The sequence below is a fragment of the Nicotiana tabacum genome, chromosome 22 (genome assembly GCF_000715075.1).
Source record: "Nicotiana tabacum cultivar K326 chromosome 22, ASM71507v2, whole genome shotgun sequence".
In the NCBI taxonomy this organism is placed as follows: Eukaryota; Viridiplantae; Streptophyta; class Magnoliopsida; order Solanales; family Solanaceae; genus Nicotiana; species Nicotiana tabacum.
The window spans coordinates 189182073-189254161 of NC_134101.1; the positions used below are offsets into that span (position 1 = coordinate 189182073).

At 39.6% G+C, this 72089-nt stretch overlaps 1 protein-coding gene across 1 annotated transcript; it reads right to left on the reverse strand.

Moving 5' to 3' along the window:
* Positions 1-12189: 12189 nt before the first annotated feature.
* Positions 12190-12723, reverse strand: LOC107832322 (uncharacterized). The gene has a single exon (XM_016660146.1). It carries the CDS (start codon positions 12721-12723, stop codon positions 12190-12192), a length of 534 nt encoding a protein of 177 aa, XP_016515632.1.
* Positions 12724-72089: the final 59366 nt, after the last annotated feature.

The window sequence follows — 72089 nt, forward strand, 5'->3', positions numbered from 1 at the left end:
AACCTGGCTTACCCAAACGGACAGTTTGAGCCGAAGCGGGGGCAACGTACCGGGAGCACGAAAGTCTACCCGGCCTAGTTACTTGTCCCAACTTCGTCTTATTTTGTATGACTTTAACAGAAAGGTGGGCCACGCGCACGTGTGCACCATAAATTCAGAAGACTCAGAAAGAAGGAGGTTTCGTAGCAATTGTATATGCATAATTCAAATAATATTAAAGCAATAAAAATTTCATTTAGCATATTGAGCATATATCATGTAAAAATCAGAAAATAAATAAAGCCAGTTATAACAGTTATTTTAAGCTCGAATTCTTTAAACCCTGAACCAGAGATTCTGGGTTCGGTCCCCAGCAGTGTCGCCAGAGCTGTCACACCTCCTTTTTCCGCGCCCGCGGGGCGCGTAGGGAGTTTTCTCCAATTGAAGGACAGTCGAAACGGGATTTATTTAATTATTTCAGAGTCGCCACCTGGGAATTTTAAGGCGTCCCAAGTCACCGGTTTTAATCCCTGAATCGAGGAGAATATGACTCTGTTTATTATTCTGCGAACTAGAAATCCTGAGTAAGGAATTCTGTTAATCCGGAAGAAGGTGTTAGGCATTTCCGAATTCCGTGGTTTTAGCACGGTCGCTCAACTGTTTTTATTATTGGTTTAATTATCTTGTTTTTTACTAAATACGTTTTTATTGCATGATTTTACTACCGCTTTTACTTATTGTTTACAATTATATAAACGAATTACGCGTACGTATATTCGTATTATATACCTTTCATAATTACGGGGATCATGTCACGCATACGTGTACACAATATAATTGATCATATTATATCCTTTATTACAAATTCATATGTTCGTGATTTAAAAATAGAATTAAGAACGTCACCACCCTTATATTTAAACAGTGAACTACACATCCCGGGTTATATGAAATTATTTTTACATCCTCGAAGAAATCCCTTTACTAAATATTCGCTCGAAATGGCGCGTACGCATAATTCGAATTGCTTTTATCAATATAATCAGGTTACGGGAACGTATCCCTAATTACGCCAAATATTCTTAATGGTATTATGGGTTTTTCACGAATTGTTTATTATATCTACACATTTTATATGAAATTCCTGAGAAATTCACATTTAAGGGATGCCTTTAAATTCTTTTAAAAGAATTCACAATATATTAAATGTTGCCCGTCGATTATAATTTCCGAGTATAAATTATATTCATCCCAACTATTCAAATTTAAAGAAAAGAATAAAAATTTGATTTTTAGCAAATACAACATATATATATGCCAAAGAATGAATTGTATATGAAACTAACAAAAATGATCTATGAAGGGAAGACGTATTTTTGAACAATTTTTCATTATTTATTTAGTGCAAATTCTATTTCTAATTACCATTGATATAAAGTGTTGCAATTTGTGCATGTACATCTCAACTTATTCTCATATACTTGTTTTTAATCTAATAGGCGAAATTATTTTAATTAATTATGCTTATGATTGAGTTGGGATAGATATATATATAATCAAACCAATTTGATTCTCAATCTATATGAATTATTGCTAAACATTAACTTTCACATTGTATAAGTTCCTAGGCCCTTTATTATTAAGAAAGAGAACAAGTCTACCTGTTGACTTAATAAAATGATATTGCATACAATATTACTCACCATATTTGACATCGTGAACATAGCGGATTGTACTAACGCGTCTTTCAACTATTGATTATAAACACAACCAATGTTGTCCCAAAAGATAGCAAATTGCAACCAACATCATCTAGCTTTAAACAACAACTAACTAACTAACAAAATAAACTAATAGCGTATTTTTCCTTGATATTTCCATATTATGCTATACCTAGCTAACAATACCATAAAGTGTAAATAAAAGCCAACTTTCTGCCATGCTTCCTATTTACACAACTCAAAGATAACTAAACTAATGAAATTTTGACATGGATAACATTATTACGAAGTTTTATATGAATTTCAAAATAAGACAATTAACTTGTAGCGATCGAGTCGAACTCACTACTGGTTAACCAACATGAAACCAAAGCTGAAATTTAAATGTTTAAGCTTAAACGAATAGAAGACAATATTACAATTCAGGCTTCATTTATTTGTCATGCTGAATCTCTTCCCAACATAGAATTTAAAAGATAGGTACCTGGAAATGAAGGTAGAAGGAGTAAATTTCAGCAGTTGCAGCAGTAACAGAATCAGCAAAATATACCAATAGCACAGCAAGTTTGAACAAGACCCGTTAATCCAGATGATCAGTGACAGAAACTTGAGAAAAATTTCAGATTCAAACTGAACAATATCCACAAACAAACAACGGACAGATTCTAGAATAATATTTTTTCAGGTTTTCAGTTTCTTTCCTATTTCAAATTCACATTTCTGATTTTCTGTTTCTGCTTTTGTATCTATTTCAGATTGTGTGTGTGTGTGTGAATATTCTCTTTTTTTTTCTTTTTTCTGTTTTCTTCCTCTCTTTTTTTTCTTCTTACAAAATGATCTGATTTCTTAAAACTCTCTGAAAAACTCTATCTCAAAACACTCTGTCTAAAAACTGATTTCTCTCTCTCCAAATTCCCTCTTCAAATCTGATCCCTTTTCAAATTTCCAGTCCCTGTACTTATACAGGTCTGTCCTATTTCCTTTTAGTGCTTCTTGGACCCCCTTCTTCATTTAAAATCAGAAAGTTCCATTAAAAACTGCTTTTGAATACTTTAAATGATCTTATCCTGATTTTAAGCAGCCCCATTACCCTTTGTTTCCCATTATCATATCAAACTATAGCCATTAACATTCCACTTTCAGCCCACTATACTATCACATTACCCTTACTGTTCTGTCCCAGAAATGCTCCCAGAAATCCTACTGTAGTTACTTCTTTCAAACTTAAAATCAGAATCTAACAATACAGATTTTAAAATCTGTTCAAACCTAATTATTAATCTGATTTAAGACAGCTACAACTAATTCTCTTAAGTTCTGAATTGAATCTTGACTGAGAATATACTCTTTCTAATACAATGGTATCTAATCAATACTTGTGAAATGGAGTTTAAACCTAGCATCACAATAACATTACCCTGAACTCAGTACAATAATTCAAACTGAACTTCAGCTTTTGAACTAAGATCAAACAAACAGGAGCATTGTCAATATACTGACAATGCCCTGAAACTTAATGTTCAGGAAACAATATACATACAACATCCATTTGACGGATTTTATTTAACTATAAACAAAGATGTTTTAATTGTCTGATTATCAAATAAGAAACAACTGATTACAACAAAATAATCCATTCAAAACAGGTTGTTTCAGTCAACATTTTCAGAAACAAGATTTACAATACAAACAATCGACGAACTTAATCGAGTCGATCACACACATTGTAATTAATCACAACCAACAGAAACAATTCATTTATTTGACTAACCATACGGGCATGAGACAAAAATGACAGAATTAATCAAACAAAAATATGAAAAAATTAACAGGTTATTAAACAAACAATTATTCATGTAGGAAACAAAAAGAAATAAGAAAAGTACCTCTAAATCTTTAAATTCAACCGGACTCGAACTCAATTTGGATTTGGACTTTGTTTGAAATCAAACAGACCTTAGTCGAAGTATTTTCCACTGAAAATACTTCGACTAAGGTCGATTAAACCTCAATCTTCTATTTAATTTGGGCAGAATCCAAAAGTCTGGTATTTCTAGGGTTCCCGAAGGTTCGATTTGGGGCTTAACCATTTCTGGTTAGCTTCGAGGGGAACCAATGATGACACAAGGGTGAGGGAAATCTAGGGGTGACTTGGTGTTAGTTTAGAACAGATCTGGGTGAGTTCTTGTTTGGCTCGAATCTTCAAATGAAGATTCGAGAAGCTCTAAGGTGATTCGAGCCAAACAAACACCGGATCCATAACGAGGCATGCTAGGGGGTGCTATGGTGTTAACTAGGGGCTGTTTGGTTTAGATTTGAGTTTGGCTCGAATCTTCAAATGAAGATTCGAGAACCTTCAGGAAGATTCGAGCCAAGCGGCTAACATATTCGGATAGAGGGTGTTCAGGGGGTTCTGGGGTGTTAAGGTGGTGACCGGCGGCGTTGATGCCGCCGGGTTTCAGGCGGTGGGGAATAAGGGCGGCTAGGGTTAGGGGTTTGGTTTCGGAAGGGATGATGAACAGTAGAGAGGAGGGGGGTGTTCAGTTAGGGGCCGGGGTAGGGGTTTGGGCCTTATATAGGGGTGGGGTGGATTGATCTCATCCGTTGGATCAATTAAGATGCACGGTTGAGATCAATCCACTTAACCAAACGACATCGTTTGGTTTAAGTTGGGGAAAGGGGTCAACCCGGGGGTGAAATGGATCGGGTTTGGGTGAGTTTTTGAGACCGTGGGATCAAGATGGATGAACGGTTCAGATTTGATTGCCCTAAACGTCGTCGTTTCATTTATGCAGGGGCTGAACTGGACCGTTTGATTGAAATGAATCAACGGCCTAGATTAAAAATCCAGAAGCGACGTCGTTTGAGTCCTGTATGGGACTGGTTGACATGGACCGGGTCCTTTGAGTGTTTGGGCCTGATTTTTGTTTAAAAATTCTTGGCCCAGGTCCGTTTCTATCATTCCCCATTCTTTCATTTTCTAATTAAATTCCTAATTATTAAATTCCTAATTAAAATTATAAAAACAAAATTAACCTTACAAAGATAAATTACCTATTAATACATAGACAAAACATTAATCACACAGTGAAATATTAAAACTAGAACAGACACATATTTTTGTGATTTTATTTTTTGAATCAATTATTAAATGCATAATTAAATCCTAGATATGCATGCAACATATATTTTTATTTTTATTTTAATTTTGTTATGACAAAGTAAACATTTACGGATATAAGACAAATATTTAACAAACACCACGCAAATTCAAAAATTGCACAGTAAAAGAAATTTATTTTATTTTTTGATTTATTTTGGAGTAGTTTTCGTGAGGCAAAAATCACGTGCTCACAGGTTCGATAAATAATGCAGAAGTTGATCACCAACGGATCAAGGGGACCTAGTGTGAAGGGGTAAGTGTAAACACTCAAAAACCCTTCTTGTGGGTAGTTATGCTTTCATCAGGCCTCAGGATCTGAACCTCGACCTCGTCCCCCATCGACAATCCTTCTTTACTTCCTTGGTGAGATGCTCCGTTATCAGGCTAATGTACCGGGATACATGCTCACATCGACCTTCGACGTCAGGAGTATTCGCAATACCAAAGTCCTTCTTGATGATGCAATCACCAGGGGTGATTTCCTCAAGTGTTGGCGGCACCACCGGTTTGGCTGCCCAGGAGGTGGAGAAAGATGATGCTTTATCCTTTTTGGGGACTGTCTTAGAAGTATTAGCCATGGTTGTAAGCTAAAGAATGCAGGCTCATAGGGATGAGGTGTTTCTGACAAGAACTTGGTGTTCTCCGGCGCTTAAAAAGGCAGAGGAAGCTAGTAATTGAAGAAAGAGATGAAGATGGGAAAGGATTGAAGAAAGCGTAAAATTCTTTACTTAGAGAAAACGTCTCATATTTATAGAGGGGCATCGATGGTTCGGTGGCATTAATGGCCGACCAACGCTGGCGTGCATTCAATGTTTTTGGGGAAGTGGGCCGATGGGACATTTCGGTCACTTCGAATGCTGGCATCATGAGGATGACATCATCACTAAGGTCTTCAGGAATCCAAATCGTTTCATATCATTTCATTCTAAGAAACGTGGGGACTATCTGTATTCGGTCAAAATCAAGGAGCCCAATTTTGAAGTCTTAAATTGGGCTATGAGTCCGAGTCCGGGCGACTCGAGGTAGAGGTCAGACCCGGTTGGAGGACACATACCTCGAGGAAGCAGATCGAAGACCTAGCACGACCTACATCGAGGGCATTCTGATCTCGTGGGCACTCAAGAAAGAGCGGAAATTTCTCAAGGACACGTGGGTCAGGGCATAAATTAAAGGATAAGATTTGTATGAAATGGTACAGGTCTGTACTAGGTTATTGTATACCTGTACCAATAGAATTCTTTACTACAATTAGGAATTTACTATGTTGGGACTTTCTCCTCCTATATAAATGGGACCCTAATCATTTTTGTAAGGATCATCTCACATTATTCAATACAATAGCATATTCTACTCTGCTTTTCTTGTTTACCGTGCTCAGTAAGTGTTCTTCAACTTTATTGTTTTCACTTTATTATTCATACTTCATTGCTCTTAGCTGACCTCGAGGCCCCCAATAAAGTCGAGCTCGAGGTCCTCGTTGTTATAGCAATACTGATTTGGTTCATCAATTCTTCTTATTTAAACTTAATATTACTTGAATATTCACAAGTATTAGAATAAATCACAAATTACATTTACTTGTTACCCAAGAATGTCGAGCTCGAGGTCCTCATTGTTATAACAACACTGAACAAAATTGGTACATGTGTACATGCTTTGGTGTTGGGGCTTGACTACTATATGGACATGGTTCATCTAACTGTTTGGCCCGTTACAAAGTTTTCCTATCGGGGTCTCTTAAGCATGAAGTATTTTCCTTTAAAATATAACCTCTGAGCGTGATGCCCCCCAGTATTCGGGGTTGAAAAAAAAAAGAAACCCTGGATACTGTTGAGTTTTCCTTAGCTCATAGTTATTGCTTAGTTAAAAACTTCGCTGGTAAAGCCCATTTGGGACAAAATCTGAGCCAAGGAAAAAAGAGTGCAACGCATGCTTTAAAGCCTACGGCCTTCGTGTAAGGAGGGGGGGTCTTCGAGATCGCCAACTTTGAAAGATTCTATCGTGCAGAGCTTGTAAGATCCTTTACCAGCGACCCCAAGGTCTTGCTGTTTGTTATCATGGTATCTTCGAGAGCCTTGACTTTGTTGGGGATGATTCTTAATGCCTCGATTTGACACCATGAAGCCGAGAAACTCACTCATGCCAACTCCAAAGGCACGTTTCTCTAGGTTGAGCTTCGTGCTGCATCGCCCCGAAACGTTAATTGCTTCCTGCAAATGAATTAAAATGGTCCTCTGCACACAGGGACCTAACCAATCATATCATCAATATAGGATTTCATTATTTTTCCTATTTATTCTTCGTACATCCTATTGACTGGATGTTGATACAAAATGTTTCGAACTGGGGGACCTGCCTTTTTGTTTTACTAGTTTAAACCTGGGACTATTGCTCAGCCTATGTGTGATGACTTAAGGCTGAATCCCTGTCATAACTGAACGGGGCCATGCAATGCAATCTATATCATCAATAATAAACTAAATGAGTTTTTTCCTAAGTTCGGGGGTTAATCTCGTTCCCAGATGTACCTTTCTTTTGAGTGGTCGACTTGGTAGCATCGGGCTTTTCGGGGACATCGGAGGTTCGAGGAGATAGGAAGTTCCCTTCTTCACCTTCGGTTACCTATTTATCCTGCTTCCGTCTAGACTTGAGGTTGTGATTGCTACTTAGCCACCTATTTATCTTTGAGGCTCGACTACACCGAGGTTAAGGATTCCGGCATCGACACTGCTTTCTCGATTGGAAACATCTCTTTCGTAGCATGCTGCGCTCCGTGCACTATTTTCACCCCTTCCTTTGCTGGGAACTTCATCATCTGATGGAGCGTCGACGATACTGCCGTCATGTTCTGTATGCATGGTCTCCCGAGGAGTGAGTTATACCTCATGTCACCTTCGATGACATGGAACCTGGTGTCTTGTATGGTCTCGGCTACGTTTACTGGCAAAATTATTTTCTCCCTTTATTGTTTCACTTTCCATGTTGAAACCATTCCGCACCTGGGATGCAGGTACAATCTGATTTTGCAGGCCGAGTTATTTTACGACCCTCGATCTAATTATTTTTGCAGAGCTACCTGGATCCACTAAAACACGTTTAACCTGAACTTTATTTAAAAGGATGGAGATTACCAGGGCATCGTTGTTAGGCCGGGGTACGTCCTCTGCTTCCTCGTTACAGAACGATAGGGCGTCCTCGGGCACATAGCTCAGAGTCCGTTTCTCTTTTGTGATGGATGTTTTGGTATGTTTAAATATATGTCCTTGTGGGACGTCGACTCCACCGGTGATCATATGAATGACCTGATGAGGTTCTTCAGGTTCATTCTTCCTATTTGCATCTCTTTCTCAGAAATGGTTCTTAGCCCGGTCACTGAGGAATTCACGAAGATGCCCTTCATTGAACAATAGGGCTACCTCCTCCCTAAGCTTCATGCAATCCTCGGTCCTATGCTCGTGAGTACCATGATACTTACATATTACGCAGTGATTCCTCTAAGAAGGGTGGGTCTGTACAGGCTTGGGTCATCTAGTATCTCTAACTTTGCCAATAGCTGAGACGATACCTGAGGCATCGACTCTAAAGTTGTATTCTTACAATTTGGCTGCCTCCACCAGTACCGAGCGCCTGTTGAACCCGGTTTTGCTCGTGAGTCCCCAGGTATGTTGGCCTCGATCACTCTTCAATCATTCCGAGGTGTATTACGCCTGGAAATGTTTCTTCTATCTTCGACGTACGGTTGATATCTTTCCTTGTTGAATCTTGATCCCTGGTCTATGTCCCTCGGGGGCTTGGCTACGAATCTATTAGGATGAACTGAGCCCGAGGGGGCTCCTAATTGGTCGTCCTCGACCCTAATTTTTGGCTGATAACGATTGTGCACATCTGACTATGTCACAACTAGATATTCAATCAAGTTCTGCTTCAGTTGTCGATATGCAATTGAGCTTCTTTCATTCAAACCTTGCATACAGACCTGAACTGCCCAGTCATTAGAGACCGATGGTAATTCCATCATTTCTATCTGAAACCAAGACACTAACTCCCTTGGCATCTCGTCATCCCATTGTTTTATTTGGAAGACGTCCGCTTTTCTTGTGGCCACCTTTATACCCCCGGCATGTGCTTTCACGAAGGTGTCCGCCAACATAGCAAATGAATCTATTGAGTTAGGAGCTAAGTTGTGATACCATATCATAGCTCCTTTTGATAATGTTTCACTAAACTTTTTCAATAACACCGACTCGATTTCATCGTCATTCAAGTCATTTCCTTTGATTTCACAAGTATATGAAGTTTTATGTTCATTAGGGTCAGTTGTTCCGTTGTATTTTGGTATATCGGGCATGCGAAATTTCTTAGGAATGGGCATCAGAACCGCACTTGGGGGGGGAGGTTTTTGTATGAAATTTTTGGCATCTAGACCTTTCAAAACTAGAGGAACTCCCGGTATTTGGTCTACCCGGGAGTTATAATTTTCTACCTTCTTATTATTGTCTTCTATCTTCTTTTCTCTTGACTCGATTATTTTAGTTAGTTCCTCGAGCATTTTCATAATTGTAGGGTCAGTCCCCGAGCCGCTTTCATCAGGCCTTCCTAGCACTGGCTCGTGCCAGGCATCTACTGGTTCATCGGTGTTAGGAGTTTTGTTCTGACTCTGAAGCTGAGCGATGTCGACTTGCCGAGCTTGCAGTATCTCGAATATCACTTGGAGGCTGACTCCTCCTTCTTCCATCCCTCGTGCTTCCTGGCCTCCTGCTCGGGCTTCCTTGTGTGCATTCCTTACGGGGTCTGCGCCTGCGTCCGTGTTTAGTGCATTGTGCGAACTGATGTTAACTGGATCCACGTTTGGCACTCCCTCGGGGTTGATGGGTGGTACACCGACCCCTATACTGCTATTTTCTCTAAGTTCCTCACTGTTATGACCAGGTGTGTTTTGTGTGTTAGACATATCTTAGCCTGAAATCAAAGAATCTTTAATAAGAAAAAGTGTGAAGAATAATGTGTGTTATCAGAAAACTAGCACTAAAAAAATCACTATTATCTTTAGCCCCACGGTGGGCGCCAAACTGTTTACCTTGAAAGATGAGGGTAACAATTAAATGTAATTTGTGGTTTTAAAGATATGTAATTTATTCTAATACTAGTGAATATTCAAGTAATATTATGTTTAGATAAGAAGAATTGATGAACCAAACCAGTGTTGTTATAACAATGAGGACCTCGAGCTCGACATTCTTGGGTAACAAGTAAATGTAATTTGTGATTTATTCTAATACTTGTGAATATTCAAGTAATATTAAGTTTAAATAAGAAGAATTGATGAACCAAATCAGTGTTGCTATAACAACGAGGACCTCGAGCTCGACTTTCTTGGGGGCCTCGAGGTAAACTAAGAGCAACGAAGCATGAATAATAAAGTGAAAACAATAAAGCTGAAGAACACTTACTGAGCATGGTAAATAAGAAAAGCAGAGTAGAATATTCTATTGCAATGAATAATGTGAGATGATCCTTAAAAAATGATTGGGATCCCCTTTATATAGTAGAAAAAACCCCAAATATAGTACATTCCTAATTGTAGTAAAGAATTCTATTGGTACAAGTGTACAATAACTTAGTACGGACCTGTACCATTTCGTACAAATCTTATCCTTTAATTTATACCCTGACCCATGTGTCCTTGAGAAATCCCGCTCTTTCTTAAGTGCCCTCGAGATTGTACTGCCCTCAATGTCGGTGAAGCCAGGCCTTCGATCTGCTTCCTCGAGTTGTGCGTCCCTCAATTGGGTCTGCCCCGAGTAGCTCGGACTCGGACTCATAGCCCAATTTATGGCTTTGAAATCGGACTCCATGATTTTGATCGTATACATATAAATATGGTCCAAACCCTCAATGTCAATGCCGACACTGTTGCTGTCTCCTTGGTTGCCAGAGGCAATAGTCCCAGACTGAAATCGTCCACGAAGTTAGCCAAGATTTGCTACTTAATTGAAGTCCTCGGTTTATATTCTATGTCGAACTCGCTCATTTCAATGGCCCATTTGGCAAACATACCCGAGATCTTAGGTTTATGGAGGATGTTCTGCAAAGGGAAAGTAGCCACCACAACTATCAGGTGGCATTGAAAGTAAGGCCTTAGCTTTCGAGCGGCAACTACAAGAGCTAAGGCCAGTTTTTCCAAATGTGGGTAGCGAGTTTCTATTTTTTCAAGTCCTTCAGGGCATGCTGACATTCTGGTGTCCATTCTAAATTATTTTTCTTTTTGAGCAGTGCAAAAAAGCATGACATTTTTTCGACGATCGGGAAATGAACCTGCTCAAAGATGCTAATCTCTCTTTGAGCATTTAGACTTCTTTTATGTTTGACAATTGATCCGAGATATCCTCTATGGCCTTGATTTTGTTGGGGTTTACCTCAATTCCCCTTTGTGAGACCAGGAATCCCAGAAACACCCGAACCAACCCGAACGCGCACTTCTCGGGGTTAAGTTTCATGTTATGCTTCCTCAGGATGTCAAATATTTTTTGCAAATGCTTAAGGTAGTCACCTGCATTCAAAGACTTAACGATCATATCTTCTATAAATTTTCTTTTCGAACATCTTATTCATGAGTCATTGATAAGTGGCTCCGTCGTTTTTCAACCCAAAAGTCATCACATTGTAACAATATGTACTGAAATTCCTTATAAAAAGTCGTTTCCCAATCTTCTAGGTTCATCTTGATTTGATTGCACCTAGAATAAGCATCGAGGAAACTCATTAAATTGTGCCTAGAAGTGGGAACGAGTCTTTCGGGCACGCCTTATTAAGATCCTTATATTCTACGCACATGCTAAATTTATTGGTCTCCTTAGTAACTACTGCTACATTACTTATCCAGTCCGGATACTTTACCTTTTGGAACGAACCGATATTGAGTAAGCGGGTTGCCTTTTCTTTGATGAGTTTATTCTTGGCTTCAACAATAGAGAGCTTCTTTTATCTTACCAAAGGTATGCTAGGATCGAAGCTTAATTTGTGCACGACTACCTCCATCAGGATACCTGCCATATCCTCGTGTGACCATGCAAAACAATTAGCATTAATTTTAAAGAATTCAATAAAATCAGACCTGAGCTCTGGGTGTATTCTTGTTCCCAAATGGAATTTCCTTTCTAGGAATTCTTTGAATAAAGCAACTTTCTCTATTTATTCCGCCGTGGATTTCATTGCGTTCGTCTCTTCTAAGACTTAGAAATACCATGACACCTAATACTGTTCCAATTCCTCTATCACGAGGCTAACTTCCTCTAGTTTGGGGGCAGGTTCCAGTTCCAGTAATTGCTATGCCGCGCGCTCCTTTCCTTTGCTACTAGAGATCGAAATTGCATTCATATCCCTTGCTGCCGGTTGATCACCCCTTATCTGCTTGATCCCCTCGGGTGTCGAAAATTTAAATAATCGGTGATACGTTGAAGGCACAACTTTCATCTCGTGTAACCATGGCCTTCCTAGGATAATATTGTACCCTATGTCTCCATCTACAACTTCGAAGAGAATTGTTTTCATTACTCCTTTAGCATTTGTGAGCAGCAAAATCTCTCCCCCGGTTGTCACGCTCGTGAGGTTGAATTCAAAGAGGAGCTTTGTTGCCGGAATAATGCTTCTGGTGAGTTTAGCTTGTTCCAGTACTCTCCATTGCATGATATTAGCTGAACTTCCTAGATCCACTATAACACCTTTAATCTTAAAATATAATACATTTAAAGAAATTACCAGTGCACCATTGTGTGGTAGCAGCAATCTGTCTGCATCTTCCTCCATAAAAGTGATATTGTATTCTCGGAGCCTTTTACTATTAGTTTTTGATTCTTTCATATTCTTTGTAGCCGAAAAGGTGACTCCATTAATCTCATTCCCTCAAAAGATCATGTCGATCGTTTACCGTGGGGTTTCTTCTCTTGCTTTCGAGGTTTTCGTGTTGTCTCTATTCCGACCATAATTGTTCTTAGCTCGATCACTTAAGAACTCTCTGAGGTGACCATTCTTCAATAGAGTTGCCACTTCTTCCTGGAGGTATTGGCAGTCCCCCGTCTGTCCGGGATCAGATCTCATTGGTCTAAAAAATCATGCCTCTTTGATATTTCTCATGGCTGACACCAATTCCACTATATTGACATTGAAGTTATATTCTGATAACATGGGGTAAGAAAGATCCCGTGACCCTAGCATTTTTTTATCCTGCAATAGTCTATTGTTCCGACCGCGATCAGTCATTCTATCAACTATGAGCTTGTCTGCTATCCGAAAGCTTCTACAACGACCTTCAGTCTGCTCGTAGGGCAAAAACTGGCCCATAGAAGTTCATTTGTCTATGTCGTAATCATCCTTTGACTTTTCTCCGTTCTTCTCCCGTCCTTTGGTCGACAATGGAAAATAAACTTGATCATCTTCGATCCTTATTTTTTACTTTTACCAGTTATGGATATCCACCCAAGTGTTTTCTTGAAACTCAAGTAGGCTTTCTTTCAATTTCTTAGAAGCATCTGAACTTCTCAGATTCAATCCTTTGGTGAATGCTTCAGCTGCCCATTCATCCGGGACAATCTTGAGCAACATTCTTTCCTTCTGGAACCGGGTAACGAACTCCCTCAATAACTCGAACTCTCCTTGCGCAATTCTGAATATATTAGCCTTTCGGGAATGTACTTTTCTGGCCCTAGTATGGGCCTTAATGAAAGGATCCGCGGGCATTTTAAAGGAATCTATGGAATGCTCGGGTAACAGCGAATACCACGTCAAAGCTCCTATTATGAGAGTTTCTCCAAATATCTTTAACAACACATATTCAATTTCATGAGGAGCTAAATCATTTCCTTTTACCGCTATTGTGTAGGTGGTAATATGCTCCTTAATGTCTTAAGTTCTGTCATACTTTGGCACTTGGGGCATTTTAAACTACTTCGGGATTAGTTCTGGTGTAGCACTTAGCTTGTACGGCAATTTAGTATACCTCTTCGAGTTCGGGCCTTTCAATACTGGTGGCACGCTCTGAATTTGGTTCGTGCGGGATTTTACTTCTTCATAAACCATAAAAGTTCATTCTTGAAAGGATCGTTCTCGTTATTGAGACCAGATTCGCTCCCTCTAGCCCCATCAGAGAAAACTACCCTGGTAGTATTGATGTCGACCCTCTGCGTTGTTTGGTTTGCAGGAACACCTGGAGGAATTGTATTTCATTTGTTTGCATTATTCGAAGCCCCTGATAGTGCCTGCTTCAACTCTGTCATAACCTTGCCTTGTCGCGTGAGATTGCCTAGAATGATCGCCTATTGTTCTTGCAAGACCCTTACCGCTTCGATGACATGCTCCTCTTTAGCATCATCGGGAGTTGTCTACCGAACATGTAGAGGATACTATCTATCATGCACTAGTGTGGCGTCATTCCCCTCGTTGTGGGTGTCACTGATTGAGTCCTCGAAATGTGAGGATACTCTAATTGAACCTTAGGGTTATGTGTGTTATTAACAATGTTACCTGCCATTTCTTATGATTTTCTTTAAGACAAAACAATTAAAGTAGGTTAGTAAAAAAGACAAGGATCAATTTAATTGCACGACTATATAGGCCCCATGGTGGGCACCAAACTTTTACCCGTAAAACGGTAGAGTTGAATTTATACATGGTTTCTAGACAAATGAACTAACTTGATACTTCAATAAAGAAATAACTGAAGAAATATAAAATACTTAGCCTTAAAATGTAGATGAAATAGCAGAGTTGACGGATCTGGCAACAAGGTTTTCGGGCACAACAATGATGAGATCAAAAGCAAGAAAATAAAACTGTATTAAGCTTTGTATAGAATGTAGTATAAGTTAGCCAGAAAATTCATGTCCTTTACATTGATAACTGAGCTCTCTATTTATAGCTATGTCTTAAGAAGGAGGTCCTAGGATCGTGCCCTACTTTAATGTCAAATATGAGGGCCATTTATGAGATGTAACGGTGGACATAAATGCCAAATTTGTTTTAACGAGACGTAGCCCTTAATGCTGCAGAATATTTTTTTATTAAATGCTATCGGGCGCAGAGCATTTAATACACCTTTACGATCGTTATTCCTTTCGATGATAAGTGGAATAGCTACGTCTGGTTCCACGTATTTGTCATCTTTAGAATATTTGTCATCTCCGTCTTCGGTTCCACGTGTTCTTTCTTTAGACGACCACGTGTCATATCGTATTTTACCCTATACATACTGTATTCTGCATTGCTATTTACTCTTCTACCTTTTATGGTTTGTTCTCTTTCATTTGTTGATTTTATCAAAATTCCATATGCCTCTTAAAGATGTATCATTTTCACTAACTGGTAATTGATTAAGAATCACAAACTGTTTTGTTTTTAATAGCGTTCACACTATGCTTCTCCCTCTAGATTGAATTATCTTATCAGCCAAATCGATAACCAAATCAATAATAATCAATAAATGATTATCGATATACAATAAGAAATATTTATTAGTTTATCATATTTATAAATCGATAACCGATATTGCCGAACCGATATCATTCGTAATCGAATTGAATCGAACCGACCCGACCGATCTACTCCGAACAAAAAATATGTCTGGTAAAATATTTTCCTAGAAAACACAGGGTGTTGGGTGTTGGGGTTGGGGTGGAGGTCAGAGAGGGGGTTGAGTTGTGACATAGGTGGTTGGATTGATGGGGCACATGGACAAAAGGGGTGGTAGGTGTGGGTGGTGTAGCAACCCCTTGGGAGGATATCACTTATAAGACAAAAGCTAATTTAATACTTACAACATTTGGAAGAGATTAGTTTAAAAAGACATTCACAATAATAAAGTCGCAGAAATAGGCATTGCGATAAAGGTTTTAAAGTGCTATATTTTTGTATGTGAAAAGACACTTCGTAAAAATCCTTAAATGAAATACAATATTAAAAGATCAAGATAATGTGATACAACCCTTCTTAAATAACCAACACGTTAAAGTAACTTCCTAACGAAATTATACTTTTCGTTCAACATCACTACAAGTTCATATTGTACATGAATTCTAGTCTTCTCCTCTGTACATATTTAAAAGACAATGTAAAGTTAGCATATTACAATACTTGAATTATTAACACACCCTAAAGCAGCAAAACAAGTCAAATTCAAATGACAAGTTTATGGTCTTGAGATCCAACAAGCCTCCAAAATTACATACATATGTATGATATATAGATCGTGAACAAGTTCCAAAACTATACAAAACCTAGATGCATATGTAAATGTGATCTCCACAAAATTCCCAAAAAGTCTACTTCAAATCTCATTCCGTGAATTATCTACAATAGAAAACAATTATCACTAAGTATAAAGCTTAGTGGCATATAAACTTTGAGCTTTGAGCCATTAAATTCTCCAATTCCATTCGATGTTATAGGTAGCTCAAATAAGACATAAAGATAAATCAAGAATATAAATATATCAAAAGAATCAAATTTCAAACTTTCAAGTATTTCCAAATATGAATATGAATATTTAAAGCTCAACTGTCAGAAAGCTTATAAAATCAATTCAAGGGAATTTGCAAAATGTCAAGTTTCGCCTAATATGTACGTAATGACATCACACTAAGAACAATCAGATATCAAGATGGGACTTGTCAAGAGACTGAAGTCCCAAATCAAGTAGGATCGAAACCCAATAGTCTAGAGAATCAAAACCCATATTAAAAATGGCTTTCTAGTTCATACTTAACATGGACAAGTTCCACAATTTAAGCCAAGATGGTAAAAGATCCGAATCAAAAGACATTCCGAGATAAGTGACAAAGTCACTATCACAAGAAGGACAATGTCTCAACAATGATACAAACAGATCAAGTAATTCGTACAAGTGGGCGAGTTAGTCAATATCTTGCAATACTTGATCAACACAAATACAATGATATATATTGAAGACAAGGGAAATAAAAGCTTAAGTTATTTCAAAATATTTCAACAAGTAAAAAGTGTACAACTTCAAGTTTATACACAAACCTTGATGTTTTACCACACAACATATTCTACCATAACTTAAGGAGTTCGGGTCTTCTATGCCATAGATCAAACAAAATTGCAACTTTCTCAAACAATTCCTCTTAGCTTGTACAAGGGTGTGTGTGTGTGTGTGTATATATATATATATATATATATATTTACGTATAACATGATATCGGTAAAAATCACCCTAAATCATCAAAACAAAAAATCTAGACAGTACCAATGACTTGTATTTTGACTCCATTTTGAGGATTTAACGGAAACACTAGATTTTTTGGTCTTCATAAGAGTTGTAGATATATGTCTTAGGGTTTCAGGGAGCATTGAATCACCCCATATCAGTTTCTTATAAAATATTATATGCTCAAAATAGTAACAATGGTACATGAAAAGTTTGTAAAACAAAAAATTTAGGTAGCACCTGCCTTGTACTTCATCATCCCTTTTTAGGTAAATACAAGCAAAATTAGATTTAGGAGATGTAAAAGAAGTTGTATTAATATGAAATAGATTTCCAGAATATATTGGTTCACTTAAAACGGAGTTGTACACAAGGAGATATGCTAAAAATACTAAAATATGTACAATGCAAAAAATGGAATTAGCAACCTTACCACCAAATAAAGAAGTAACTTGTACTTCACCAAGAACTAGTTTGGCTGGTTGGTTTACTGAATTGCTTTGATGGTTTTCATATAATATTTCATATGATAAAAAGGAGAGAGGATTGAGATTTTCTTTGCCATGGAGGAATGAAAAATAAGAGGAGGTTATGGAAAAGTATGTCACAAAATATCACGACCCAAAATTCATTAAGGTTGCGATAACGCCTAACACCACCGTCAGGCAAGCCAACAATAAATGATTAACTTATTTACTCATTTTGGTTTCTTTGAAATCATAATTTTCATTAAATAAATAATACGAAAATAGAATTTACAGAGTAAATGAAAATATTTTCCACAACTGCAACAATAAATAACAGATACACATCCCAAAACTCGGTGTCATAAGTGCATGATTATCAACTAGGAAATATGGTAAAATATAACATTTGTATGGAATACAAATCAGATAGGAGAGTGTAATAACACTGATGGAGACTCTGTGCGCTGCAGACTCATAACATGGGATGCAGATCACCAAAGTCCCCGCAATAATCGTGCCTCTGCGCCCACAAGACCACTAGAAATATATATACCTGCACAAAATGTGCAACAAATATAGTATGAGTATATAAATCAATGCGTACCCAGTAAATATAAAGTCTAACCTCAAAAAAGTAGTAACGAGGGGTCGATTCCGACACTTACTATAGGCTAACCATAAAATATCGATATTATAATTAAGCAAGGATTGCATAAAGCGACTGAAAACTCAATAACAAGAAGTAAGTAAAAAATTCTTTTACTAATAGAAAATTTTCAAATTTATTTTCATTATTTAACCATTTATATCTCAAGCCAGTGAAGCAATATCAATTTTTATTAGTCCAAAGATTTACCATGCGCAAGTTATGCCGAGGTTGTACGACACGATCCAACATAAAATATTTAAATTGTGTACTGCCGAGGGTCGAAGACACGAACCATAGATGCATCTATCTTCTACAAAAGCGTTCGGCCCGCTCCACAAAAGAGAAAATACATTAAAAAACATTCAAGATTTATAAAGGGGCTAATATTCAAAGAAATACAAATTCTCACCAACGATCAAGTAACCCATCCAAAACTCAAGTAAATGAAGTTTAACCTTTTAAAATTTCTTTGTCAAGTTTCAATATGAGTTAAGCAATTAAATTAACAAGTAGGGTGCAAATATCTCAAGTATAACATGATTTGGGTCCTAGACTATCCGGACATAAGCATAATTAGTAGCTATGTACGGACTCTCGTCACTTCGTGCGTACGTAGCCCCCACAAATAGAAGCACATATTAAATCAATTCACCTATGGGGTAAATTACCTCTTACAAGGTTAGAAAAGAGACTTACCTCGTCTCAAAACCCACTTTTTGGTTACAATTTCGCTCTAAAGCCCCAACTTGGTGTCGTTCAATCCGAAACTAGTCAAACGACGTGTGAATTAATCAAACATATACTCCAATGCTTGAAATTTAACAATTTATAAAAATTTCCAAATCCGCTCGAAATGTTGGTGGGGCCCAGATCTCAAAACCCAATGAAACTCACAAAATTTGACAACAAATTACAATACGAGTTCAACCATACCAATTTTATCAAATTCCGATAACAACTGGACCTCCAAATCTTATAGTTTCGTTCTTGAAATTTTTTGCAACAATCTTGATTTCTTCCATTTAAATCCGAAATAAATAATGAATATAACCATAGAATCATGAAGTATAATTACTTTCGGATATAGAACACTTACCTCAATCCATATGGTAAATTTTTTATAAAAAATCGCTTCAATTCAAGCTCCATAGCTCCGAATATGTTAAAAATTGCGAAAACCTCGAAACATAGCTTCTGCCCAGGTATTTACTCTTCGCTATCGTGGAAAATGCTTCACGATCGCGAAGGACAACTTTTCTCAGCCCAAAATTTTCCCTTCGCAATCGCGAAGAACAAGTGCCCAGCTCTTCCAGACAACTTCTAGTATAATGGTAATAACATTTTGTACAAAACTCCAAATGGCAAATGATTTCAATTTTTGAAAACTTAATGCTTTTCTCATCTACCAATTCCTTATAGATTACGAGATATAAGCTTCCAAAGTCAGCCCTGTGAAATACAAATTTCTTCTTCGCGATTTCCAGACACTTCCCGGATAGGCTGTAGTATACCAATCATAACATTTTATACATAACTCCAAATGCCAAATAGTTTTATTTATGAACACTAGACACAAAAGGACTACAACTTTTATTTTTGAATGATCTCAAAATTCCTTATAAATTGCGAGATATAAGCTTTCAAAGTAGGGTCACCGCAACAGAAAGTTTCATCTATGCGATTGCGAAAGGTCTTCCGCGATCGCGAATCACTGGCCAATTTCTCCCATTTTACTCATTGCAATCGCATCCAACTCACCCGCGATCACATAGAACACTGCCGTAACTAAAAACCAACAACTAAAAATGGCCTAGAATGGTCCGAAACCACCCCGAAACACACCCGAGCCTCTCAGGACCCCGTCTGAACATACCAACAAGTGTCAAAACATAACACGGACTTAGATGAGGCCTCAAATTACATCAAACAATGCTAAAAACATGAATCACACCCTCAATTCAAGCCTAATGAAATTAAGAAATTCCAACTTCTACATTTGATGCCAAAACCTATCAAATCGATTCCGATTGGCCTCAAATTTTGTACACAAGTCATAATGGACATTACAGATCTACTCCCACTTTCAGCATCGAAATCCGAACCCGATATCAAAAAGCCCACTCCTGGTCAAACTCTAAAAACCTTCAAATTTCAGCTTTCACCAAACGACTCTGAAATGACCTACGGACCTCCAAATCCACATCCGGACACACTCCTAAGACCATAATCACCATACAGAGCTATTTCTACTTTCTAAATCCTAAACGGACTCGATAACATTAAAATACACTTCAACCCAAACTTATGAAATTCTTCCAAAATGCTAACTTTCTATAATAAACACTGAAATGCTCCCGGGTCATCCAAAACCCGATCCGGATATACGCCCAAGTCCGAAATTATCATACAAACCTATTGGAACTTTCAAATCCTGATTCTGGGGTCGTTTACTCAAAAGTAAAACCTTAGTCAACTCTTCCAACTTAAAGCTTTAAAAATGAGAATTTTCTTTCTAAATCAACTCCGAAATTCCCGAAATTCAATTCCGACCACACATACAAGTCATAACACCTGAAGTGAAGCTACCCAAGGTCTCAAACCACCGATTGACGTGCTAGAGCTCAAAACGACCAGTTGGGTCGTTACACAAAAGCAATATATATAAACTTTGGATAAATATAAAAAAGGTGGCTGCCTAAACTACTAAATTTCTTTGAATTGATATGGAAGGTGATGTGATTCTTCGAGTTAACAAAGAACCAACCAACCAGGATCAAGATATTAAAACGAAAACGTGATTTGTGGGCCGATTTCGGGAAACAACGTATCTCAAATTTTAGGACTCAGAATCTGATGGTTGAAAAACGAGGTGAAAGATGACGATACGAACTATAAGAAAGGATATTTACTCGTTCAAAACAATTAAATACCGATGATGTACCAATTCAATGAAAGTTATGGTTCTATGATATTAAAAAGACGAATTTAGATCAAGAAAAGTGTTCTTGAATGATCAAGAACTAAAAAATTTCTAAGTCACCACTTGGGATCAACTAACATGACAAAGAAATACCACACATTATTGAAAATAAGATAAAGACTATCACCACCTTGCTTGGAACCAAAAATAAGGATAAAGAAGAAAACTAGAGAAAACACTCTATTGCAAAATAGGGCAAACCTCCAAACACGTGAATTTATGCCTTACAAGGCATGAGAGCCCTTTATATAGGCCTGGAGTCTCTTCTTTGATGACTACAATTCCTATTCTAATAAGAAAATAAAATAAGTAAAGACAAGGAAAGTAAAATCCATATTCTACAAGGAAAAAAACTAGAACCCTACTAAAAGGAAAATCCTGATTCTAAAAGGAATAAAATAAATCCTATTTTAAGGAGGAAAGAATCTTGGATTTTTGAAATCAATCTTGAGCTTCTTGGACTTCTTGCGCCTTGAAAATAAGTGCATATTCTTTCACTTGGGCTCTAAAATATGATCTTGGCGAAAATTAATAAAATTTAACATAAATTCTTCATTTTTATCCTAAATTTTGTTGCTCGAAATATATTGTCACGACCCGGATTTTTTCACCTTCGGGAATCGTGATGGAGCCTACTCGTGCAAGCTAGGCAAGCCAACAATTACCGTTTTACTACCTTTATTATTAATTCAAATAGGAACAGATATTAGTTAAAACAAGATAATTAAGAAATGCGGAAATGATATAACAGCGCCACAACTCAAGTACATAACTACCCCCTAGATCTGGTGTCACAATCCACGAACGACTAAGATTTACGACAAATATAAGTCTGAAAGAAGTATAGTTGTTCTCGAAATAGAAGAGACAACAGAAAACTAAAGCGGGGAAAGGGGGACTTCAGGCTCTGCGAACGCCAGCAGATATACCTTGGTTTCTTTGGACTAAAGGCAGCTACCTCAAGCTACTTACAAGGTCCGACACCTAGATTTGCACAAAAAGTGCAGATTGCAGTATTAGTACAACCGAGAAAATTTAAATCTCAACTTGAGTCAATACTCAACAATGGTCAATTACCAAGAAAATATCATAAGTCTTGTTCAACATGGATAATCATCAACTTAAGCATGAATAGTACATATTAAGAATCACAACGGTCACAGTGTAAGACTCACTTGCATGCTCGACACCAACGTATAGATACTCGTCACCACACATATATGTTGTGCTCAACACTAACACGTAGCAAATAAGACATCAACTCCTATTCCCTCAAGTTAAGGTTAGACTATACACTTACCTCAATTCCACAGAGAAAATCAAGCCTCAATTGCCGCTTTATCTCTCGGTTCCACTTCCAAACTGCTTGTATCTAATCATAATTCACTAAATAACATCAATAAATGCTAAATAAACCAATTCAAATGCATGAATATAGATTTTCCAATGTTTTCCCCAAAAAGTCAAAAACCGGCCCCGGGCCCGCTTAGTCAAAACTCAAAGTTCGAACCAAAATCCGATTACCCATTCACCCACGAACTCAAATATGCAATTGGTTTTGAAATATGACCTCAAATTGAGGTCCAAATCCCCAAAATTAAAAAATCCTAATTTTTACCCAATAACACCCAATTTCCCATGAAAAACCCTAGATTTTGAAGTGAAATCATGTAAAAAGATGTAATAGATTGAAGAAAAAGAGTTAAGATTCATTTACATATGATTTGGGGAAGAACTTGCTCAAGGAAAATCGCCCTTTGAAGAATGAAGTGAAAATCCCGTCTAAAATCTCACTTAACAGGCTGCAATTATGGCAATTGCGAACCCTTTGAATTTACTGTTATCTTCGCATTTGCAAGACATATGTCGCATTAGCGACTTCTGGGGCCTTCGCAATTCCGGCCAAAGTTTCGCATTTTTGAGGTTGGCCTTCCCAGGCCTTCTTCGCATTTGCGACAATATTGTCACATTTCCCAGGCCGGCAGACTTCGCATTTGCGAAGCCTGATCTCGCATTTACGAGATCAGAGGCCTGTGCAAAATATCAGATGTATAATTGAGTTTTCTTAAGTTCTAATCACTTTGTGGCCTATCCTAATCTTACCCGAGCCCTCAGGGCTCCAAACCAAACGTGCACGCAAGTCTAAAAATACCATACGGACTTTCTCATGCGATCAAATCATCAAAATAACATCAACAACTACGAATTTAACCTCAAACTCATGATTTTCCTCAAGAACACTCAAATTTGCTATTTTCACAACCGGACGTCTGAATCACGTCAAATCAACTCCAATTCTCACCAAATTTTAGAAATACGACTGAAAAATTATATTAAACCTGTACCAAGCTCTGGAACCAAAATATGGCTGCGATACCATCAAGATTACACACTATTTCATTTTCAAAAGTCCTTATATTTTCCAGCAAACAATTTTCTTTAAAAATTCTTTTCACGGGCTAGGGACCTCGGAATTCGATTTCGGGCATACATCCAAGTCCCATATTTTACTATGGACCCTATGAGATCGTTAAATCACGTGTCTGGGTCGATTTACTAAAAATATTGACCGAAGTCAACTTTAATCAATTTTAAAGGCCAAATTCAATATTTTTCTTGAATTTCACATAAAAACTTTTTGGGAACGAGCCTGGACTATGCACATAAATCGAGGAGAAAGAAAACAAGGTTTTCAAGGCCTCAGAATCCGGATTTGGGTTTTAAAACAAAAGAAGACCCTCTGGGTCATTACATTCTCCACCTCTAAAACAACCATTCGTCCTCGAACGAACATAGAAAAATACCTGAATTGGTGAAAAGATGGGGGATATCTGCTCCGCATATCGGATTCGGACTCCTAAGTCCCTGGCTAAACAGGCTGACCTCTCCACTGCACATGAACTGAAGGGAAATTCTCCGATATCAACTGACGAACCTGCTGATCTAGAATAGCTACCGGCTACTCCTCATAGGTCAAGTCCTTGTCCAACTAGACAGTGCTGAAGTCTAACACGTGGGATGGATCATCGTGATACTTCTGAAGCATGGACATATGAAACACTTGATGTAGAGCTGATAAACTCGGTGGCAACGCAAATCTGTAAACCACCTCACCCACTCGATCAAGGATCTCAAAAGGCTCGATGAACCTAGGGATTAGCTTGCCCCTCTTCCCAAATCTCATAACGCCCTTCATGGACGACACCCGAAGAAGCACTCGCTCTCCGACCATGAATGCCACATCATGAAACTTACGATCGGCATAACTCTTTTGCCTAGATTGAGCTGTACAAAGCCTATCCTGAATGATCTTAACCTTGTCTAAGGCATCCTGTACTAAATTTGTACCTAACAACTGATCCTCCCCCGGTTTAGACCACCCAACTGGCGATCGACACCATCTACCATATAATGACTCATAGGGAGCCGTATGGATGGTTGATTGATAGTTGTTGTTTTAGGCAAACTCAACTAATGGCCAAAACTGATCCCAAGAACCTCCAAAGTCAATAACACAGGCTTATAGCATATCCTCGAAAATTTGAATAGTGCGCTCGGACTATCCGTCTGTTTGAGGATGAAATGTTGTGCTCAACTTGACCCGTGTACCCAACTCATACTGAATTGCCCTCCAGAAATGCGAGGTAAACTACGTACCTCAGTCAGAAATAATAGACACGAGCATACCATGAAGACGAACAATCTCCCGAATATAGATCTCAGCTAACCTCTCTGAAGCATAGGAGACTGTCACAGGAATGAAATGTGCTGACTTAGTCAGCCCATCAACAATTACCCATACCGCATCGAACTTCCTCTGAGTCCGTGGGAGTCTAACAACGAAGTCCATAGTGATACGCTACCACTTCCACTCAGGAATCCCAATCTTCTGAAGCAAACCACTAGGTCTCTAATGCTCGTACTTTACCTGCTGACAATTCAAACACTGAGCTACATATGCAACAATATCCTTCTTCATCCGCCTCCACCAATAATACTACCGCAAATCCGGATACATCTTAGCGGCGCCTAGATAAATAGAATACTGAGAAGTATGGGCCTACTCTAGAATCAACTCACGAAGTCCATCCACATTAGGCACACAAACTCGACCCTGCATCCTCAAAACTCCATCATCTCCAACTGAAACCTGCTTGGCACCACCGTGCCACACTATGTCCCTAAGGACTAGCAAGTGAGGATATTCATACTATCGATCCTTGATATGCTCAAATAATGAAGACCGAGCGACTGTACAAGCTAAAACATGGCTGGGCTTTGAAACATCCAAACTCACGAATTGATTGGCTAAAGCCTGAACATCCAAAACAAGCGGTCTCTCACTGATTGGAATATACGCAAAGTTGCACATACTGGATGACTTCCTACTCAAAGCATCAACCACTACATTGCTCTTCCCTAGATGATACAAGATGGTGATATCCTAGTCTTTCAATAGCTCCAACCACCTCCTCTGCCTCAAGTTTAGTTCCTTCTACTTCAATAAGTACTGCAGACTCTTGTGATCTATGAACACCTCACATGATACACCATATAAATAATGCCTCCAAATCTTCAGTGAATAATGGCTGCTAGCTCCTAATCATGAGCTGGATAACTTTTCTCGTGAATCTTCAACTATCTCGAAGCATATGCAATAACCTTGCCATGCTTCATCTACACCGTACCAAGTCCAATACGAGATGCGTCACAATATACTGTATATAGTCTTGAACCCGTGGGCAAAACCAACACCGGCGTTGTAGTCAAAGATGACTTGAGCTTCTGAAAGCTCACCTCACACTCGTCCGACCACCTGAACTGGGCACCCTTCTGGGTCAACCTAGTCATCAGGGCTGCAATAGATGAAAACCCATCCACAAACCGACGATAGTAGCCTGCCAAACCCAAAAACTCTGGATCTCTATAGCTGATAAAGGTCTAGGACAATTCTTGACTGCCTCTATCTTCTTCGGATCAACCTAGATATACCCTCTGCTGATACAATATGACCCAAGAATGCAACTGAACGCAACCAGAATTCACATTTCAGAAGCTTAGCATATAACTGGCTGTCCCTCAGTGTCTGAAGAACAACTCGAAGATGCTACTCATGCTCCTCTCTACTGCGGGAGTAGATGAAGATATCATCAATGAAAACAATCACAAAGTAATCCAGATAGTGCTTGAACACTCGGTTCATCAAATCCATAAAAGTTGTTGGGGCATTTGTCAACCCAAATGACATAACTAGAAACTCTTAACGCCTGTACCGAGTGCGAAAAGTTGTCTTAGGGACATCGGATGCCCTAATCCTTAACTAATGGTAGCCAAATGTCAAATCAATCTTCAAAGACACTTTGGCACCCTAAAGCTGATCAAATAAATCATCGATCCTTGGCAATGGATGCTTGTTTTTGATGGTCACTTTCTTCAACTGCCGGTAGTCTATGCACATCCTCATCGACCCATCCTTCTTCTTAACAAACAACACTAGCGAACCCCAAGGTGAGACACTAGGTCTAATAAAGCCCTTATCCAGCAAATCTTGCAACTATTCTTTCAATTCGTTCAACTCTGGCCGTGCCATACGACATGGCAGAATAGAAATGGGCTGAGTGCCCAAAGCCAAATTAATGCAAAATTTGATATCCCTATTGGGTGGCATCCCGGTAGGTATGTAGGAAATACCTTTGGAAACTCCCGAACAACTGGCACAGAATCCATAGAAGGAACCTTAGCACTAGAATCATGAACATATGCCAAATAAGCCAAACACCCCTTATCGACCATACAACGAGCCTTCATATAAGAGATACCCTGCTAGTAGAATGACCAGGAGTCCCTCTCCACTCCAATCGAGGTAACCCCGACAATGCTAAGGTCACGGTCTTGGCATGACAGTCCAATATAGCACGATAAGGCGACAACCAATTCATCCCCAAAATGACATCGAAGTCTACCATATCGAGAAATAGGAGACGTACACGGGTCTCAAAACACCCAATAATAAACACACACGATCGATAGACACAATTTACAATAATCGAATCACCCACCGGTGTGGACACATATACAGGAGCACTCAATGAATCACAAGGCACAACCAAATACGTAGAAAAAATAAGATGACACATAGAAGTATGCAGACTCTGGATCAAATAGAACTGAAGCATCTCTACTACAAACTAAAACCGTAATCGAGGCAACCCCGGCAATGCTAAGGTCACGATCTTGGCATGACAGTCCAATATAGCATGATAAGGCGACAACAAATCCATCCCCAAAATGACATCGAAGTCTACCATATCGAGAAATAAGAGATTTACACGGGTCTCAAAACACCCAATAATAACCATACATGATCGATAGACACGATCTACAACAATAGAATCACCCACAGGTGTGGACACATATACAGGAGTACTCAAAGAATCACAAGGCACAACCAAATACTTAAAAAAAATAAGATGACACATAGGAGTATGCAGACCCTGGATCAAATAAAACTGAAGCATCTCTACTAGAAACTAAAACCGTACCTGTGATAACGGCATCAGATGCCTCAGCCTCAGGCCTGGCTAGGAGAGCATAACATCGAGGTTGGGCCCCACCACTCTGAACTACATCACTGGGATGACCTCCTATTGGCTGGCCTCCACCTCTAACGGCCTGACCTCTGCCTCTAACACCTCTGCTTCCACCTCTAGCTATCTAACCCCTGCCCCTAGCTAGCTGAGCGAGCAGTGGACCACCCGGTGCATGAACCATGGAATGAGAACCCTGATGCTGAGAATTGCTAGATGCTCGAGGGCAAAATCTAGCAATGTGCCTCGGATCGCCATAAGTATAACAAGTCCTTTGCTGTTGGGACTGCTGACCCTAGAACTGACCTTGATAGCCTGATTGGCCGCCCTGAAAACTCTGGAGCGGAGGTGCATTCATGGGAGCTGGTGATGTACTATAAGGTAGCTGATCTGAATATTACATGTGAGAACCATGGCCACTTGGAGCACCGTGAGAAGCCTGTAGTGCTGAATGAAACAGCCTAGGAGGATGGCCCCTACCAAAATAATCCCTACATCCAGACGAAGCACCACTGAACCTACCACAATGACGAGGCGTCTTGTCAGACCCCTGACCACTCCCTTGAGCTAGAACTATCTCAACCCACCTCGCCATATTGACCATATCCTGTAAAGAAATTTCGCTCCATGTCTCCTTAGCCATCTGCAAGTGAATAGGCTGAGTGAATCCCTCAATGAATCTCCTCTCTCTCTCTCTCTCTCTAGGTAGGGAGTATAAGAAGAGCATGAAGAGCCAAATCAACAAACCTAGTCTCATACTGGGTGACAGTCATAGAACCCTGTTGGAGGCACTCAAACTGCCTCCGATAATCCACTTTCTGGGTGATCGGGAGAAACTTCTCCAAAAATAGGTGAGAGATCTGATCCCACGTCAGAGATGGTGACCCAGCTGGTCTAGCCAAACAATAATCTCTCCACCACTTCTTGACGGAACCTAATAGACGAAAAGTAGCAAAGTCGACCCCATTGGTCTCCACTACCCCCATTTTCCGGAGAACCTCATGACAACTGTCCAAATAATCATAGGGATCCTCTGAAGATGTACCGCCATAGGTAGTAGTAAAAAGCTTGGTGAACCTGTCCAGCCTCCACAAGGCATCAACAGACATTGCTAGCCCATCACCGGTCTGTGCTACAACATTCGGCTGAACTACCTCAACTGGCTAAGCTGCTGGAGCTTAAAACTGGGGAGCCATCTGCTTTGGAGTGCTAGTAGCAGGAGTATGGGCTCCTCCTCCAACCTGAGAGATAGCTGGTGCTACAGGGAATATGCCTGCTTGAGTGATAGTCTCCATAAGGCCTACTAGACGGACCAGAGCATCTTGGAGTACCGAGGTGGCGATGAACCCCTCTGGGACCTGAGTTGGCCCTACTGGAACTGTCTGGGTTGGAACCTCATCCTCAATCTCTACCTGAGGCTCCGCCGCTGGTGCTGCTGCTTGAGCTGTAGGCTGAGCCCTACCTCTACCTCAGCATGACCTCGACCTCTGCCCCTCGTAGGAGTTGGCACTGGGTTCCCGGGCTACTGTTCAGCCGATGAAGAGATACGTGTCCTCACCATCTATGAAAGAATAGAGTGGAAGTGTAATTAGCATTGAGAAATCAAATCGCACGACAGGAAAGAATAGACATGAAGTTTTTCCTAAACTCTGTAGCCTCTGGGGATAAGTACAAACTTCTCCGTACCGATCCCTCGGACTCTACCTAGCTTGTTCATGAATTGTGAGACCTAGGCAACCTAGAGCTCTAATACCAACTTGTCACGACCCAGATTTTTTTACTTTCGAGAATCGTGATGGCGCCTATTCGTGAAAGCTAGGCAAGCCGACAATTATAGTTTTACTACCATTATTATTAATTCAAACAGGAACATATATTCGTTAAAATAAGATAATTAAGAAGTGTAGAAATGATATAACAGTGCCATAACTCAAGTACATAACTACCCCATAGATCTCGGTGCCGGACCTTGTGAGTAGCTTGAAGTAGCTGCCTTCAGTCCAGGGAGACCAAGGTAGATCTGCTGGCATTCGCAAAGCATGATGTCCCCCTTTCCCCGCTTTAGTTTTCTGCTATCTCTTCTATTTCGAGAACAGTTGTACTTCTTTCAGACTTATATTTATAGTAAATCTTAGTCGTTCGTGGATTGTGACACCATATATATGGGGTAGTTATGTACTTCAGTTGTGGCGTTGTAATATTATTTCCATATTTCTTAATTATCTTATTTTAACTAACATCTGTTATTGTTTGAATTAACAATAATGGTAGCAAAACTGTAATTGTCGACTTGCCTAGCTTTCATGAGTAGGCGTTATTACGACTCCTGAAGGTGAAAAAATCCGGGTCGTGACACATATTTCATAATAATTAAAAAAATATATGAAGTGTTAAACATAGCAACGCCATAAAACTTCTTTGTAAACATTAACACAATCTACAGTAAGCAATTTTCATATATCATCAAATTCATGTTTATGAAGTGCGAAGTAAAATCTATCCTCACTAAAAATATGGTCTATTGAGAATGCAAATATTAGTTTAAAGATTTTAGGGTATTACAACTCTCTCCCTCTTAAACAAATTTCGTCCCGAAATTTATCTTATACTAGTCCCGAAACAAATATGGATATCAAAGTTGCATATTCTCTTCTTGCTCCCAAGTAGCTTCCTTGCCAGAATGATTTCTCCAAAGGACTTTCACCACATGGATTCTCTTATTTTTAAGCTCCTTTGTCTCACACGCTAAGATATGGATAGGTTCTTCTTTATATGTCGAATTATGATTGACCTCAGTAGATCCAACAGGAACATGAGATGAATCTAAGAGGTATCTTCTAAGTATAAAAATATAGAAGATGTTGTGGATATTGTCTAACTCTAGTGGAAGAGCTAGTTTACATGGAACTGGGCCAACTTTCTCAAGTACTTCATATGGTACAATAAATTCAGGACGAAGTTTTCCTTTTTGACAAAATCTCATAATCTTCTTCCATGGAAAGAACTTTAAAAATACCTTATCACCCGCTTGATACTCAATTTCACGCCTCCTATAATTAACATAAGAGTTTTGTCTCTATCTGAAGTAATTTTTAAATGATACTTGATGATTATAAGCTATATTCGATATATATATATATATATATATATATATATATATATATATATATATATATATATATATATATATATATATATATATATATACACACACACACACACACACACACACACACAAATATGATATTGGTAAAAATCACCCTAAATCGTCAAAACAGAAGTTCTGGAGAGTACCACTATCTTGTATTTTGACTCAGATTTGAGGAGGTAAACAAAAAAACTAGACTTTGTAGTCTTCATGAGAGTGTAGATATATGTCTTAGGGTTCCAGGTAGTCTTGAATCGCCCCATATTAATTTCGCATAAAATATTATTCTGAAAATACTAATAGTAGTACATGAAGGGTTTGTAAAATAAAAAATCTGTGTAGCATCTGCCATGTACTTCATCACCCTTTATCCGGTAAATACAAGCAAAACTAGATTTTGAAGATTTAACAAAAGTTTTATTACTATAAAATAGCTTTCCACAAAATATTGGTTCACTTGACACAGAGTTTTACACAAGGATATATGCTAAACATACTAAAGTTGTGCTGCGCAAAAACGTAATTAGCAACCTTACCACCAAATAGAGATGTAACTTGTGCTTCACTAAAAATTAGTTTGGCTGGTTGGTTTAGTGAAAACTTATGATGATTTTCATATAGTATTTCATATGATAAGAAGGAGAGATGATTGGGGGTTTTTTTGCCATGAAGCAAAAAATGAGAGGATGTTATGGAAAAGCATGTTATAATAGTAATATATATAAACTTTGGATAAATATGAAAAAGTGGCTGCCCAAACTACTAAATATCTTTGGATTAATATGGAAGGTTTTCTACCAAATATATATATATATATATATATATATATATATATATATATTTCAAAATAGTTTATCAAAATAATATTAAGTGTTAAACATACCAACATCATAAAATTACTTTGTAAATATTAACACAATCTAAAGTAAGCAATTTTTATATATCGTCATATTCACGTTTAGAAATGCGACGTATAATCTATCCTCATTATAAAAATGGTCAATAGAGAATGAATATTAGCTTAATGATATTTGGATTGTTATAGGTGGGATAGTGGTGTTATTTGCAGCGACGAGGGTGATAGGTCCTTGTCACGACTCAAACTCCTTCCTTAGGAGTCGCGATGGCACCTGGTCTCCAAACTAGGTAAGTTAATCTCCCAACATTATTTCAAAAATTAAAGTATGAAATAATGAAAATGGGGTTTAACATAAAAGCGGAAATAAGAGTAATACATGCCAAAGCAGCAATTACTTAACATAATATCCCAAAACTAGGTGGTATAGAATCATAAGCTCTAACTAATAACACGAGATCATTCTCAGCTACAACACTGACTGAAATACATAATAGTAGAAATAAAACAAGAGGGTGATTATGAGGCCTGCGAACACCATGACAGGTATACCTTGAAGTCTCTGTAGAAAATTTCAAGCATCTAACTAACATCTGGCACTCTCCGAAGTACCTAGATCTGCACAAAAATGTGCAAAAGTGTAGCATGAGTACACCACAATCAGTACCTAATAAGTATCAAGACTAACCTTGATGGAGTAGTGACGAGGTACAAGTCAAGACACCTACTAGACATAATAACCTGTGCAAAATATTAAATATAGCTAATAAAGGAAGGATATCAATATACAACTTCACATGGAAAGAACAACAATATAACACAAGCAAGGGAAAGCAGAAGTAGCAAATAGCTACAAGGAGTAAATAGGTGATAACGCAGCAAAATAATCAAAACATAGTTAAAGTACAAGTGAAACTAATTAAGGAAAATAAATGACAACCAAATAATCAAACCATTCTATTACAAGGTTTACAATGAGATTCACCCAAAAGTACCACACCTAATACTCACAAATGACGAGTCCCAATTCAATAAATCATACCCATATGGCACATCGTGCCCACATTATCAATCACAACTGCACGAACAATTCACATGTTAATAATAAGTCACCTGGCGTGGTCACAGGCTCAATATTACAAATCGAACAGCATGGTCACAGGCTACCAGTCTGGCTATATCACAAAGGAAGCAAATATACAATAATGCATGTATATGGTCAATGATCATCAACTATCATACTCCTAGACTAGTATAAATGGCATGTTGCGGTGTATGCATGTGTAAGAATACAATTATAGCTCAAGTAAACAAGTAAATAACAGTGAGACCAGTAGGACATTGGAAACAAATAACAAATTATGTAATATGCATGATACATACAATGAAGTCACACCACCAAGCGGATATCATCAATAATATGCCCTCAGGCTATCACATATCATCCCTAACATAGTCCCCTTTTCTCGCTGCGTGCGCAACAATATAGTAAATGCTCGTCTTGTCTTGCCACACGTGCATTAACAATTATCCCACCTTGTCTCGCCACATGCACAAACCCAACATATGTATATAGTCCGCCTTGTCTTACCTCATGTGCAATATCAATTATAATCATAGTACGGCAGAAACCTCGTGCAAATACTCCGACAATCCTCTCAACAGGTCCACATGTTCTAAACATAACAACACAACATAACAACCCACACCATACGTTCCCATATACCATAACATTTCCAAAACCACTATACTAATACCATAATCATATATAGCCAATGACTTAATAATGAATACCAATAATGACAACAATACCACAAGAGTACATAAAATAAATCAACAAGAATTGCAACAACACATTGAAAAGGACGAATAGCCTCAACAATGAAAGATCTAACAACTTCAATCAATGCATATAAGAATAAACCCAATAACAATGAAAGATATAACAACTTCAGCATATGAGTGACCTACAAGCCTAAACCGATCAATTTCTACATATAAGCTCGTGTACATTCTCGTCACCTCATATACACGTCTTCCACATAATTCAAATAACATAATTAACCCATATCCTATGGGATAAGTGGTAGTTCCCCCACACAAAGTTAGGCCAGATACTTACCTCAAAGAAGCTAAATCAATACTCTAAGAAGCCCTTCCCGTGTGAAACAACCTCCGGACGGCTCAAATCTAGCCAAATAACTTAATATCATAAATAAAAGCCATAGAAAATAATTTCGGATAATAAAGCTTCGATCTTTAACGAAAATAAAACCGAGATCAGGTAGTAAAAATCCAAGTTAGACATCAAAATCTGACAAAACTTACAAAATTTGAACACTTATTCCAATACGAGTCCAACCATACCAAAATCATCCAATTTTGACCCCAAATCGACCTTCAAATCATCAATTTGTCTTTTTGAAAAGTTTCCCAATTTCTCCAATTCAAATCACTTATTAAATGATAAAAACAAAGATGGAATCATGAATAATGGACAAGTGCGAGTTAAAAAATACTTACACTGATCCAAATCGTGAAAATTCCATCCAAAATCGCCTAAAACCGAGCTCTCTGACACAAAAAGTAATAAAATAACAAAAGCCCTCAAAATAGAGTACTATATAATCTTCCCAGGGGTTTCTTTTCGAGATAGTGGGACCTTATTTGCGATCATGAAGAACAAGTCAAAAGATGCCAACAATACTCCTTTGCGAACGCGGTCTAAAGCCCGGGAACACGAATCACGTCTGCCCTGGCCTTCATGAATGCGGAGGGAAACACGTTAATACAGAAGGCAAACACCTACTAGCGCCGTTTATCCCTTACTCTATGCGAGCTCGACAGCACATGCACAAACGCAATGAACTCAGCTCATCAATGCTCCGCAAACGAGAACACAACATCACGAACATGATAAGTAAATCCTGAGACGCCCAAAATACACTTTGCGATCGCAGACATCCTTCTGCGAACGCGATGAACTAAAGACATCAAATAACTAGCAACTCAAAAACATGAAGAAATGGCTCGTAGGCCATCCGAAACACACCTGAGGCCCCATCCAGATACCCCAACCAAACTCAAAACATAACGCGGACCTACTCGAGGCCTCAAATCACATCAAACAACATCAAAAATTATGAATCGCGCCTCAATTCAAGCCTAATGAACTAATGAACTTTCAAAATTCAAAACTCACGGCGAACTAACCTAAACGCCTCGGGATGACCTCAAATTTTTCATAGAAGTCATAAATTACACAACGAACCTACCCCAACTCCCGGTACCAAAATCCAAAACTGGTATCAACAAAGTCAAGTCACAGTCAAACTTCTCAAACTTCCAAACTTTCAACTTTCCAACTTTCACCAAAAAGCACCAAACCAACTTACGGACCTCCAAATCCAAATCTGGACATACCCCTTACTCTGAAATCACCATACAAAGTCACTGGAACCATCAAAACTCCATTCCGGGGCCGTCTACATAAAGTCAAACTCTGGTCAACTCTTTCAATTTAAGCTTCTAATATAAAAATCACTCTACCAAATCCATCCTGAGCTGCTCAAAAATTAAAACCAACCACACACAAAAGTCACAATACCTCATATGAAGCTACTCAATATCTCAATCCACCTACCAGAATGCCAAAACTCAAAACGATCGGTCGGGTCGTTACATTCTTTCCCTCTTAAACAAGCATTCATCATCGAACGTGCTGAGAACTATTTTGTAGTTATCGAATCACTGAATGAACTCACCAAACACATACTCACAGGTGATCCAATGTCACCCCAATCCACATAAGCCCGACAATACCATATCGATAGAAGATTATCAGTTCAACCTTAACCAATAAGCCTAAAACAAAATTTCAATATCCAAGCATCCCCAAAGTCCCGATTTCCACACACACGTTGTATCAACCTCAACCAGATCCAACAAATCATAAGTATGCTCACACGATATAATCGCATGATGCAACACATCACCCATATACCTATAGCAACAACTCTGACCACAATAACTGCCCATTACGAAACCTGGTATTGGTAAATAGCCTCATAATGTCTAGAACCTTGTTCTAGACCTTCACAACATTGGTAATGATATAAGACACATATGAAACTCATAACTACTCACCCAACCAACAAACTACACCAAACACCACCTACGCACATACATCGCAACCCAAAATCTAACAAGCACAACTCAAATGTGGATGAATATGGAAAGAGAAACACAAGAGAGAACTATCAAACAAGCCCAACGGGTACAACTCCCCATCGGTACCATACTATTTATCCATTCTACCCGGGAAAACAAACATACAAATAATACAAAGAATCTCATCCTAACTTAACTCCACCGTGGTACGTAGCCCGGTTCAAACCTACCTATCCACAAAGAATAAAAGGTTCCCATCCTTACCTCGAAATCACAAGTAATATAAACATCCTAATAACTAAAAACCTTCTTCTAACTCAATCTCGTAGAACAAAATCAGAACACATAACAAACTTCCCATACCTGCAAAGAACCTAAATCACAAGTCGTGGCCAAACTACCCAAAAATCATATCATAACCTACTATATTAAGTAAGAGAAAACCCAACCTAGTCTCATAATCCTCTATAGTGACCAAACCAGAATGATAGATACGAGCTATCACAATAGGATTCCCTAATGGGTGCAAACACTCAAACAGAGTACAAGAACCAAGAAATATAGCCATATATAAAGCAAGATAGGATGACTCGTACCAATAAATAGGACCGGATCAAAATATAATTGATGCATCTATATGACAAACTAAAATGATATATGTAATGACATGATCTGGTGCAATGGCTCCACCCTACTAGGGAAAGCATAACAATGGGCAGGCTTCCCCCTCTAGGATGCCCTTTACCTGTCTGTCCCCTACCTCTAGCTTGTTGTACAAGTATAATAGTAACTAGAGCGAAACCCATAGCCTATGTACCTTGCTGAGGCACCCTCGCTCGGAGACTAGGACAATCTCTCACCATATGCCTGGTGTCCCCACACTCAAAGCAATCTCTATCCTGACTTGGCTATGGGACCTATCCAGAACGGGTACTCTAGGACCCATGGATAACTGGAGTACCACGTGAAGCCTGAAGTGCAGATTGAACTGACTGACCAATAAAACCTCTACCATGACGCACTCTCCTATAAAATAGGGATCAGTAGATCCTCCCGATCCACGAGGCTTCTTAGCCTCGCATACACTCTATCCTCTGAGCAATCTCTACAACCCACTGAAATAGTGTATTTGTCTCCAACTGTAAGACCATAACTGAGTCCCTCAATAAATCTATGGACTCGCTCTCTGATTGTAGAAACCAAGGCAGGTTCATATCGGGATAACTCACTGGATCTGATAGTGTACTCCGACACTATCATAGTTTCCTAACGCAGCTGGTCGAACTCGGTGCGCCACGTTTGGGGGAACAAACTCCCTCAAAAACATCTCTAAAAACTGAGTCCAAGTGAATGGCAATACATCAACTGGCCTACCATCCTCCTAAGCCTACCACCACTTATATGCTGCCCCTAACAGCTTAAATGATAAAGGCTACTCTTCTCACCTCCACAATGCCCATGGTGTAGAGAATACGGTGGCAGTTGTCCAGAAAATCATGTGCATCCTAAGTAAATGCGCAACTGAAAGTAGGATGATCATACTTCTTGAACCTCTCATGCCTCGTCTACTCCTCCTCCGATGCCTCTAGCTTGACCTCAAGCTAAACCAGAAAAATAGGTTGTACCGGCATAACACCCAGAACCTGACCAACATGAGCCCGCTGCTCTAGAGTGCAAACAGCGGGAGTTTGAGCCCCTCCCCTAGTCTATGAAGTAGCTAGTGCAACTAGGATCAACCCCGCCTGAGCCAATGTACCAAACATACTAAAAAATTATGCTAAAGCCTCCTGAAGTCTGGGGTAGCAACAGGCACCTCCGGTGACTGTCCCCAAAACGCTAATGGCGGCTCCTCAGTTGCTGCTCTGGCACGTGCTCTAGTTGTGGAACGTGCTCCTCCTAGGGCTCTGCCTCTACACCGGCCCCTAGCAATACCAACTCTAGGGGCATCATCAACAGTTGTGAGAACGTGACTGCCCTACATGAATTACCCCCATAAATCCAAAACAAAATAATTTCTTTCAGTGTTTGCAATTTTGATGATTTTCGCGGCATTTTCTGTTAATTGTTGGCATTTTTGTTGGTGAATTTTAACTAGTGAAGAATACAAAAATAGGTTGCATTTGCATTTAGGTTTAATTTTACATTTTAGGATTAATTAGAAAATTAATTGTTGCACAAAATGGGAAAATCACAAAAAAAATAGTTTACTTTGCACTTTTAATTTTAATTTTGAATTTCAAGTAGTTTTTTTTTACTTTCTTAATTAATTATGACAATTATTGTTTGGGTTTAAGTAGTGTTTTGATGGGGTAATTAGATTTTAGAATTCAATTTGATTTTTTATTTAGTTTAAAAAAAAGATAAAGAAAAGAATTGTTGAAAAAATATTTTGATTTGAAAATAAAAGAATATATAGACATATTGGGCTGCCTTCAGTTAAAATAAGCAGGCCCAAAATCCTTTCCCCTTACCCGTTAAAATCAGCCCAAACCCGTGTCCAACCCGGTCCGGTTTTCCCCCCTCAACCAAACGGCGTCATTTCAGCTCCTTTCATCTGGACCGTTGGATTGATCTGATCGGATGGATCAGAACTAGGGAGGTTATGATATTTATATGTCCAAACGTCGCCCCCCCCCCCCCTTCATTCCATCCCGTTTTGCCCTCCCTTGAGACTCTCACCAATAAACCCTAGCCCGCCGCCCCCTTTTTCCACCGCTCCAGGCCGGCGGCGCCACCGTGAACTGCCACCAAACTTACACCCCAAGACCCCTTTCATCTCCTCTTCCCAAATCCCTAACCAGTGTCCTTCGAATCCCACTAGTTCGTCTCGAATATTAGATCAAAGATTAGACCAAAACTCGACTTTTCCCAATCACTCCCAAATTAACACCCTGAGACCCCCACGACCCCCTCATGTCGAATCCAGAAGTCTCTTCCCTCGAATCTTCCCGGAGCTGTTCGAATCTCAAATCAGAGAAAAACCCTAGTTCCACAAATCCAAATCCAACGGGTTCTTTTTGACGGTTCTAGGCCATAATGGCCTTTAATCGTGTGTTTTCACACGAAAACACCCGATTAAAGACTGTTCTTGTCAAGAAAGTGACGGATGCTCTTAAGCTTTGTCACGACCCAAACTGGAGGGCCATGACTAACACCCGACCATTTTATCTAACCTTCTTTATTATCTTTTAGGGGTGACGAGATCAATATAAATGGTAGACATGGATCATGGACAACCAACCATAAAATATGATGGCATGAACATACATAACATGGGACGACCAGACAATCAAGAAACTATATATATATGGTACGAGCTACCACGCTACCATGAAAGACTATACAACAAAAACCAGCCGACAAGGCATACCAAACTATACATGAGTCGACACCTGTCTATGAGCCTCTAAAGGAACATAAGTGCTGCAATTTAGCCAGAACAGGGCCCCGACATACCCATAATGTCTATAACAAAAATGCATAACAAAACCGCGGCAAGTCCGGAGAAGGGATCTCGCCAATCACCGCTGAACTGGATAGCCTACTGTGGTGGGGGAGCTGCACCTGCCTGTCTATCAGGACATATAGCACGACATGCAGCATCCACAAATAAAAGGACGTCAGTACGAATAAAGTACTGAGTATGTAAGGCAGGGAACCATAAATACGAATAGTAATGTAAGCACGGATAGAGAATATATAACCTGGAACATCTGAGTAACTCTGAGGGCTACTGACATACAATTCATGATACATATGTATGTAGACATATTGGGCTGCCTTCAGTTAAAATAAGCAGACCCAAAATCCTTTCCCCTTACCCGTTAAAATCAGCCCAAACCCGTGTCCAACCCGGTCCGGTTTTCCCTCCTCCACCAAACGGCGTCGTTTCAGCTCCTTTCATCTGGATCGTTGGATTGATATGATCGGATGGATCAGAACTAGGGAGGTGAGGATATTTATATGTCCAAACGTCGCCCCCCCTCATTCCATCCCGTTTTGCCCTCCCTTGAGACTATCACCAATAAACCCTAGCCCGCCCCCCCCCCCTTTTTCCACCGCTCCAGGCCGGCGATGCCACCGTGAACTGCTACCAAACTTACACCCCAAGACCCCTTTCATCTCCTCTTCCCAAATCCCTAACCAGTGTCCTTCGAATCCCACTAGTTTGTCTCGAATATTAGATCAAAGATTAGACCAAAACTCGACTTTTCCCAATCACTCCCAAATTAACACCATGAGACCCCCACGACCCCCTCATGTTGAATCCAGAAGTCTCTTCCCTCGAATCTTCCCAGAGCTGTTCGAATCTCAAATCAGAGAAAAACCCTAGTTCCACAAATCCAAATCCAACGGGTTCTTTTTGACGGTTCTAGGCCATAATGGCCTTTAATCGTGTGTTTTCACACGAAAACACCCGATTAAAGACTGTTCATGTCAAGAAAGTGACGGAGGCTCTTAAGTTTTGTCACGACCCAAACTGGAGGGCCATGACTAACACCCGACCATTTCATCTAACCTTCTTTATTATCTTTTAGGGGTGACGAGATCAATATAAATGGTAGACATGGATCATGGACAACCAACCATAAAATATGATGGCATGAACATACATAACATGGTACGACCAGACAATCAAGAAACTATATATATATGGTACGAGCTACTACGCTACCATGAAAGACTATATAACAAAAACCAGCCGACAAGGCATACAAAACTATACATGAGTCGACACCTGTCTATGAGCCTCTAAAGGAACATAAGTGCTGCAACATAGCCGGAATAGGGCCCCGACATACCCATAATGTCTATAACAAAAATGCATAACAAAACCGCGGCAAGTCCGGAGAAGGGATCTCGCCAATCACCGCTGAACTGGATAGCCTACTGTGGTGGGGGATTCTGCACCTGCCGGTCTATCAGGACATATAGCACGACATGCAGCATCCACAAATAAAAGGACGTCAGTACGAATAAAGTACTGAGTATGTAAGGCAGGGAACCATAAATACGAATAGTAATGTAAGCACGGATAGAGAATACATAACTTGGAACATCTGAGTACCTCTGAGGGCTACTGACATACAATGCATGATACATATGTATGTAGACATATTGGGCTGCCTTCAGTTAATATAAGCAGGCCCAAAATCCTTTCCCCTTACCCGTTATAATCAGCCCAAACTCGTGTCCAACCCGGTCCGGTTTTCCCCCCTCAATCAAACGGCGTCGTTTCAGCTCCTTTCATCTGGACCGTTGAATTGATCTGATCGGATGGATCAGAACTAGGGAGGTGAGGATATTTATATATCCAAACGTCGCCCCCCCTTCATTCCATCCCATTTTGCCCTCCCTTGAGACTCTCACCAATAAACCCTAGCCCGCCACCCCTTTTTCCACCGCTCCAGGCCGGCAGCGCCACCGTGAACTGCTACCAAACTTACACCCCAAGACCCCTTTCATCTCCTCTTCCCAAATCCCTAACCAGTGTCCTTCGAATCCCACTAGTTCGTCTCGAATATTAGATCAAAGATTAGACCAAAACTCGACTTTTCCCAATCACTCCCAAATTAACACCCTGAGACCCCCACGACCCCCTCATGTCGAATCCAGAAGTCTCTTCCCTCGAATCTTCCCGGAGCTGTTCGAATCTCAAATCAGAGAAAAACCCTAGTTCCACAAATCCAAATCCAACGGGTTCTTTTTGACGGTTCTAGGCCATAATGGCCTTTAATCGTGTGTTTTCACACGAAAACACCCGATTAAAGACTGTTCTTGTCAAGAAAGTGACGGAGGCTCTTAAGCTTTGTCACGACCCAAACTGGAGGGCCATGACTAACACCCGACCATTTCGTCTAACCTTCTTTATTATCTTTTATGGCTGACGAGATCAATATAAATGGTAGACATGGATCATGGACAACCAACCATAAAATATGATGGCATGAACATACATAACATGGGATGACCAGACAATCAAGAAACTATATATATATGGTACGAGCTACCACGCCACCATGAAAGACTATACAACAAAAACCAGCCGACAAGGCATACCAAACTATACATGAGTCGACACCTGTTTATGAGCCTCTAAAGGAACATAAGTGCTGCAACATAGCCGGAACAGGGCCCCTACATACCCATAATGTCTATAACAAAAATGAATAACAAAACCGCGGCAAGTCCGGAGAAGGGATCTCGCCAATCACCGCTGAACTAGATAGCCTACTGTGGTGGGGGAGCTGTACCTGCCTGTCTATCAGGACCTGCAGCACGACATGCAGCGTCCACAAATAAAAGGACGTCAGTACGAATAAAGTACTGAGTATGTAAGGCAGGGAACCATATATACGAATAGTAATGTAAGCACGGATAGAGAATATATAACCTGGAACATCTGAGTACCTCTGAGGGCTACTGACATACAATGCATGATACATATGTATGTATACATAAACTTTTAAAACATACGCCTCTATGGGCATCATCATCATCATATCGTACCTAGCCATAATAGGCTCGGTAAAAACGTTCCCGGCCATCATAAGGCTCGGTAGAATCGTACCCGGCCACGTGGAGCTCGGTAATACCCAACTGATCAGTGGTTGCACAATATGTGCCGTACCCGGCCGACTATAGCGTGGCTCGGTAGAGTAAAATAGATACATATACATAATGCATGCTCAACCCATGGAATCATATTCTAAACCTTTCGGAGTGACGTAAGGTCGGATCCTCTATACATGTTATTAGGACCAACTCTTCATTACGAACCTTATAAGAATCAGGAAGTACCAACAACATTGATAACATAAGAATAAGAGAAGCAACATTAACATCAATCGTTCCATAAGAGGGAAAGCAATGTAAGTACTGCTAGCTTCTAAGAGTAGAGTATCTTTGGAAGCTCGTTCATTACATTATGTACAATCAGAGTCGTGCAAAAGAAGAAAAGGGATAGCCTCACATACCTTGTATATACTGCCCCAATCACAAGCTATGCAATTGTCACAACTCCTTAGTCTACAATAAGAGAAACGATACTATCGTTATCATTTAAGCGTCATAACTATTATGTACCGACCACAACCTATTTTACGTTGAAACGGACAACACCTCCCCTATATATATGAATTCACACCATTCAAAACAATCACAAAACAGCCCAAACAACATCAATAATAAACATGTTGAGCCTTCCAAAACAGTCCACGCACAACCTAATTACATCATACATACGATGGCCACCATAGTCGTTTGACACTATTCCAAAACAGTCCACGCACAACCTATAATAACTATAAGCGCACAACCCTACATATATATGGTGTTTATCCACACCCTTCCACCTCCAAAACTCCACAAAATAGTAGTAAAACACGCAGCCTAATAGCAACACAAAACAGTCCACAAAACAGTCCGCTACAAGTGAATAACTCGAACTCACGGCTTCCGATCACCATCCCGTGAGTTCTTACATGTATAGAACGAATTACCATGAATTCACAGCAGAGAAAAATGTATGAAAGATGGTAGTAACTTACCTTACTTTTTGGATAACTCATCCTTTCCCTTGGTTCTTCAAACTCTAGGTTTTACCTTCAAATAGAACTTGAAAGAGAGGGAAAATCGATTAGGCTTTGTGTGGGATTTTTGGGGAGGAGTTGCAGGGGTTAACTTTGGTTTTGAGGGTCTGAAATATGGATGAAATAACTGAGTTCATAACCCCTTAAAAGTCCTCTCTTGGCCGACTTAGGTCTTTTAATTTTGTCCTATCATTTTGGCAAGTAGGTGATGCACCTACTTGTCATCTACCAATCTGCGCAGGCTTGCTAAAATATGAATATCTCTATACTCCGAGATCGTATTGACAAACGGTTTAATGCGTTGGAAACTAAACTCATAGATCTTTAATTTGGTGGGTTGATCACCCCGTAATTCCTTGTAAATTAGAATAAAATCTTAGAAACATTTAACCTAATGTTTAAGTAAAATTATGAACCTAAGTTGCGACAACGTTTGTCGACTTTTGTTTCATAATTCGTTTGACTTCAAGACATATGATACGGATATTATATAATTCAAATACCTTAATACATGACCTCTTGAATGTATTAATAACCTCTAGGTTTACCTGAAAATACGAGTTACAACATCTTTGATTCGTTTAACTTCTAATACTTGTTAATCACCAATATACACCCTTGTATCACTTAAGACCAATAGGATTAACTTCTTATCATCTCAAAGGTAATTCCTTCTTGGATTTATGTTAACTAATATATGGCATGAACTAACGCGTGTGGATATGGGTTGTAACACCCTTCCCCCTTTTGGAACATTCGTCCTCGAATGTAAGGGTTCATGTGGAGTTTAAATCATCGTGGATTCCGGCCAAGTTTCTCCCATAAATAGAGGACAAACTTGCAAGCGGTTAACTCAACATATGGCCTTACAAGAGTATGCAAAGCATTATGGACATGTACATTATCTGCATATCGCCATTTTGTATTAAGGAAGAGTATTCTCAAGTTATTGCTTACCTCGTAGAGCTATTTCACCTTCCAATGTATCACGTGTTCCACCAGCATCCTTGTTATCTTCATTCTGGAATAGGTACGAGTATTTAGACTTCATCTCCTCTTCTGCTTCCCATGTTATTTCTTCCATATTATTGTTCCTCCACAATACTTTGATGGAAGCTACATCTTTTGTTCTCAGCTTGCGGACTTGTCGATCTAATATAGCCACTGGCACTTCTTCATATGATAGGTCCTCTGTAACCTATACATATTTGATAGGGAAGACTCGAGAAGGGTCTCCAATACATTTCCTCAACATAGATACATGGAATACTGGGTGGACAAATTCCAATTCAGATGGCAATTCTAACTCATAAGCAACCTGTCCAATCCGTCGAAGAATTTTATACGGCCCGATATACCTTGGACTCAGCTTACCTTTCTTCCCAAAATGCATAATACCCTTCATTGGTGAGATCCTCAGGAAAACCCAATCACCAACCTCAAACTCCAGATCACGACGTCGGACATCGGAATAAGATTTTTGCCTGCTTTGTGCCGTCCTCAATCGCTCCTGTATCACTTTCACCTTCTCAATAGCTTGGTGAATCAAATCTGGCCCATATAATTCTGTTTCACCGACTTCGAACCATCCAACTGGTGATCTACATCTTCTCCCGTATAGTGCCTCGTATGGGGCCATTTTAATACTGGAATGGTAGCTATTATTGTAGGCAAATTCTATGAGTGGAAGATGGTCATCCCAATTTCCCTTAAAATCTAGAACACATGCTTGTAGCATATCTTCCATTGTCTGAATGGTATGTTCAGCCTGTTCGTCAGTCTGCGGATGAATTGCAGTGTTGAGATTCACCTGTATGCCTAAACCTTTCTGAAAAGACCTCCAAAAGTTAGCTGTAAATTGAGCTCCTCGGTCTGATATAATAGATACTGGCACACCATGAAGCCTAACAATCTCCTTGATATACAACTTCGCATAATCTTCAGTCGTGTAAGTTGTCTTAACTGGCAGAAAATGGGCACATTTTGTAAGTCGATTAATTATCACCCAGATGGAGTCAAACTTATGATAAGAGCAAGGTAATCCAATAATGATGTCCATATTAATCACCTCCCATTTCCAGGTCGGAATCTCTATATTCTGAAGCAATCCACGGGGTTTCTGATGTTCTATCTTTACTTGTTGACAATTGGGACACTGGGCTACAAATTCTACAATAGACTTCTTCATGTTATCCCACCAATACTGCTCCTTGACATCATGATACATCTTTGTCGAGCCGGGATGGATGGAATATCGGGATTGATGAATCTCATTCATAATCTTCTCTCGCAACCCTACCACATTAGGCACACATAATCGGCCCTGGTATCTCAGTGCCCCATCTCTTTCGATTTCAAAAGCCATACTTTTACACTGCTGAATGCTCTCTCTTAATCGTACTAAGATAGGATCTTCATATTGCCGTGCTTTTACCTGGGCTACCAAAGATGATTCTGATGTATTCTGTACAGTAACACCTCCGTCATCAGAGTCTAACAATCTGATTCTCATAGTGGCTAGCTGATGAAGCTCTTTAGTCAACCCCCATCTACCTGCCTCAATATGTACTAAGCTTCCCATTGATTTACGGCTGAGACCGTCTGCCACAACATTGGCTTTACCGGGATGATACAATATCTCGACGTCGTAGTCTTTCAGTAATTCAAGCCACCTACGCTGCCTCAAATTCAACTCTTTCTGCTTGAAGATGTATTGTAAACTCTTGTGATCTGTGTAGATGTCAACATGGATGTTGTATACGTAGTGCTGCCATATCTTCAAAGCATATATTACTGTAGCCAATTCCAAATCATGGGTTGGATAATTCTTTTCATGCTTCTTCAATTGTCTTGATGCATAAGCAATCACCTTCCCACACTGCATCAATACGCACCCCAAACCTATACCTGAGGCATCACAATATACCACATAACCTTCTGTTCCTTCAGGAAGAGTGAGCACTGGTGCGGATGTCAATCGATTCTTCAGCTCCTAAAAACTACGTTCACAAGTGTCAGACCACTGGAACTTGGTAGCTTTCTGTGTTAACTTAGTCAATGGTGATGATATAGAGGAAAACCCTTCCACAAACCGCCTATAATATCCTGCTAGCCCTAGGAAGCTGCGGATTTCTGATGGTGTTGTAGGTCTCGGCCAATTCTTTACTGCATCAATCTTCTGAGTATCAACACTAATACCCTTGTTAGATATCACATGGCCAAGGAATGCTACTAAGTTCAGCCAAACTTACCATCTAGAAGCATCTGTAATACTATCCGCAAGTGGCCCGCATGTTCCGCCTACGAACGAGAATATACTAGAATGTCATCAATGAATACAATTACGAACACATCAAGATAGGGCCTAAATATAGTATTCATGAGATCCATAAAAGATGCTGGGGCATTTGTTAGCCCGAACGACATCACCAAGAACTCAAAGTGCCCGTATCTTATCCGTAAGACCGTCTTTGGAATATCCTTCTCCTTAACCCTCACCTGATGATACCCTGAACGTAAATCAATCTTGGAATAATAATTGGCACCCTGGAGTTGGTCAAAAGGTCATCAATTCTTGGAAGTGGATACTTGTTCTTTATAGTAAGCTTATTCAACTGTCGATAGTCGATACACATCCGTAACGACCCGTCTTTCTTCCGCACAAATAGGACTGGTGCACCCCAAGGTGAAGTGCTAGGTCTAATGAAGCCCTTATCCAGCAAGTCCTTCAACTGCACCTTCAACTCTCGCAACTCTACCGGGGCCATTCTGTATGGAGGGATAGAGATCGGTTGAGTGTCAGGCAACACATAAATGCTAAACTCAATCTCCCTTTCAAGAGGAAGGCCTAGGAGTTCATCTGGGAAAACATATGGGAATTCGTTGACCACGGGGATTGATTATAAGTAGGTGGTTTCGCATCCGCATCCCTAATGCGAACGAAATGATAAATGTAACCTTTTGAGATCATTTTCCTTGCCTTAAGATAGGAAAAAAACCTACCTTTTGGTGTAGCAATATTCCCTTTCCATTCAATGATGGGTTCACCAGGAAATTGAAACCTAACCATCTTCGTACGACAGTCAACATTTGCATAGCATGAGGCCAACCAGTCCATTCCCATTATCACATCAAAATCAACCATTTCTAACTCAAATAAATTTGCCGAGGTTTGACGACTACAAATCATCACAGTGCAACCTCTATATACCCTTCTAGCAATCACAGAATCTCCTATCGGAGTAGATACCGCAAGGGGTTTACTTATCAATTCAGGTTCAATGCCAAACGTATTAGCCACAAAGGGTGTAACATATGATAATGTAGATCCCGGATCAATCAACGCATATACATCATAAGAAAACATAGATAATATACCTATAACAAAATCTAGAGATGACTCGAGATCCTGTCGACCTACTAGAGCATAGGTTCGACTTTGACCATCACTCAAACTCGACATTGAACCTCTACCTCTACCACGACCTGTCGACTGCTGAAAACCCCGTGCTGGAGGTCGAACTGATGAGGAAGAAGCATACACAGATCCAGTCGGCTGAGCCATACCATCACCTCCCCGGTTAGGACAATCCCGCATCATATGGCCAGGATGTCTGCAAGAATAACATGCATCAGAACCTCGACGGCACAGTCCAAAGTGGGCCTTGCCGCACTGATCACAACGTGGTGTCGTGGGTCTCGTCTGACTAGTATCCCTGTGATGTTGCGAGCCTGATGCCTGCGAACTCTGACCTGGACCAGAATGGGTAAATCAATCATATCAAGGCCTCTGAAACTGTGGAGGAGCACTAGCTACAGGTTGCACCGAACTCCTCGAAGACTGGGGCCTGACGCTACCTCTGAAGTCATTCGAATACCTTGCAAATCTCGCCCTCTTATGCTGGCCCCTATCCTGCTCCCTATCTGCCCTCTGTTGGCGCTTACGATCCTCTAGGGTCTGGGCATAAGCCTGAATATGGGAAATATCCATGCCCTCCACCAAGGAGGTTGTTGTGCACTCATTTATCAGATGTGGTCCCAATCCGTTCATGAACAAATGCACCCTATCACTCATCTCAGCCACCATATAGGGAGCATACATTGCTAAATAATCGAACTGCATATTGTACTCTCGCACACTCATATTACCTTGTCTAAGGTTCAAGAACTTATCAGCTCTAGCTCGTCATATCTCAACTAGCAAGTAGTGACGAAGAAAGGCCTCATAAAATTCCTTCCACACAGCTGGAGGAGCGTTCGGACTCCTGGATCTCTCCCAACTATCATACCAGAGAACCGCTAAATTCTGTAGCCGATAAGAAGCCAACTCTACTGCCTCTGTATCACTAACATGCATAACCTGTAGTGTACGATGAACCTGGTCAATAAAGGTCTGCGGGTCCTCCCTGGGGTCTGATACGGTAAACACTGGAGGGTCTAAATTAATAAAATCACAAACTCTCGTACTAACTGGTTTATCAGCAGCACCTGTATTTTGCCTCTAAGCTTGAGCAGCTACCAAGCTAGTTAATAACTGCAAAGCACTCCACATATCCTGGTCTGAAGTGCCAGACAAAGGAACTGGAGGTGTTGGGTAGCTCCTAATATCCTCTGGAGGAGACGGAGTAGATGAGGTATGAGACGGCATCTCACTCTGAGCATCACTTTGTCCTGCTCTAGCTTGGGGTACTTGACTGGTACCCTCTCCCTCAGCTGTATCAAGTCGTCTACTAATTGTTTGCTTCCTAGTCGAAGGCATCGCTGAAAGAAAACAAGGTGAATATTAGAGACAAACACTTACGACTAAACTATACGCACGATCTAGATTCAGGAAGAAGGTAACAACCTATATGTCACGTAGCCTCATGGTTATAATTGTGGCGCGCTACACATCCATAATCAAGACTCTACTAGACACGGCTCATAGACAATCCCTAGGATAGACTTGCTCTGATACCAAGTTTGTCACGACCCAAACAGGAGGGCCATGACTAGCACCCGACCATACTTGCCGAGCACCAACGTACATTTCATCTAACCTTTTTTATTATCTTTTAGGGCTGATGCGATCAATATAAATGGTAGACATGGATCATGGACAACCAACCATAAAATATGATGGCATGAACATACATAACATGGGAGGACCAGACAATCAAGAAACTATATATATATGGTACGAGCTACCACGCTACCATGAAAGACTATACAACAAAAACCAGCCGACAAGGCATACCAAACTATACATGAGTTGACACCTGTCTATGAACCTCTAAAGGAACATAAGTGCTGCAACATAGCCGGAACAGGGCCCCTACATACCCATAATGTCTATAACAAAAATGCATACCAAAATCGCGGCAAGTCCGGAGAAGGGATCTCGCCAATCACCGCTGAACTGGATAGCCTACTGTGGTGGGGGAGCTGCACCTGCCTATCTATCAGGACCTACAGCACGACATGCAGTGTCCACAAATAAAAGGACGTCAGTACGAATAAAGTACTGAGTAGGTAAGGCAGGGAACCATAAATAAGAACAATAATGTAAGCAGGGATAGAGAATATATAACCTGGAACATCTAAGTACCTCTGAAGGCTACTGACATACAATGCATGATACATATGTATGTATACATAAACTTTTAAAACATACGCCTTTGTGGGCATCACCATCATCATATCGTACCCGGCCATAATAGGCTTGGTAAAATGTACCCGGCCATCATAGGTCTCGGTAGAATCGTACCCGGCCACGTGGAGCTCGGTAAAACCCAACTGATCAGTGGTTGCACAATAGGTGCCATACCCGGCCGACTATAGCGCGGCTCGGTAGATTAAAATAGATACATATATATGATGCATGCTGGACTCATTGGAATCACATTTTGAACCTTTCGGAGTAACGTAAGGTCGGATCCTCTATACACGTTATTAGGACCAACTCTTCATTACGAACCTTATAAGAATTAGGAAGTACCAATAACATTTATAACATAAGAATAAGAGAAGCAACATTAACATCAATCATTCCATAAGAGGGAAAGCAATGTAAGTACTACTAGATTCTAAGAGTAGAGTATCTTTGGAAGCTCGTTCATTACATTATGTACAATCGGAGTCGTGCAAAAGAAGAAAAAGGATAGCCCCACATACCTTGTATATACTGCCCCAATCACAAGCTATGCAATTGTCACAACTCCTTAGTCTACAATAAGAGAAACGATACTATTGTTATCATTTAAGCGTCATAACTATTATGTATCGACCACAACCTATTTTACGTTGAAACGGACAGCACCTCCCCTATATATATGACTTCACACCATTCAAAACAATCACCAAACATCCCAAACAACATCAATAATAAACATGTTGAGCCTCCCAAAACAGTCCACGCACAACATAATTACATCATACATACGACGGCCACCGTAGTCGTGTCAAACAGCCCGGAAATGTTATGAATAACTATCAGCCCACAACTCTACATATATATGGTGTTTTTCCACACCCTTACCCCTCCAAAACTTCACAAAATAGTAGTAAAACACGCAGCCCAATAGCAACACAAAATAGTCCACAAAACAGTCCGCTACAAGTGAATAACTCGAACTCACGGCTTCCGATCACCATCCCGTGAGTTCTTACATGTATAGAACGAATTACCATGAATTCACAGCAGAGAAAAATGTATGAAAGATGGCAGTAAATTACCTTACTTGTTGGATAACTCAGCCCTTCCCTTGGTTCTTCAAACTCTAGGTTTTACCTTCAAATAGAACTTGAAAGAGAGGGAAAATCGATTAGGGTTTGTGTGGGATTTTTGGGGAGGAGTTGCAGGTGTTAACTTTGGTTTTGAGAGTCTGAAATATGGATGAAATAACTGAGTTCATAACCCCTTAAAAGTCCTCTCTTGGCTGACTTAGGTCTTTTAATTGTGTCCTATCATTTTGGCAAGTAGGTGATGCACCTACTTGTCATCTACCAATCTGCGCAGACTTGCAAAAATATGAATATCTCTATACTCCGAGATCTTATTGACAAACGGTTTAATGTGTTGGAAACTAGACTCATAGATCTTTAATTTTATGGATATATCACCCTGTAATTCCTTGTAAATTAGGAGAAAAGCTTAGAAACATTTAACCTAATGTTTAATAAAATTATGAACCTAAGTTGCGACAACGTTTGTCGACTTTTGTTTCATAACTCGTTTGACTTCAAGACTTATGATACGGATATTATATGATTCAAATACCTTAATACATGACCTCTTGATTGTATTAATAACCTGTAGGTTTACCTGAAAATACGAGTTACAACATCCTTGATTCGCTTAACTTCTAATACTTGTTAATCACCCTTATACACCCTTGTATCACTTAAGACCAATAGGATTAACTTCTTATCATCTCAAAGGTAATTCCTTCTTAGATTTATGTTAACTAATATATGGAATGAACTAACGTGTGTGGATATGGGTTGTAACAAGTTGTTCCAAGTCTGTCCATGCCTTTAGGTATTTCCCTAGTTTTCTTTACTTTTCTTTCATTTTTTCTTCTTTTATTGCCATCTATTTCTTCCTCTTCTTCTGGACTTCTTAGTGTTTTAAAATCGTCCTTTTTTCCTATGCATGATTAGTTTAAAGAAGCTTTTCTTTTTTAGTTAGTTGGTTTAAATAGTTTGTTTCAACAGTCAATAATGTTAGTTCAAATAATTGGATAAAGAAAAAAAGAGGCTCGAATTATTTCTGTTTGTTTCATGTTAATTCAGAAACATTGGTTTGATTGTGTTTGGGCTGGAGGTTTATACCTTTCAGTCAAGTTTTGGGCTGGTTGTCTAATGGATTCGACCCAGTGTCAATTTGACCCATAGCCCATTTGAGTACAATGTAAATTTCAGGGGTTGTAAGGGTAGTTTGGGTAGTCTAGGTTGGGGAATCTTTTCATAACATAATGGGAAGCTTCTAGTAGGGTTTTTAATTGAATTTTAGGAGTAGGATGGTTTAACTTGGGCAGTAAGTCAGAATTTTAGGGACTTTTAAGCAAAATCAATAAATTAAAAAAAAAGGACCTAAATGGTAAAACTGAAATCTGATATGCCCTACTTTGCTTGCCTATAAGGGCATTCTAACCTTGCCTTTCAAGGCAGACTCAAGAGACTTGAAAGAGAAAAATCAGAAGAAAACAACAGCGGGTGAAAAATTTCATAAGAAATCACTGTTTCATTCAGTTTCCTTTATGATTCTCTAAGTCGTTAATTTCTGAAATAATTTTCTTGACTCATATGGGGTAAAATGGATCGAACTTGGTATTGAAAGAACTGGTTTAAGTGTGCTGATTGATTTATTGTTCCATCGATTCTTCTGAGTGGATTTCCACTGTTTCAATTGTTGAAGCTGGGCTGTCTGTTACTGTTTGTTGCTGAATCCCTCATTTTTCTGTTTTGATTTTAATTCCAAGTACATTTTCTGAACTTTACTTGATGTAAGTTTCGGTTTGAAGATGGAAATGAGAGGTTAAGGGAAGGCAGCAGACTTACCCGAGTTTTTGTTTACTTTTTTTTATTGTTTGTGCTTAAAATCACATGATTCATTGTGTATTCTAGCTGGTTTCCGTTTGAATGGTGAAGTTCCTATAGTTGTATTTGATTTGAGACTGTTGGAATGTTATGTAAAGGACTCAATCAAGTTATTATATCTCAAATGTGTTTGAGCCTTAGATAAAGTAAGTAGGTATGCTTGGTAGTATTCTCATACTTGAATTGGTGCTAACAATACTATAAGGAAATGATTAATGTTTGGTATGTTGATAGAGGATTCTGTGGGGGTGTTGAAACATAGTAGTGTTGTTTGGAAATGAGATTGATTAGTTGATGTAGCACCAAAACTTTGAATTGCTGGCCTGGGTACTGTCAGTGTCGAAAGAATTTGACTGAGCATATCTGATTGTCTCAAAGTCTTGGTTATTTGATCCTTTAAGTTTGTTAATGTGAGGTCTAAATAATGTTAAATTCCCATGTTAGCACTGTAAGCTGATTTAGGGCTTTGAAAAGTAAGAGACATGTGCCACGTAGTTGGGTTCTAATCGTTTTCAATTCATGGTGTTGCTAAGACTTCTTGTAATTATTTATTAGTCAATCAAAGGGTGATTTTCAATTGTTGCATTTATGTTAGTTTAGCATTAATTTTTGTTGCTTCGACCCCTGCTTGCATGCTGTAAGGGCTCAATAGTGAGTCCAGTTCGCAGTAGCCTCAGGATTTGAAATTGGGCTCAACTTTGGCCCAAATGTGTGGAAATAGGATTTGAGTGCGTGGCCCTTGTGATTAATTTAAGAGATGTCTTGATTAGAACAAAATCAAGGTGTGTCGCGCCAAACAAAAATGACAATTGCATGACCTTCGTGTAATTAATTTATCCTTAGAGTTTGAGGTGTGTCATTTAGCGAATTTTCCATGGCCCTTGCAAAGCTAAAGCGCGTAGTTGCTTTAGGCGCACTATTTTAATAACTTACCTTCCTAAACTCGGGTGTGCATTTCATGTGACCCAAATCAAATCTTGAAACATTGAATAAAATAGGTCTAGAATTGCAGGTGCATTTCATGTGGCGCGATCCGAAGATGTGTTTTAAACGACGTTCAATCTCCCTTAAAATGATTAAAAGCGGTTAATAAGTTAACAATGCACCATAGGCTCAAACATGTGATTAATCATATAATTAAGCCGATTATAACAGTTAAGCGACCTTGCTAGAACCACAGAACTCGGGAATGCCTAATACCTTCTCTCGGGCTAACAGAATTCCTTACTCGGGTTTCTGGTTCGCGGACTGTTTAACAGAGTCATATTTTCCTCAATTCGGGATTCAACCGGTGATTTGGGACACCATAAATTATCCCAAGTGACGACTCTGATTCCTAATAAATAAACGATCCTGTTTCGATTGTCCTTTAATTGGAAAAACTCCCTTGTATTTATACCCTTTGCAGGGTGTAGTAAAAGGAGGTGTGACAACAGTAACTGCAACTCATGTCCTCATCCTCTATAAGAGAATAGATGAACAAAGGCTCAATCTCCGAAATCAATAAACCCGTACGATATGAATGAAAGAAGTGAAGTTTCCTAATAGTGCTTTAGCCTCTCAAGATAAGTACAGATGTCTCTCTACCGATCCGCGAGACTATACTAAACCTGCTTGTGAATCGTAGAACCTATGAACCTATAACTATGATACCAACTTGTCACAACCCAAAATCCAGCCATAGGAGTCGTGATGGCACCTAATCTCTAAAGTAGGTAAGTCGGTCTCTCAACATTGTTTAAAATAATTAAAGCATGAAATAACGAAAGTGGAGTTTAACATAAAAGCAAAAATAATAGTAATAAAGGCTGAAGTGACAATTACTCAACATAATATCCTAGAACTAGGTGATTAGAGTCACAAGCTCTTACTGAAAACAAGATATCAATCTTAACTACAATACCGTATGATACACATAATAGTAGAAATAAAACAAGAGGGTGACTCCGAGGCTTGCAAATTCCATGACAGGTATACCTTGAAGTCTCCGCAGCAAATCCCATGGCACTAACTGAAGTCTGGCATGCTTCGGAGTACCTGGATCTGCATAAAAATGTGTAGAAGTGCAGCATGAGTACGTCACAAAAGGTACCAGTAAGTATCAAGACTAACCTCGATAGAGTAGTGACGATGTAAAAGTCAAGACACCTACTAGACATAATAACCAACGCAAAGTATTAATATGTAGCTAACAAAGGAACTATATCATTATATAGCTACACATGGAAAGACCAACAATATAACGCTAGCAAGGGAAAGTAGATGTAACAAAAAATACATGGAGTAAACAGGAGATAACACAGTAAAGTAACCAGAACATAGTTAAAGTACCAGTAAAACCAATTAAAGAAAATAAATTACAACCAAATAATCAAACTGTTCTATTACAAGGTTTACAATGAGAATCACCCCGAGGTACCACACCTCATACTCACAAATCACGAGTTCCAATTTAATAAATCATACCTACATGGTCACAAATCACGAGTCCCAGTTCAATAAATCATACCCACATGGCACTTCATGCCACTGTCGCGCCCCCTTTTTCCTTCTTCACATCGGAAAATCGGGTTTATGACATTTTGGGTATGGGACAACTCATTCCTTTTGGGAACTGGGTTTGCGTTTTCGAAGTGTCGCCACCTAATGATTTAAGGTGCATTAGGATACCTATAGGGTTCATTTCTAAGTTTGTTTGATAACCAGAGATAGGGTAAGAGCTTGAAATTATCCTAAGGGGAAGGTGTTAGGCACCCCTCATGATCTACTAGTGTGGTTCCCGGCCAGACAGTTTTGTGAATTTTGTACAATTAGCAAATAGACAAGTATAGACTCAAATAGTAGGGGAATTTAAGTTTAAACACACAAGAGTTTGAAAACAATTATTAAAAGGCAAAATTTGAAAAAAAAAGAGTTAAAACATACTTAAGAATGTAAAAGGGAGGGGGGGATCCTAGGTTTGTTTATAATATGGATCACATCAATGCGATACCCGGTATGACTCTCCTCAGAAGAGGTGATACACGTGGTATTAGCGCACCGGTCATCATATCCATATCTACCCTTTCCACCCCATTAAGGTATTAAAGCGCGGATTGGTCTTGACCTCTATTGCATGCTATTACCCGTCCCTTTCCTATCAGTCTCGGAGGAATTTAGGACTACTATTCCTATAAGAGGTAGGATTTTAGGTTGACTCTTAGGTGTAAAAGGTAAAAGGCTAAGGCGACATACAAAACACGTAGGACTGCATTTTGAAGGGGACATATAAACAATTAAAAGGCTCATATATACCTCGCAGACAATGCATATAAATAGTATGACTTAAATACAATTAGGGCCTGAATTCTAAAACACTAAAGCAGGGTGTTTAAATTGTTGAAGCAGACCAAATTTATTACATAACTTAGATAAAAAGTCTGAATCAGGCCTGCCTGCTAGTTGTAGCAGTTGCTAAATAAGGGCAGATTTAGTTTTATTATTATTATTACCTAAGGCCTGCCTAAGTATAATAGTGAGGTCCTAGGAGCATGATATCTATTACTGATTAGGAGTGCAGTAAAACAGTAAACAATTTTAAACAAGCGATTTGGATCCTGTAGACATGTTTTCTAAACCGTTTTAATTAAAAGAGCAGGTTATTTAATCTGATTCAGAATAGATAGGTACGAGCCAAACTAATTCTTTACTAAACTGTTTTTAGATCCTATAGGCATGGTATCTAATTGAACATCAAGTGGAGTAGGCAGGATTTATCCGATCAAAGCGAAGTTCCTATAGGCATGATTTCTATTAAAAGGCCATTTAGATCCTATAGACATGGTTTCTAATTATGTAACAGTAAGCATGCAGGATTTTATTAAACCATAACAGATCCTATAGGCATGTTCTCTAACAGATCGTATCGAAATACACCCTATAGACATGTTATCTACCTTTCTAATGGCTAAAGCATGCATAATTACCCCATCCCTTTTCACTAGCCAACCCCAATATTGTTACAAATTATTACAGACTAAATTATTGAATTATATCAGAAAAAGTGCAAAAATAAGAAGTTACAACCATAGGAAGCCTGATTCTGACTTCCTCTTTGAGTTATGGAATAAACCACCTCAAATGCCAATGTTGTTCAAAGCCTTTCTCATATCTGGGTGTGTCAGAGTTCCCGAAGGACCTCATGGGATGCCGGGCAGTGCTCACACCCAGACTTGCATAACCAGATATAATGAGTGTAGTGTGGAAGGGTTAGCCCTTATGTGTCCAAGTTCGGAGGGAGCTCAGGGTCCCAAGGCAAGGCTCACATAAGAGGGGCAGAACCTAGGTTCTAGGAGTATAGTGAAAGTGCAAAGCATAGTTGAAAAAGAGTTTGTTTAAGCTGGCAAGTCCATTTGGAAAGAAATCAGTAGCAGAAGTGTTTGAAATTAGTTGGGGTAATGAAAAAAACACAAACACACAGAATCAGTAGTCACACAAAGGGGTCAAGGGGGTTTTGGGATTACATTATATAGAGCATATGACTCTAGTAGGGGTTAGGTGTGGTCATGCACAGCAATAGCTGATGATGGCATGCCCACAAACCAGCCAGAGAATACAAACACATAGAGGGGATATGAGGGTTTGGGATTCATAAGTCAGCAAATACATAACGAGTGACTGACAAAGTGCACACATAGGGAAGCATTAATTTAAAAGGGACGGGAACATATTAAACCATGCTAGTGATATAACTTGACTGCAGAAGCATAAGTAGGAGTAGAAAAGAATGAAATGAATTGGAACAATCAAAGAAGTATGTTGTTGTTGGGGCTTTTGAAAATTAACTAAGATGTACCAGTGGAGGAGCAAAGTGCATAAAGGAAAAATAAGCAAGATTCCACAGTCTAGCCTTGGCTTTCAGCTGGCTAGACAAAGCAGTAGCACATGTGGTAGTAGAGAAAAGAGAGAGTTTTGAGTGTAAGTGTGTGTTATGAACTCAAATTGTTTGTGTCTTTGAAAGAAGAGAGTGTGGATATTTATAGTTTTGAAAACGAGTGAGAAAATAAGGTAATAAGTAAAGTCTTAACACAAACATGGAAATAATCAAAAATCAGAATCAATTAATGCAAGTGATTCCCTTTAATTGAGGAATCACTGCTTAACGGATACTAACAATGGTTAATTAAGGAAAGCAACTCAGTTTGAAACAGATTGATTATTGCCACATAAGGGGCCAGAAAAAGCATGATGTAAATAATCAAGTCTAAGTACAAAATATGCTTAGTTTTGGGAAAGGATTCAGCAAGATCAGACATCACAGTAAAGGAAAAGAATCAATTAATTTTAAACAAATGAGTAAAAAACATAGGGTTTATAAGGGAACCCTTTGCAATCGGTCGTAGGATTGAGGGAGTTAGAATCAATCAAGAAAAGGGTCATGATTCTGCACCTCAACATATAAATAACAAGGAATAAACAGGCATGCAGGGTCAAACATGTTGACAAAAAGAAGTAACAGAAACATACAATAGTAGTAGGGGTAAGCTAGGATTCAGTAGTAAGAAAATATTTGAAGCACAGTAATCCAAGTAGGTAAAGTAATCTCACATAATTAATAGTGAATAAGAGCACGGTAACAGGTAAGAAAAATCAGAAACAAGTAAAAGTCTCACGGTAGTAATAAGTGAGGAAAACCTTTTTAAGAAATTATGGCTTTAACAATAGTTGAGTTTTTTTTAAAAATGGTAAGAGCTCAGAATCAAATAAGTCAAACAAGGACAAAGAAAATCAAAAACAAAGAACTTAATCGAACAAATAAACATTCAAACAAACAAGGACAGTTTCAGAACTCGGATAAGACCAAAAGACCTAGGGTTTTCAACATGCTGAATCAAGTAGAAGGAAAGCATAAATAAGTTGTTTGAACATAGTAAAATCATAAAACAATACCAAAAATCAGAGAAGAGATCTTTAAACAGAAGTTAAGAGAAACCCTAATCGTTGAAAAATGAAGAGTCACTTTGAAAGAAAATCGGAGAACCTTTGAGAAAAACACTTAAGAAGTTCATAATATGCATCGATCTAAGATAGATCTGAAGAAAGTTGAAAGATCCTAAAGGTTATGGTTTCAGAGAACCCAGAAAAAATTGAGAAAGACCTTGAAAAGTTACCGATCTAGCCGGAAAAGTCGAGGATCTAACTTGAACGGCCATGGATGGCCGGAGAAAGGCCATGAATGGAAGTTGAGCAAGGACTGGACCAGATCTCTTTGAGATCTGGCCATGAAATCACATAAACGGGCCACCAGGAGATGCAGGAGGCCGGTATACATCTCAAATAGCCATAGGAGACCATGTATTAGGTGGGGATTGGGGTGGATTAGGGTGGAATTAGGTGACGGCGACTAGGGTTCATATGAAGTTGCAGAGAGAATTGAGATAAGAGGGATTCAAGGGCGTCGTTTGGTGAAAAATGAGTTAGGGTAAGGGGTCTTTTAGGTTTATTTTAGGAAGGGTGAATGATGGTTGTTTATATGAATGATCAACGGCCTGGATTAAACGGGTAGGTAGGGAATCTGGGTTTGGGTTGGTTGAAATTGGGTTGGGGTTGGGTTTAATTGGAATTGGGCCGAGGAAATTGGGTTTGATTTGGGGTTCAATTTAGGCTAAAAATTAAATACAAATGGGTTGTTATTTAAATAGCCAATTTTCCCCCTTTTAAATAATAAAAAATAGTAAATAAATGTCTGAAAATAAATTAAAAGCACTTAAATGATTCACAACATGTAAATAACAATTTAAAAATATAGGACTTAATTTTATGAATATAAAACACAATTAAATCGTAAAAAGGCTAATACTGCAATTATATGCAATTAGCTTTAAAAAATACTAAATAAAATTGTAAAAATTACCTCAGCTAATGAAAATCCAATAGATGAATTACCAAAAATAATAATTTTGGAAATAATTATTGGGATTTTATGGATAAAGAAAAAAAGGAAATAAATCAATTAAAATCTTTTAAAAATTATGGAAAAATAATAAAACGCTTGGATATGTATATGCATATGTATGCTATTTTGAAGTTATTTTGTATATTGAAAATATATCAGTAAAAATTGGGAATCAACAGCTGCCCCTCTTTACCTGGGAAGGATGAAAGAGTTGTCGGGTAAAGATATTATGGCCAATTTTGACCGAACGAAACGGGTCGAAGAAGTTAGGCCACACCCTGGCTTATGAGCTGCCTACATATTAGGACATATGTAGTTCAGCATTCGCCTGCGGAGTATGCCGATTGAGACTTTTCAAGAACGGACGCAATATCCAGGTTAGGGTGAGTGGACAGCTTGCGGGAATGGTTAGGTTTGATAAGGCTGCGGGAACTGGAATGGGACCACTCCTGTCGGGATGGCCGTTGCTTGTCAGTTTACCTGCAATTAGGAACAATGCAAGCATATACTGTACATAAATTTAAACATGATGCAAATTCCCGTCGGACCATGAAATGTTGTTTCTAGACGGTTAGGATGACGTCCTTAGACCATGATGTCCTGGTCCATAAAGCGTATGATAAAAGATTTGAAGGCCATGAAATGATGCTCTGGGTCTATGAGGATGGTGCCTCCGAACCATGACGTCTTTGAATAATGATATGCAAAAGATTGAAATAGACCATCAGGCCATGACATGGTGTTCTCGGGCTATGACGATGGTTCCTTCGAACGATGACGCCTTTGGATGAATTGGCAATATTTCATCCCATGAGGGATGTAGTAGTATGATGCGGACAAGACTGAGCTTAGTCTTGCAAATTGAAGAGCAGAGCTTAGCCCGTAAGAAAAAGCAAAATAAATAGAGCTTGGGATAGCGCTTAGTTTCGGGGAAAATTGGAGGCAGAGCTTGGGCTCAGAAGGCAGTATGATAGCCTTATGCAAATATGTGGTTGGAGGTAGAGCTTAACCTCGGAAGGCAAAATGGTAGCCTTATGCAGGAGTGCAAATGGAGACAGCGTTTACTCTCGGAAGGCAAAATGGTAGCCTTATAAAAGTTGGAAGGTAGAATAGTATCCTTATGCAATGCAAATGCAGATTGAGGTAGAGCTTAACCTCGGAAGGCAGAATGATAGCTTTATGCAAGAAATGCATATGGAGACAACGTTTAGTCCCGGAAGGCAGAATGGTAGCCTTATGCAAATTGGAAGGCAGAATAGTAGCCTTATGCAAGAAATAAAATGAAAATTGGTGGTATAGCTTCCTTAGCTGATAGCAATTTGCGGTGTTGTGATTACTGGGATCATTGTGACATACAGGATATCACCGGTGTATATTGATAGGAAATGTTTGCAAGTGCAACCGTTCTGAGAATCGTATTCTTCATCAATGTTTGTTCCATGGGCGTACAATATGTTTAATGACTTTGCGATCCTAGTGCCTGCATCCAAAGAAAAATAGTGAGTTTTGTAAAGGGGGAAGGTTAGCTTGTATCCTCACTGGCTCTTCTTGACCTGCTCGGCTTTGATCTAGTGATATTGTATGTATCATTGGGGTCGCGTTGCTAAATAGAGCAGTTTCGGTAATAAACATGCATGGTATTGTAAAGATATGACATAAGTGTATAATTAAAAATAGCTTCTAGATGAACCGTCGACTGTGACGTGGTTCAGGACATTGCAACCTCTCTTGCTACGGAATTTTGAGGGTCCTCCTCAAAATTCTTCCCCAGTTTAATGGGTTGATGCTTCTGACTGTTGCTTGCGACAATCGGCTGAAATTACTTTGGAGTTTTGAGGGCCCTCCTTAAAATTCTGCCCCAGTTTCTAATTGCGAGGGGAAATGAAAATTTTATTGAATTGTGACCGAACCCATAGGGCTGCCTACGTATCCCCTCTTAAAAGGAAATCAAGTCAGGCGTAGTTTAATTTACATCATATATGAAAGCATAGAGATTATGCATAGTAACGCTTGACTGCATCTGAATTAATCGGCTTTGGCCAGACTTCTCCGTCCATTTCTGCAAGTATGAGGGCTCCTCCTGTCAGAACCCGGTGAACCATGTATGGACCCTGCCAATTGGGAGAAAACTTCCTTTGGCTTCATCTTGATGCGGAAAAATTTTCTTTAGCACCAGCTGCCCCGGTGTGAACTGTCTTGGCTTGACTCTCTTGTTGAAGGCTCTGGACATTCTGTTCTGATAGAGTTGACCATGGCAAACTGCATTCATTCTATTTCCGTCTATAAGGTCTAGTTGATCATAATGACTTTTTACCCACTCCGCGCCGTCGAGCTCAGCTTCTTGTATGATCCTTAGAGAAGGAATTTCTACCTCAGCAGGGATGACAGCCTCTGTACCATAAACCAGCATATAGGGGGTCGCCCCGGTTGATGTGCGGACTAGGATGTGATACCCCAATAGAGCAAATGATAACTTTTCGTGCCACTGTTTATGCTTCTCTATCATTTTCCTCAATATTTTCTTGATATTCTTGTTGGTGGCTTCTACAACTCCATTTATTTGAGGCCTATAGGCCGTGGAATTCTTGTGTTTGATCTTGAAAGTTTCACACATAGCTTTCATCAAGTCGTTGTTGAAGTTGGAGCCATTATCAGTAATGATTGTCTCTGGAATCCCGAATCGGCAAACAATGCGGTCACGAATAAAGTCTGCCACGACTTTCTTAGTTACTGCTATGTAAGATGCAGCTTCGACCCACTTGGTGAAATAGTCAATGGCTACCAGGATAAACCAGTGTCCGTTGGAAGCGGCAGGCTCGATTGGTCCAATAACATCCATTCCCTAGGCGACGAACGACCATGTTGAGCTTGTTGTGTTAAGCTCATTTGGGGGTACCTTTATCATGTCTGCATGTATCTGACAGTGGTGGCATTTCCGGACATACTGGATGCAGTCTATTTCCATGGCCATCTAAAAGTAACCTGCTCGGAGTATCTTCTTTGCTAAGACAAAACCTTTCATATGTGGACCGCAGGTCCCAGCATGAATTTCCTCTAGTAACTTGGATGCTTCCTTTGCGTCGACACACCTTAGTAATCCTAAATCGGGGGGTCCTCCTATACATGATTCCTTTGCTATGAAACAAATTGTTGGACAACCTCCGAAGTTTGCGTTTCTCAGTAGGATTTGCAAGCTCGGGGTACTCTCCTTTTGCCAAATATTCCTTGATATCATGAAACCAAGGCTTTCCGTCTGCTTCTTCTTTAACATGGGCATAGTAAGCTGGTTAATCATGGATCTCTACTGGAATGGGGTCAATAAAATTCTTGTTCGGATGTTGTATCATAGACGACAGGGTAGCTAATGCATCGACGAACTCATTCTGGACTCTGGGAACATGTTGGAACTCTGTCTTCGTGAACCTCTTTCTCAATTCCTATACATGATGCAGATACAGGAGTATCTTGGAGTTCTTCGTTGCCCATTCTTCTCGTATGTGATGTATAAGCAAGTCTGAATCTCCAATTACTAGTAGCTCTTGAACATTCATATCAATGGCCATTTTGAAACCTAAGATGCAGGCTTCATACTCGGCCATGTTGTTGGTGCACGGGAACCTGAGTTTGGTAGATGCCGGATAATGCTAACCGGTTTCTAATACTAGGACTGCTCCTATGCCAACTCCTTTGAAATTTGCTACTCCATCGAAAAATATTCTCCAACCGTCATAGGGTTTTGCAATCTCTTCTCCTATGAATGATACCTCTTCATCAGGAAAGTACATTTTCAGGGGTTCATATTCTCCATCCACGGGATTCTCAGCAAGCTGGTCCGCCAGTGCTTGTCCCTTGATTGCTTTCTGAGTTACGTAGACAATATCGAACTCACTCAACAGGATTTGCCACTTGGCTTGCTTGCCAGTGGGCATGGACTTCTGGAAGATGTACTTCTAAAGATCCATCCTTGATATGAGATATGTAGTATAGGCACAGAAGTAATGTCTCAGCTTCTGAGCTACCCAGGTCAAAGGACAACAGGTGCGTTCCAACAGAGAATACCAGGCCTCGTACGGGGTGAACTTCTTACTAAGATAATAGATGGCCTGCTCCTTCCTCTTTGCTTCATCATGCTGCCCCAGAACTCAACCGAAAGCTCCATCCAATACTGTAAGGTAGAGTAATAAGGGTCTACCTGGCGCGGGCAGGACCAAGACTGGTGGTGTTGACAAGTACTCCTTGATTCTGTCGAAGGCCCTTTTGCAGTCATTAGTCCATTTGGTAGTGGCATCCTTCTTCAACATCTTAAATATTGGCTCACATATATCTGTAGACTGTGATATGAACCGGCTGATGTAGTTGAGTCTCCCCAAGAAACTCATCACATCCTTCTTGTTCTTTGGCGGTGGTTGTTCTTGAATAGGTTTGACTTTTGACAGATCCAATTCTATCCCTCGGTGGCTTATAATAAACCCAAGCAATTTCCCAGCGGGAACCCAAATTCTCACTTCGCGGGATTCAGTTTCAAGTTGTACCTTCACAATTTATTGAAGAATTTCCTCAAATCTTCCATGTGATCAGTGGCCTTCTTGGACTTGATGATAACATCATCTACACATACATCTATCTCCTTGTGTATCATATCATTGAAAATGGTAGTCATGTCCCTCATGTAGGTGGCCCCTACATTCTTCAGGCCGAACAACATCATCTTATAACAATACATTCCCTACGGCATAATGAAAGCCGTTTTCTCAGCATCTTCTTCATCCATCCAGATCTGATGATAACCAGCGAAGCAATCTACAAATGACTGCAGCTCATGCTTGGTGCAATTGTCAATAAGAATGTGTATGTTCGGTAAAGGGAAGTCGTCTTTCGGACTAGCCCGGTTGAGATCCCAGTAGTCGACACAGACTCTGACCTTCGCATCCTTCTTTGGTACTAGCACGATGTTGGCTAACAATGTCGGGTATTCTACTACCCTGACGACCTTAGCTTTGACCTACTTGGTGACTTCTTCCTTGATTTCCAAACTCATATAAAGTTTGAACTTTCTGAGCTTTTGTTTTATCGGCGGACATGTTGGATCGGTTGGCAGTTTGTGAGCCACAATAGACGTACTTAGACCAGTCATGTCATCATATGACTAGGCGAATATGTCCTCATATTCCTTTAGAAATTCGGTGTATTCTTCCTTTTCTGATGGCGATAGGTGAATGCTGATTCATGTTTCCTTGACGTTTTTGCATCTCCCAGGTTAACAATTTCGATCTCATCCAGGTTAAACTTAGGTATGTTTTCGAAATTCTCAACTTCTCTAACAATCTCGTCAGGTATGTCATCTTCCTCCGAATCAATGTCTGTTTGTTGCGTTGTCTCATTGCATGTCACAGTCATTAGTTCATCAAGATAAGTAATAGTAATGCTGTATAAGTAAAGTAATGAGAGAAAACGATAATGAGTGTTGATTTATAAAAGAGTCAAAATGCTTTGATAAATTGCATGACTATTTCGAACATTAAAGATCTTATTGCGGGAATTGAAAATGCGAAAAGAAAATTATTTAGTAGATAAATAGTAAATGATGCTTGTTTTAGCCTTGCTACCCCGAGGTTCGTCGGGCTCTGGTTGTCCTGATGGTCAAATTGTTGAGGCGTGCCCCTTTGCTCACAGCCTGTATAGAAGGGCATTCCTCCCCCTCCTCCTCGAGAACAACACAACAGCCCATATCAGTGTTTTCTAGGAACAAGTTCTTCACTGCTGCAAGTGCTTCTTCTTTTTCTGGCCCATAAAAAATGTCAGCCTATTGGAAAGTCTGCTCCAGACGTGGTATTGGCTACTCTGGCAGATAATAAGGACTACGACATGGTGGCGACCAGTTGTTGAATTCTTCCCAGGTGTAATCATATCCCAAACCAAAGGTAGTGCCATGTTTCTTGAGTTTTATGGGCGTAGCGATTCCTTGGAGGTTCTTGTCGAGCCCCTTGCCAGGTTCGTACCCACTCCAATTCAGTATACTCTTGATTTTGTTATCTCATAATTTGTCTTTGTCAACAACATTTACTCATTCAATGTGACGGTATGTCTCTCTACCTAGCTTCCTTCTTCTATCGATCGCCGAAATGGTCTGGCGAGAGTATATAGGGTTGATACCGTCGCCTTGAATGATCACCTCCTGGTGATTCCATTCAAATTTTACTGCCTGATGTAGTGTTGATGCTACAGCCCCAACAGCATGAATCCATAGTCGTCCCAACATCAGGTTGTAAGATGCTGGGACGTCTATCACGACATCAAACCATGTTTGTCCCATTTGCAAGCATAGGACAATCTCACCAATGGTGGACCTCTGAGATCCATCAAAGGCTTTCACATTGATTGCTCCATCTTTTATCTCATGTAGTCCTTTACCCAGTTTCTTGAGTGTTAGCAGCGAACAAATGTTGAGACAAACATCCATCGATCAAGATTCTAGTGATAAAATAGTCCTCGCATTGCACGGTGATATGCAGCGCTTTGTTGTTCCCCAAATTCAGATGGCAACTCGTCCTCGTGAAAGGTGATCTTATGGCTCTCCAACACATGTCCTACCATGTTGGCCATTTCCCCTCCAGTGATGTTGCTTGGTATGTATGATTCACTCAGCACCTTTAGCAGAGCATTCTTGTGTGCCCTCACAATTCTGCAGCAAAGAGAGAATGGATATCTATGTCGGCGTCTTGTTTAACTGGTCGATGACCGAATACTCCTTGGCCTGTATTTTCTTCCAGAGGTTGTCTAGACCTATCTCGATGATGGGTGACCGGTTGGAGGCCTGCTTGCTAGACTCAGCTAGATGTTCAGGGGTATAGACTCCACCAGTTCTTGTCATACCCTGCGCTGCAACAATCTCTTCGAACCTGACCTTGCCTTTCCTCCTCGCCTCCGCAGTATAGTCCCAGGGTACAGCCTTTGTATGGAATGGTGTCATGGCCGACATCGCCACTGGGATCGGCATGGCTATCTTTACTCCGAACGGAGCGTGTGCCTTGGGTGGAAAAACTGCAACCTCAAATGGTGTGGGTGCGTTTGCTGAAGACACGAATTCAACCTCAATTAGTGTTGGCGTCTTTGTGGACGATGTTGCTTCAAATTCAAGTGGTATAGACAAATTTACCTCAGCATCCTCAGACGGTTGAATTTGGACTATGATTGGATTGAGAGTGACTGCTGGCTTCTTTGGGTCATCACCTTCTACGATCAACCCGATTGATCCTTCGGGATCCTAATTATCCTCTATTTCAATCATATGGATACCTCCACCCTTATGGTCTGGCAGAGGGTTATTGCGGACATTTGGTACGGGTTCCTTTGCCACAATAATCTTGTTATCAATTAAAGACTGGATCTTGTCTTTCAAGGAACGACATCTGGTGTGTCAATTCATGCCGGAGTGGTATGCACAGGATTTATTTGGGTTGACCCACTGAGAAGGGTTCTCAGTGGTTGCAGTAGAGATGAAGGTGACATAACCAGCGGCTTTGAGTCTCTCATACAAATGGTCAATGGGTTCATCAATGGCTATATATTATTTTGGAGGTATGTGATCAAAATTTAGCTGAGGTCTAGGGAAGTTTTGGCGTGCAGGAGGTGATTGATAATGGGAAGGTTGAGTATTATAGCTTTGGTAGACATGAGCATGTTGGGAGTATCTAGGTGAAGTAGGTTGATATGCGGGAGGTAGAGGTGACTGATAAGTTGGTGGAGTTTGGTATGAGGGTAAATGTGCTTGGTAATTTAGGGTTTGCTGATATGTGAGTGGAGGTATTGGGTAAGTTTGGTATTTAAGGAGAGACTTGGTCCTTTGTGCAGCCATCATGGCCCCTACGTCCCTTTTATTGGACACACCACCGGACTGTAAAGAATTATTTGTAGCTTGCAAGGCCTCGAAGTTTGTAACCATACCACTTTTGATACCCTCTTCAATTCTTTCACCTAGTTTGATAATATCGGAAAACTTGTGGTTCTCAATCATCTCAGCCGCTCATAGTACTATGGGTCCTTATAAGCACATGTCGCACCAGCCATAACACACCCAAAATCATCAACCCAAAGGCACACTCAACTTGGTGACAATTGTGACATCTTCCTCAAGCGATCCAAACCCATTTCGTACCACAGACATCCTACCGGGTATAAGTTAGGACACTTCATAGAAATCTCATATGATATTAGGCAACCCCTAACCTCCTCACAGGAGATAGCTCACCTGTGTAATCTTATATCAACATCTTTTTATGACCTGCCATAGTATAATTCTATATAATCAATGACTCCTCCTGAGTCCACACTTATCCACAAGATGCATAAACCTATTTCATTTCATCAATGAACAACTAGAAGACCTTTCAACATATCCCAACAAAAGTCGTATTCACACCAAGATGACAATCAAGCATTCCCAATCCCCTTGTAGCTCAAGCAAACCCTTCTCATAAAAACGAATTCTCAAAGTCACCACTAATATGAAGCGCCCTCAATTGTCCATTATGACCCCAATAACATCAAACATCCTCGAAATGTATGGCAATCCCAGCACCAAATCCACAATGATACGCTCTCGCATCATAAAAATCTTCATAAGTTACTACTCCGTCTCTAGGGCTCATTCTTATCCAGCTGACATTCAAACACTGTGAAACTTGCCCAATAATGTTGACTCAAATCATGATACCTCTTTTAAATACCTGGATGAATAGAATACCACAACTACGAGCCTCCTCAAGGATCATCTCCCTCAAATAATCAACACTTGGAACACAAATCTGACACTGAAGTCAAAACACTATGTGCCTAAGAGCCAGTAAATAGGTAACCATCATATAGATGACCTTTAATGCATTCAAATAAGGATGACCAAGCAACAATGCAAGCGAGAGCTTTACTCAATCGAGAAATACCCAATCTCATAAATCTATCGACCAGGGCTTGAACATCCATAGCCCAAATGCCTCGCCTCGTATGGAACAAATGATAAACTCCAAAATGTAAACCAAGTATTTTTCTCATAGGCTGCTATGGATGCAAGCTTAAGCAACAACCCCACGAGTATGATCCCGCACCACGTCAAAACCAATGCCTAAATTATCATACTATACTGCATACAGCCGCAAACCCGCAGGCAACACCATCAGCAGGGCTGCAATAGATGACAACTCATCCGCAAAGTGACAAAAGTATTCTAACCTATCACATAATAGAAAGTTATCTCGCATTATGTCTGTATCCTCATCAAAGCTCGCAAGTGACCGTCTGATATCGAGTACTCAAAAAAACAGCACATACAAAATGAATAAGAATGAATTGGAGATATAGTCTTCAAGCTGAGATAAAGTCGCGAAATCAAGAAAGGGGATGATTTCTAACAGTTTGGTAGCCTCTCAATGATAGACATAGACGTCTCTGAATCGATCCGCAAGACTCTAGTAAACTTTCTCATGACTCGTAGAACCTATAAAAATAAGGCTCTGATATAATCTTGTCACGACCCAAAATCTCATCAAAGGGGTCGTGATGATACCTAATCTCTATGACAAGATAAATTGATATCAACATTAAATCAACAAAACATGATATAATAAGACATCGTTTATTGTAAAAGCAAAAATAGAGTTAACACAAACCGAAAGGACAATACTAAATACATCTCACCAGAACTAGGTATTCTAGAGTCATGAGCTCTAGTTGAATACATACAGAATATTCGAAATACAATACAGTTCGAATGTAATATTAACAGTATCAACATAAAGGATGAGACACTAAGGGACTGCAAAGACATACATCTCTACCTTGAATACTTATTACCGATGCAAACTCTGACTCTCAAGATCCTCTCCCTCTAACATCTGGATCTGCAAGAAAATATGCAAATATGTAGTATGAGTACACCACGATCGTTACCCACTAAGTATCAAGACTAACCTCGGTGAAGTAGTGATGAGGTTCAAGTCATTTGATACTCACTACTCAAATAACATGTGCAATGTATCAATAGCTGGAAACATAATATGTAATGGAAAATAACACCAACAATCTCGTTAGAACAAGTGATAACAACTCAACATAGAAGAATCCACCTTTGCCAACAAATCATCAAATAGAAGAGGGGGCATATGATAGAACGTCAAATTTAACTAACAACTCATAAAAATGCAAGACAGAGTTTTAACAAAGTATGCATGCGATCAGAATATAACCCTGTTTCAACACATAATCAACATCAAGAGAAACACCCCAAATTATCACATATCATCATCAACAATGCCACCCTTATTTCGCCGCATGTGCAAGTAACAATAAATTCCCTTCTTATTTCGTCACATGCACATATCAATACCATGGTTTCTCCATGTGGGCAACCCGAGAAAATGGCACCCTTATTTCTCCCCACATGTACAACAACATTCACAAATGCACGACAAAGACCTCATTCCAACATCTAATCAATCTGCTCAACATGTCTACATGTGTCATAATTATCACCAAAAAAATAATGAAAACTTTATCAAAGATATCAGCTCACAATTTATCAATAAAGTGCACAAGGACATGACAATAACACAAAATTGCAAATGGGTGTTTAACATATAAAGTATTACTACGGCAAAAAATGTTTCATACAAAATATATACTCAAATTAAGGTATATTAATAGCCTACATTTCTAATCTGGACATAAGCCACACATAACACCCGCATACACTCTTAAGGAGTATTTCATTATACAAGGTTATGAAAGATACTTACCTCAAATAGGCCAAATATAGCAAAAACAATATTCTAAAAAGCCATTGCCTCATAGATGGGCCTGCAATAAAGCTCCAATCTTGATCAAATATCAAAAAGTTAAACAAAACGTCTATCTAGGCTTGCCTAGCCAAACCCGACTAAAGTTACAAATCCCGACTACCCATTCAAATATGAGTCCAAATATATAAGTTTCAGTCAAATCCGACTTCAAATTGGGGTTCAAATCCTAAATTATTACTCTCTAAAATTTACTCACAAAAACCTATTAACCCTAAGATTTCATAAATCAAAAGCCAAACTCAAAGATGGAATTATAATATAAAAATAAAATACAAGTCAAGAACATTTACCCCAATCAAGAGGTGAAAATTGTCACAAATATTGCCTCAATCTGAGCTCCCAATCTCAAAATATGATAAAATGAAGCCAACCCTCGAATATAATGTTTTGTCCGATGGTTTCACATTTGCGATGACTTCCGCCGCTTCCGCGCACAAAGTTCTACATATGCGGTCTCTCAATCTCAAGTCACGTCTGCGCTAATTTCCTTATTTCTACAGCTTTCCAAAAGTGCATCATCGGCCGCTTCTGCAACCATGCACCTATGTCAATATTGTGCAGGTGTGACACACCAGAACCAACAATCCATGAAAAGACCAAAATTGTCCGAAATTAATCCAAATTGCACCCGAGCCCCACGGAACCCCGTCCAGTTATACCAACTAACCCCAAAACATAACACAAACCTACTAGAGGCCTCAAATCACCGAAAATAACATCAACACCACAAGTCGCACCTCAATTCAAGCTTAATAAACTAACCAACTACCAAACATTCAACACTCATGCCGAAACACATCTAAACATCTCCAAATGACCTCAAATTTTGCACACAATCCCCAAATGACACAACGACCTCATTCCAACTTCTGATACAACAATTCGAACCTGATAGCCTCAAATTCAACTCCCCATCAAACTTGTGAGCTCTCCAATTCTTTAAATTTTCAACTTTCGTCAAATAGATCCAAAACCTTCTTGGAACATCTTCATTCAAATCCAAACATATGCCTAAGTCGAAAATCACCATACGAACCTATTGAAATCATAAAATCCATATTCCGAGGTCGTTTATTCAAAAGTCAAACCTTGGTCAACTCTTCCAACTAAAGCTTCCGAATTGAGAATTACTCTCCTAATCAACTCCGAACATCTCAAAAATCAAAACCAACCATATACGAGAGTAAAAATGCA

Bases quoted from the DNA above. Each gene is read 5' to 3' on its own strand.
- LOC107832322 (XM_016660146.1), bottom strand. From the start codon at position 12,723: ATGAAAGAATCAAAAACTAATAGTAAAAGGCTCCGAGAATACAATATC.